General features: G+C 34.6%; 1 non-coding gene and 1 pseudogene across 1 annotated transcript; both read left to right on the forward strand.

Moving 5' to 3' along the window:
• The first annotated feature begins 14,632 nt into the window (after positions 1-14,632).
• On the forward strand, positions 14,633-14,739 carry LOC121215646 (small nucleolar RNA R71). The gene has a single exon (XR_005911622.1). It is a non-coding gene; the product is annotated as a small nucleolar RNA R71 (small nucleolar RNA).
• Positions 14,740-24,475: 9,736 nt separating this feature from the next.
• On the forward strand, positions 24,476-26,785 carry LOC121215445 (probable indole-3-pyruvate monooxygenase YUCCA4; annotated as a pseudogene).
• The last annotated feature ends 45,304 nt before the right edge of the window (positions 26,786-72,089 follow it).

Genomic DNA, 72,089 nt, shown 5'->3' on the forward strand with positions numbered 1-72,089 from the left:
CATTGTTTGCTCTTTCGAGTTATAAAACAAACCACTCTTTATTCCCTTATGATATCCCAAAAACATGCACAACTTTATGTGTGAATCCAACTTCCTCTCATTTTATCCAATACATGGGCTGGACATCCCCAAATCCTTAAATGGCTAAGACTTGGCTTCCTAGTATGTCATAATTTGTATGGAGTTTTAGATGTAGACTTAGCTGGTACATTATTAAAAATTTAACTAGCCATTTCCAAAACATATCCCCAAGAGGAGATTGATAACTTCGAATAAATTAACATCAAACAAACCATGTCTAATAAAGTTTGATTTCTTCTTTCTGCCATGTCATTCTGTTGTAGAGTTCCCGACATGGTTAGTTGGGATAATATCTCATTCTCTATGAGATACCCTAACTAACAATTAACCCCTATTTGAGTGCAATGGGTGATTAATACTTATAAATACAAATATTCATGGGTTCGATTTATAGAAACGAGGTCTCCATACCGCATTTTCCAAAACCACTTGACTTTCGGTACGCATCACTCGTACCTTAACTAACTAACGAATTAATAAAATCTATTAAATTATGATTCACTATTATACAATATTTAACTCATAAATATTAGTTAAATATATCTATGATCTCTATCATAGGAACTATGATCTTGAAACCACTATTTCCGATACCACTTAAAAACGGGCTGTTACAACTCTTCCCCCTTTAGGAAATTTCATCCTCAAAATTTTTACTTGCAAACAAATTTGGGTACTGTGACCTCATAGATTTTTTTTAGTTTCCCAAGGAGCCTCTTTTGTACCATGTCAATTTCACAAGACTTTTACTAACGATACTGATTAATTACGTAGTTCTTCAATATCCAAGGCTATAATTTTGACTGATTCTTCTGAATATAACAAGTCAGATTGTATTTCTATCTCGACGTAGCATCGAAACATGGAAAACATTATGAATGTTTTTGAGCTTCGAAGTAATGCTAGTTTGTAAACTATAGGAATAATTCTATCAAAAATTTCATACGGCTAAACAATTGTCAAACTAAGTTTCCGTTTTTCTTTTATTTTACCGAAATACCTTCGTTCACGGAAAGAATTTCAAAATTACTCTGCCACCAGTCAAAAATTCAATATCTTTTCTTTTTAGATCTGTATACAATTCTGACAATCTTAGGTAGTTCTCAAACAATATCAATAATCTTAGCCTTTCCTTCTGCTTAACTAAAAAATCAGTTCATGTCAGTTTCTTATCATTTAATTTTGATCAGTACAGAGGAATTCTATAATGGCATCTGTATATAACCTCATAGTGCCATTTTAACAATCCACTGATAATGATCATCAAATGCAAACACTGTTAATGGTATAATTTCTTTTATACAACACTGTAGTTGCCTTCTAGACTATGAATAATCTGTTCAGATTGTTTATTAGTTTGAGGGTGAAATGTTGCACGAAAATTCCGTCTAGTTCCTAAGGTCTCATGTAACTTACTCCAAGCCTAGAAGTAACCCTCGAATCATGGTTAGAAATTAAATATAACAGCACGCCGTGCAATCGAACAATCTTTAGAGACGTATAACTCATCTTGCTTCACAAGTGAATAATCTGTTTAAATTAAAATAAAATGGGTTATTTTTGTTAATCTTACAATAATTACCTAGATTAAACCTTTCTTTTTCAAACATAATGGTAGTTCCAATTTGAAATCCATTGGAACATGTTCCCATACCACTTGGGAATTTTAATAAGGTGTAGCAACTCTAACAGAACCTGATACTCGACTTTTATTTGCTGACGTATCAAACATCTCAATACAACTTAGATATTTCTCTTTCCATTCCCTGCTATTAGTATATTTGTTTCAAGTCATAATACATTTTGTTACCACTCGGATATATCAATTAAATGCAGTTATGCGCGTCCTGCACAATATCTCTTTTAACACTGGGATCATTAGGTACTCACATCTAATTTCAGAATTACAAATTTCATCAATAACAATACTAAAATCAATGGTTTGATCATTCTAAATCTGGTTTCTTTTTAGTTAACAAAATTTGGATTGTTTCTCTGAAATTCTTGAATTCTTTGATGAAATAACAACTTAACTCTCATCTTGGTGATATTAGAACTATTAAATTCTCAAATCAAGTGAATATTTACAGCTTTTGGAGATTTCTGGCTCAACAACTTAGCCATCAAATCAACTTTTAATCAAATGATATCTGATGATCAGATCATAATCTTTCAATAAAGCTAGACATCTATGCTATCTTAGATTCAAATTCTAGAATTGCCGTTAATATAGCTTCAAGTGCTCAAAAGTCTGTTGGCATTTATCCAACCGAACATAACTGACATTTTTTCGCAACAACTTTGTCAATGATAAAACTATCATCGAAAAGTCTGAACAAATCATCTAAAATATACAACCCAGAGAACTACACACTTCAGTAACATTTCTCAGAGATTTCCTAGTTCACAATTATCAGGAGTTCATTTGAAGTAACTCAGACATCTTCAATTGTTATTAAAAGGTTTAGAAAACATATTTCTCAAAATTAGAATTTACATTTACTGATATTTACATATACTCATTTCTCTCATAATTTCTGTAATATTGTTTTTCCAATGCTGATCGTATTCAATTTCATTCCTCGCATAACTTGAATATCATTGATAACATAGCAATAATTTTGTTCAGATATAGCTAGAAATTTTTGTCCACTAGATTTATAAATGATTGAACTATTGATTTATTTAAGCGATGGTATCATAATCTCACATTGTTTAAATCAAATCTAAAAAGAAACCTTTTGTACATCAGACTCATAACTCAAATTTAACAACAATCTGATCAAAAGTCAATACTAAAAAATATGATAGTTTTTTTAACTAAATAAATAAGTCAACTATATATTAACAAATGTTGGTTCTTCATGGTGTCTCCGATCTGCTACATGTGTTTTATATACTATTTTCAAAATCCAGTCTTTCTTTTTCATAACATATTATCGTTTCCCCAGATTGCACACTCAATTGAACAATTCTCATATCAAATAGTTATTTTATCAACGCCTACAATTCTTATAATTCTGTTAGTAATATTCTATACAAAGCAATAGAGATCTAAAGGGTTTCGAGTGTCACATCAATTACAAACTCATCTTCTCATACGGGGGATAATCTAGATAGTTCTTCTAGAAATATATCAATAAATTATTTAATCATTTGTACCTAATTAATCATCTATTCTGACATTCTAATATCTAGGATACGAACAAGATACAATTCACAACCTCTTCCTAATCATTTCATGGATTGTTAACACTAGCTTGCTATTGTTCACACAATCAAATTTGTCAATCTCAACATTTATTGATTTTTCTCTCTAACACTTAAGTACAATCTATATCTATCTGCAGTCAATCATAATATCATATAAAAGCAATCAATTCATATTGAATACCACATAAAAATCATCAAATGTCAATGACATCAGCTTAGTAAGAATTTCACAACAACAAACTCTCAGTGAAATATGTTACTTGCGCAAATATACTAATCTAATAGATTTGTTATTCTAATTTCATAATCAGACAACTCTACTGAAATAATCTCCTCAGTTATTAAAATAATTCAAAAGTAAGAATACATTACTTGTAACATCCCAAATTTAGCTCCATAAAATTTTGAAATATATCAAAAATAGGGAATTGACTCAATGGTTAGTCATTAAATATGAAAGTTTGAAGGTTTGTTGGAGGTCCCAAGTTCAAGTCTCAAATTTTACATTTTTTTTTTGCAAATTCCCTTGTTTTTTTATGTGTTGGTATCCAAGCTTAGTGAACCTAGGTATAAATAAATTTTTTTATCAAAATAATCAGCCTTTTAACCCATTTTCTTCTACCTTAGTTGTCTCTAACCCCTTCTCCCTCTCTTCATCTCTGTTTTTTTTTTCTTTTCCCTTTTTCATCCATTGTTGTTGTTGCCTACACCTCCCCTTTTACCATCTTCTTCTTTTTGCATCAAGATTGTGCACCATATCCTTTCCTATATTGCTGCAATTTTTCCTTAATTAAATTAGTCCTAAAACTAAAATTTTGAACTCCAAGATCGATCCCAAACATTGCCTAGAATGTGTCATTGTCGTTTCTCTCGACTAGCTTGTGTAAGGTCTCTTCTCTCTTCAATTTCTTAATTAATCTTGTCCATTAAAAACTTAAATTTCTAGATCTGGAATTTAGGGGAATTTAAATGTTTTTTGAATTCGGCCCCAATTTCGGCCACAAATATATTATGGAATTAGGTGCTGATCCAAATGTCTCGAATCAATCGTAAAGTCGAAGAATGACCGTACGTACAGTTCGCATCAATACAAGGTAAGGAATTGAACCAGTTGAATATGTAAAATAATTATTAATTCGACAATTGGTTTGAACCCATAAGTGGGTAATTGGGATATGGTTAAGTGGTAAATTGATTTAATTTATACTGAATTTTGGTTTAAGATTGTATAAAGGTTTATTAAGGAAAATTAGAAGATTCATTAGGGTATTGCGAGAAAGCAAAAAATAAGGTGTGGGTCCTAAACTTGTAAAATTTGTTTGATAATGATAATGTCATGTTATATTTGATAATTTAGCTTGTTGATTGGTTAGGCATAGTAGCCAAAATATTAGTTTTGTAAGTGGCTGAACCAGGTACGTTTTGAGCCTTAAAAGACTGATTTGTTGAAAAATTTGCTAATTTGACTGTATGAATGTGTAATTGAGATTGTTATGCATAATTATATTATGTGATATGAGAATGTTTGATTGAATGGTATGAAATGTTGAGATATTATTTTTATGCATTATTTAAATGCATGAAATATTTACTATGATATATATATGAGGTTGCTATTGGTGTACAATGAAATTTGTAAAGTATGTGAATTGAACGATATTGATAGATACCATCTTAATGGTAATATGAAAATTGGAACACTGATTCCTTTCTCTAAAAGTATGTGATTATTGAGGAAATGTTGAGCATGCCAAATAAATGTAAAAAGTATTGAAATGTGATTATGTATGAATTTTTATGACATATTGCATGTGCATTGGGATGGGATGGGATTTTGTGGTTGATGGAGGAGTTCTATGAAGTACCGACGGCATATTAAGTCTGCACATATTTGTAGTTAGTGCACTGCATTTGGAGTACCGAGGGGATTGGCGATTATATCACATAATTTATCTGGAAGTTTCACTGCATTATTGATTATTTATGGTTTTACCACATCGAACATTGCTCATATACGTTGGAGTTTGGCATACGGGTTCTGGGGAACTCGTGGTGTGTAGCAGATGGTATGGGTAGGATCTCACATGTGTATTTTTCAGGACAATGTGCATTTAAAAATTATTATTGTTAATGTTTGATTGTGCTATTGGTACCTCTATGAAATTGCCTGTATGAATGCTTAATACCCATTTAGTCTCACACTAAGCTTGTTAAGCTCACCCCATTATCTTAACTTCTCAAGTAATGATCGAACTTCAGATCGAAATTTACATGAGGACGTACAGCGGACTTCAGACTTTACTATTTGATATTATTTTAATTTAATTATATTTGTTTGGTTATTTTATTATTATTATTTGGTTTTGGATTGTAAAGTTTCTTTAAACTGTGGTTTAGGACTGTTTGAGATTTTAGGGTTTTTCATGCATGCATGACACGTATATTTGGTATAGATACACGGTTTTTATAAATATGTTGAAATGGATTATGCATGATATATGGCTAAATTAATAATTTGAGTAGTAATGGTACATTCCCGCTGCTAAGAAGTTAACAAAAAGATTTTTCAAAGGCAAAGCCGTTAGTAAGGTTTTACAAAAGCTCACCTAATTCCTTAATTTGACCTAAGCGTGGTTGGACTAAGAAAATGGACGTTTTCCAAAGCTAACAATGGAAACCGCAGTTTTATGAAAAGGAGTCCTTGAAAGTTTTTAACTATTGTTAGGGTAGGTTCGACACTAAGGTTTCCAATGTGGCCTTCCCGATTCGACCATAACGTCTAGGCCGAGTTTGGGAGGTTACATTACTCCAAATGTAATCACGATCTGTATAAAAAATTATAGATAAAGAAAATATACTCGTAATATCATCAGGAATAGTGGCCTCTTCTCTAACTTGATCAGTATAAACTTGGGAAGGTGCACAAGTTTCAATTCTTACTGATATATCTCTACTTCATGCTCAACCAAATTATCAATCAGAAATTGTTGATCAATTACCATATTAATATTCTGAGTACAGGGAAGTGTCAAAAAAGACACAGTCGAGGGTAGAGGTTGTCAGTTGCAGAATTGACTTGGAAAAACTATGAAAACCTCTTATTCATTATGTTGAAAAAAAACTTTTTTAATTTCACTTTCTAACGTTTACAAAACTAACAAACAGTGACTCACTTATCATTCGGAAGCCCAAACGTTACTATCACTTCATCAGGTATGGCATGGCTAGACTCGATTGATGATATGCCACAAATTGATGTGGCGAATTAAGCTCTTCTGATATACTTAAGGAGATTTTTCTTAAACAAAATAGCCTCTTTAGCGTAGTTTTTTTTTTAGTTAATAAGTGAAATTTTCTCATTTTTTTCCATTTTGTTACCCAATTTGGTCAATTGCGCCATTGGGATGCCAAACGTTTGATTGAGTGGTGGAGGGACGTGTTCGAGGTAAAAAATGAGTGAGAGTGGCATCAAGGGAAAAGGTATTGTGATATCCACACCTTGGAATCACGATAACTTCAACAGTAGTATCGCGATACCCTCTTGGGGTATCACGATATCTACAGTTCAAAGAAAACCCCAAGGCTCGACGCTACCCGAGGTATCATAATATCCACTTCAAGTATCGCGACATTACCTTGGTCAAGGGGACAAACTTGGACGAAAAGGGTAATCTTTGTACACCCGATCCACCAATCACCCAAAACCCGTGTAAGGGCATTTTTGGCAATGAAAAGTCATCAGAAGATACCTTAAAATTGGAAAAGTTGGTTGAGGAGGAGACACACACACATTAACTTAGTTTTAGGTTTTTCTTAGTTTTTCTGCACTTTTTCTAAGGTTTTCATTTTCTTTTCTTCTTCCTTAGTTTATAGTTTATTTTTTTGCATTTATTTCTTTTCTTAATGTTCTTAGTGTTAGTTAAGTTAGTTATTACTATGGCTAAGATTTATTTACACTTTTAGTCATTGTACTTTGGTTTCAAGACACTTTAAGCTTTAGGTTAATGTATTTCGATTTCTTTTACTTTAAATCTTTTAAAGTTTGCTCCTTTTATGTTTATTGCTTTAGATTTTCTTATTAAATGTTTTTATTTTCATGTTATTTAAGTTTTCTTACATAAAAATCTCAACTTTCATATTTTCTTAAGTTTTACTTTCATAGTTGTTTTGTTTTCCATCTCTATCTCCATTTCTTTTAATTTTAGCATGAGTAGGTAAACCTCAAAAGGGGTGGGTTAATAGAGATGTGGGGAAACTAAAATATTTGGACAAAGGAATAAATCATAATAAATTAGACTAAATCGAATAGACTTAAAAAATTAGGAAGTGACACCCTTAAGGGAATATCGAGGCAAGTCAGACCGGAAGGTAATCTTGTCGCGCACTCGTTCATTAATCCAGAATTAACTGGTGAGATCGAAAGATAAATCAGAGTAATTTATCTATGTTGGTAAAATTGAGATCGAAAGATAAAATGGAGCCACTTAGTAATTTGCACAATTTAATTCCATTATTCGAGGATCAATGAACCACATCAAAATCAGCCAACCACCATTAGTTATTTATTGAATATTCTCTTAGTTTTATATGCTTTGCAATTTAGTCCTTAGAGTGGCATATTTAATTTTCTTGAAATCTTTTCTTGATATTAATTGCCGTACACTAAAATCGTATCAGTAACCGCTTAGACTCTATAATGTATGTTAGCTATCGCTCAATTACCATCCCCTTGAGTTCAATCCTTAGAATACTCCGATGCTTCATTGTAACATTATAAATATTACAACTGACCTGTACGTTTGCAATAAAATTGGTCTTGAAATTTTTTTTATAAATTTATTGTTTTATTGCACATGCGCAATGCTGATTAGCCGATATTGCAAATCTATAAGAAAAACAATGTCAAATCGGGTCAGAAGCATCATTCCAAAAATATAGACTATTGTGGCTTGTATTTCTAAACTCAATACACGCTACATTCAATCCTAGAATTGACTAAATCATAGCTCTGGTACCACTAAATGTAACACATCATACTCAATCCAGTCGCCGAATTCGAGCTACAGGATGTTACAACAGTAAGCTGCAACATTCATATGCAATTTAGTCAATAACATACAATAAATTAATATATATACAAGTTATGTCCATGTTAAACATGCATTACAATCCAAATCAAGCTTAAAAAAACTGTTAAAATAGATTGGAACTAAATCAAAACCATTTTGAAACATTTACAAAATAATAGGTAAAAAGGTAAAATAAGGGTCACACGACCGTGTAACAGACTAAAGCCGTCTGGTGCAATATCACACAGTTGTGTCCCCAAATCATGTAACAGACTGTTGTTGTGTAATCCATGGTCACACGGCCATGTCGCTAGGCTGTGTAAGGTCACTATGGTCATATGAACTAAAAACCAACCTAAACGGGTTAAAGACACGGCCGTGTCATCCAACCATGTGTGGCACATGGTCATGTGGTAGCTCGAGTGCAACAACAATGACCTATTTGAGCAAGCTTTCACACTTATAATGTCATTTTTTGTTATTCAAACCAACACCAAAACCTACATATTTCAAAGCCAAAAAACCAATTCACCTAACCATTTAAACATACAACCAATATGCCATCATTGGCACCAACAATTCATCAATTCAAATCAACAACCAAATATGTTTTAGCCATCTAAATTCACAATTTTAAGAATTCCAATTATAACATTTTCTTACCACAAACCAACACCAAAACATACATATTTCAAAGCCAAAAAACCAATTTACCTAATCATTTAAACATACAACGAATATGCCCTCATTGGCACCAACAATTCATCAATTCAAATCAACAACCAAATATGTTTTAACCATCTAAATTCACAATTTTAAGAATGCCAATTATAACATTTGCTTACCAAAAACCCAAGTTTATAACCAATTGTTGCCACCATTTAAAACATAAGAACAATGCCATCCAAAATACCAAACTTGGCATTTACCATATATCAAGAATCAAACCAAAACCATAAGCTTATATACAAGACTATTATACTAAAGTTCACACTATTTTACATAAGTCAATCCAACCTAAGTACATGCCACAAGTAACGAAAATGAAACATCAAAAGTCTACTGAAACGAGAGACAGTAGGTGTGTGCTTCTCGCTGATCCAATCAACACGTTTCGGATGTCCAAAATCTATAGAAAAGTAGTAACACGAGTAAGTATTTAAAATACTTAGTATGTTCATACAATATCAACAATTAGCTTACCTTAATTACTTTAAAAAAACATGATTAAATATGAAACAATCTCACCTATCATGGCATCCAAAACAACATGAGCCAAATGAGGTTTAAGCCAAATCCAGATAAATAGATATAGCTTCAAATGGTGAATTACCAAATTCAACCCAATATATAACATGAAATCATTTTCTAATCTATCACCTTGCTCACATGCACCATTCAATTTTATCATATACTCTTATTATAAGCATTCTTTAAATACATAAGGTTTTGAGCACAAACCATAAACATAATCACAATAGTTCACATATCCATCATAACAAACTTATAGTAACTATCCATGTCATAAACTTTCTTTTGCCAAAATCCAATGACATATCATCACATTTTCATTTCATAATTCTACTTGATGAAACTTTGTAAAAGAACTCTGTACATAGGTGAAAATAATAGTGTTTGGTTACCCGTTTAGGTTAAACCTACACGAATAATGAATCATAGTGTCTGGTCAACCGTAAGGGTTGCACCTACACGAATAAGATAATAGTGCTTGGTCACCCATTAAGGTTAAACCTACATTAATCGGAGAATAGTGCCTGGTCACCTACTAGGTTGAACCTGCACAACAAATAGCATGGCTAGGGCTTAATAAACATGTATTCTCAAGTCTACAATACATGTTGGAGCTCGAAACCTACAAGAAATAATCTGTAACCTCGTATACGAGACTTTTACTAATTTCATTAGGATTTAACCACATATTATACCATTTCGCAACAATCCATTTCAATTTGATTCATTTCTGAATTTAGGTACTAATTCATAGCCACTTTAATATATCAATATGACATGAATGAATATACAAATGAAACTTAACAGCAAATTAAACATATTTATATTGTATGAACTTGATAAAATAGTAACGCTTTAGATACCAGGGCTATTCGACAGTTTTCCCTTTTTCGCCTAAATCAACTTGAACTATATAATAGTTAAGATGTGAAATATCAATACAAATTTCATAATGACACTCAAAATTCATGCTTATAATATTTCAATTTCATTTTACATAATTTCCTTGAATTTTAAATTTTTTTAATTTAGTTCCTAAAACCGAAACAAGTATAACTTTCACAATTGAGCTTCATTTTTCTTTCTAATTTCAATTATGTCCTTTTACAGCCCTAAAAAATCAAAATTTATATAAATTTAATGTTACTTTTGATATATTCACAATTTAGTCCCTAAATGCAAAATTAATAAAATTTACTTTATCAAATAACCCTTAAACATTTCATAGCTTCCAAGTCTACCATTTTCTATATAAAAAAAGTCTATATTTCATCAATGGAAAATTTTAAATTCTTTAACATTTTTGAAAACGGAGATACGGGTTAGCTGAACCTAGTTGCAACAATCTCAAAAACATAAAAGTTACGAAAAACCAACTTCGTTTAGCTTGCCATGAGAAGAGCCAAACGTCTAAGAATGTTTGAAGATTCTCCTTCACTTATTCATGGTGGTTTTTCAGTGGAAAAAGAAGAAAATGAAAAGATGATACATTTGTTTTATGTTTTATGTTTTATTACATTATTAATTAATATTTTAACATAAATAAAAGTTAACATGTAAATGGCTAATTAATAAGAGTTAACTGACCATTACACTCAAATAGGGGTTAATTGTCACTTAAACCCTTGAAAAATCATTAATCATACATTTTAGCTAATAAAAATTAAAATGATTAAATTTTACAATTTTTATGATTTTATCCGTTTTCTTTAATTAACCATCCAAACACTAAAAATTTTAGACCAAACTTCGATTCACCTATATAATAGCTCCGTAAATATTTAATAAAAATATTAACGATTTTTTTACAGAAACGAGGTCTCCATACCTCACTTTCTAATCCACTTGACTTTCGGTATGCACCACTTGTACCTTGACTAATTGACCAATTAATAAAATCTATTAAATCAAGATTCACTATTATACTATGTTTAACTCATAAATATTAATTAAATATATCTATGAACTCTCTAATTGAAATTGTGATCCTAAAATCATTATTTCCAACACCATTGAAAAACAAGTTGTTATAGTAGGTGGTCTAGATTTATATGTGAACCACTCCGTTGGCCCCAAATACGAATTTATAGCCATATCCTCTATAATTTGACAACCCTCAGCATAAGTTTTAGAAATGAATGCCCCCACAGATGCTTCGTATAAACTAAACCTCAAAATTTCACCCAATCTATTATAGAAAGTTTGCAATTCAAGCCAATATTAAAGACCGAGATAAGGGCACTTACGCAACATTAGCTTGAAACATACGCATGCCTCGTAGAGTACCTCCCCTTCAAGTTGTCAAAAGTTAGTAATGTCCATTCTCAGCTTCATCATCATGCTTGGTGGAAAATATTTCAGCAATAACCTATTACCAAGCTTATCTCAACTAGATTTCGACTTTACAGCCTGTGACTCTAACCACATTAATGCACCATCACACAAGAAAAAGGAGAAAAGTAAAAAATGAATAGCGTTAGTTAGAAATCATTTAATATGCAGGTTTAGGTCTTCGTTCAACAATCACTCAAATTGTAGATTACTTTGGATTATCAAGATCATAGTCGATTTAATCTCAAATTTATTAGCGTTGATAAACAACCTATTCATGCTACCTTGCATATCATCCAAATTGGGCATGGGATAATCCCTTAGAAAATGGTTGTGGTTTTTCATATACTCTTCGAGTTGTAGAATTTGCTCATTGAGTCGTGGAATTTTCTTTTCTGGTTCCTTAAAAAGTGGATTTTCCCAAAGTTAATGATCTGTGGTGGCTCTTCCCTCGTAAATGTTCTTCTTCTTTAATTGTGTAATGTCCTTTCAGGTTTAAGATCCAACAGAATCGGCTTATTACTACTTCGTGTCACACACTGCGAAACAACACCACCAAGAATATAACTAAATTAAATAGAAAAAATTAACTAAAACTAAAAATATGCAATTGAAAATAAATAAAGAAAAATGTTATATCTATAATACTACTATCACACCCTCATTTGGCGAGCTGGTTCCATTTGGGAGACTACGCTGGTGAAGCTTGTCTAAGTTGCTAGCTTAGACCAAATAAGGTTGGTAACTTCGTGGTGAAGTAGTTTGTAGAACTTCGCCAGCATTGCACAGTTCCACTTAGCAGACTAGCGAGTTATTGGTCATGGCCAAAACCTTATTAGGTAGACCTTCTCGCTAATAAGTCAGCCACCCATGTTTTTGTGTCACTAGTAATGTAAGTGTAATGGATAGTATTACACATTTAAGTCATCTAGCATCCTAGTGGAGGTAACGCGTCAATAATTAGGACACCTATAGAGCCTGGTAGGATTTGATTAATTAGTGGAAACATATAAGAATGATTACTGATTAGAGTTAATCCTAAGTGATATTTATCTATAAATAGGAAAGCCTAGTAGTGGAGAAAGACTTTTGTTTCATCTTCTCTGCTAGTCTTTATTATCACCGATGAAAACCATGAGAGTTCATTGTCATTAAAGAAGGTATTGTCCGTTAAGCTTAAAAAGATCTTTTTTCCTAGTTGTCTACTAGTAAACTCTTAAATCTTCATTTAAGTTTTACCAAATAGAAGAAAGTTTTTGTAAGAGTGGTTTAGTAAGATTTTCATTTGGATACTAGATAAGAAGGAAACTTCTATCTAGAAATTGTTTGCATGTCTACATATTCATGTTACTTCATAAAATTTTGGTTTTTTTTTATGTATAAAGAAGTTGTTTTATTGTTTTAGACAAAGAAACAAGAAAAGGTCCCAGTACCAAATAAAATGAACTGGTAAAGTTGAGAAAGCTCAATAACACCCCTAGGATATCTAATGGTTCTATCCGCTAATTGAATACTCAGCCTATTTTTTTTTGGGGTTTCCCAGGACCTAGTTGTTTAAACATTTTGTAGGGCATACTAGCCCCTAAATCAGTCAAAGCATTATCAATATTCAAACTACCAACTAAATAAGGATAGTAAAACTTCCTGGATCTTTCAATTTGTTAGGTAGTTTATTTTGCAATATGGCTGAGCAAACTGCATTTAGCTCCATTATCAACGAATCATCTAACTTCTTTTTGTTTTTCAAAAGCTCCTTTAAGAATTTGACATAGTTGGGCATCTACGAAAGAGCTTCAACAAACAGTAAGTTAATATGTAATTTTTTAAGAGTTTAAGGAATTTACAAAATTGTTCGTTCGTGTGGTCTCTTTTCGTCATATTAGAATATGAAACTCGAGGTTTATATTCCTTAACAACCAGTTTTTGCTCTTTCTGGCTTACCTCAACCTTATCGTTATTTACCACAATTTCTTGCCTTGGTTCTGGTTCAGATTCAACTACCTTGTGGTCTTTTTGAGATTAACTTAGAAAGCTAACCCATTTGGTTCTTGAGCCCTTGAATTGATGCTTGTTGATTCTTTAATGCTACCTCAGTGTTTTGAAAGTGGATTTCTAACACCGAGATAAACTTCATTCACATCTCATTGAGGTTCATTTTTTTCTCTTACTTGTAAGGTTATTGTTGGAAGCCTAAAGGGGTTTGTATTCTTTGATTTCCTTGACCACCCCAAGAGAAATTGAGATGGTTCCTCCAACCTGCATTATAGTGGTTACTATATGGGTTATTTTGAGGCCTAGAATTATTACCCATATAACTAATTTGTTCATTCTCTATGCTAGGAGAGAAGGGTAAACATTTTGGATTGTTCATTCCACTTCCATTTGTATCGTATTGCATCACTAAATGTACCTACATAGAAACATATAAACCATCAATTTTCTTATTTAATTGTTCTACCTGATTGGATAAAATGATGACTCCATCTAAGTTGAAAACACCGAGTACTTTCATCTTCTTTGTCCTCATGACTTGTCACTGATAACTATTCAGTGCCATCTCCTCAATAAATACATAAGCTGTTTCGGGTGTTTTATTGTTAAGTATTCCTTCGGCTGCTGCATCAACTAACTGCCTCGTTGAAAGGTTCAAACCATTGTAGAAGGTTTGAACTTGTAGCCATAGAGGTAACCCATGGTGAGGGCACCGTCTCAATAAGTCCTTATACCTCTCCCATGCATCATATAACATTTCTAAATCGATCTGCACGAAGGAAGAGATATCATTCCTCAACTTGGCTGTCTTAGCCGGTGGAAAGTACCTTAGAAGGAACTTGTAACATCCCAAATTTAGCTCCATAAAATTTAGAAAAATATCAAAAATAGGGAATTGACACAATGGTTAGTCATTAAATGTGAAAGCTTGAAAGTTAGTTGGAGGTCCCAAGTTCAAGTCTTAACTGTTACAAAATAAATTATTCTTTTTGCAAATTCCCTTGTTTTTTTATGTGTTGGCATCCAAGCTTAGTAAACTTAGGTATAAATACATGCTTTTATCAAAATAATTAGCATTTTAACCCATTTTATTCTACCTTAGCCGTCCCTAACCCCCTCTCTCTCTCTTCACCTTTATTTTTTTTCTTTTCCCTTTTTCCTCCATTGTTGTCATTGCCTACACCTCCCATTTTACCATCTTCTTCTTCTTCTTTTTGCATCAAGATTGTGCACGATCTCTTTTATTATATTGCTAAAATTTTTCCTCAATTAAATCATCCTCAAATCTGAAATTTTGAACTCCAAGATCAATCCCAAACATCGCCTAGAAAGTGCCATTGTTGTTTCTCTTGACTAGCTTGTGTAAGGTCTCTTCTCTCTTCAATTTCTTAATTAATCTTGTCCATTAAAAACCTAAATTTCAAGATCTGAAATTTAGGGGATTTTAAATAATTTTAAATTTATTTTTCCATATTTTAATGAGGTCTCAAACCATTTTAAAATTCAACCTCAAATTCAGCCACCATGGGTGGTGGTGTGTGTGTATATGTGTAGAATAGGAGGCTGTTTTGTTTATTGAATCTTACCCAATTAATTCCAACCTTAATTTGAGTTCTTGAACCCTCCTAACCAGTTATTATACGATTGTCAATTAGGGAAAAACGTTCTTGGTCATTTGGGCATTCGAAACTCACAAATTGGGAGGCATAAGTGCAGTTCAGCGTAAAATTAATTATTGTTTCGACATAGTTGTAGGGTAAATGTTATGGATTGATTAAATGAAGGAACTTAATAATTATTAGCTACTGATTTTCCAGTATATTATGTAATTAGGTGCTGACCCAAATGCCTCGAATCAACCGTAAAGCTGAAGAACGATCGTACGTACTGTTCGCATCTACAAGGTAAGAAATTGAACTAGTTGAATTCGTAAAATAGTTATTAATTTGAAAATTGGTTTGAACCCATAATTGGGTAATCGGGAGTTGGTTAAGTGGTAAATTTATTTAATTTATACTGAATTTTGATTTAGGATCGTATAAAGGTTTACTAAGGAAAATTGGAAGATTCACTAGCGTGCTGCGAGAAAGCGAAAAATAAGGTGTGGGTCCTAAACTTGTAAAATTTGTTTAATAATGATAAATTTCATGTTATATTTGATAAATTGGCTTGCTGATTTGTTTGACATAGTAGCCAAAATATTAGTTTTGCGAGTGGCCGAACCAGGTACGTTTCAAGCCTTAAAAGACTAATGTGTTGACAAAATTGCTGGTTTGACTGTATGAATATGTAATTGAGATTGTTATGCATAATTATATTATGTGTCATGAGAATGTTTGATAGAATGGTATGAAATGTTGAGATATTAGGTTTGTGCATGATTTAAATGCATTAAATGTTTACTATGATATATATACGTGAGGTTGCTATTGCTACACAATGAAATTTGTTAAGTATGTGAATTAAACGATATTGATAGATTCCATCTTATTGGTAATTTGAAAATTGGAACACTGCTTCCTTTCTCTAAAAGTATGTGATTATTGAGAACATGTTGAACATGTCGAATAAATGTGAAAAGTATTGAAATGTGATTACGTGTGAATTTGTATGACATATTGCATGTGCATTAGGATGAGATTTTGGGTTATTTTATTATTATTTTAATTTAATTATATTTTTAATTACATGGCGGACTTCGGACTTTACTTTGTCATATTATTTTAATTTAATTATATTTTTTGGTTATTTTATTATTATTCAGTTTTGGATTGTAAAGTTTCTTTAAACTGTGGTTTGGGACTGTTTGAGATTTGGGGGTTTTTCATGCATGCATGGCACACATATTTGGTATAGATACATGGTTTTTATAAATAGGTTAAAATGGTCTATGCATGATATATGGCTAAATTAATAATTTTACTAGTAATGGTACATATCCGCTGCTAAGAAGATAACAAAATGATTTTTTAAGGGCAACGCAGTCAGTAAGGTTTTACAAAAGCTTACCTAATTCGCTAATTTGACCTAAACATGCTTAGACTAAGTAAATGGATGTTTTCCAAAGCTAGCAATAGAAACCACAGTTTTATAAAAAGGAGTACTTGAAGGTTTTTAACTATCGTTAGGGTAGGTTCGACACTAAGGTGTCCAATGTGACCTTCCCAATTCGATCATAATGTCTAGGCCGGGTTTGGGAGGTTACAAACTTCTCGGTCATTTGAACCTATGTGTTAATGGAACCTCGTGGTAAAGAGTCCAACCATTGTTTAGCTTTGTTCTTCAATGAGAAAGGAAATAACCGTAAGCGAATGGCATCGTCAGTGATGCCATTAAACTTGAAAGTATCGCAGATATCTAGAAAATTGGCTAAATGACTATTTGAACCTTCATCTTGCAAACCATCGAACTGAACAAATTTTTGGATCATCTGAATGGTATTCGGCTTTAGTTCGAAATTATTTGCAGCAATAGTGGGTCGCATAATACTCGATTCATCCCTAGTCAAAGTGGGCTTGGCATAATCGTACGTAGTACGAGGAACAGGATCTGGATTTGCAGGATTTGCAACAACTACAGGAGATAGTTTATTATTCTGATTATCACCCATCTCTTTAGTAATAATAATGTCTTCTTGTTCGTCTACTATATTCTATCGACTTTGCCCTACTTCTCTATGATTTCTATGAGCAGTACTTTCAATTTCATTGTCAAATAATAATGGTCCCGATAGGTTTTTTTCTTGTCATAAACTAAAAGAACCTACGTGAAGCAAATAAAAGAAAATAAATTAGAATATAAAAATTAAACTAAAAATAAAAATAAAATGCAATAAAAATAAATGGCTAAATTAATAAAAAATCAAGTGTTCCTAATATTTTAGTCCCCCGCAACAGCACCAAAAACTTGATGGTCACTAAACTAACTATAAATACGACAAAGGCAAGCGCACCTATCGAGCAATAGTATAAGTATGGTGAGTAGAGAATATCATATCCATGAGGACTAAAAGTACTAGTAATTACTTTCTTCTTATTATTTAGCCGGCAAATTAGAGTGATTGTGTTTTAATCTACAATTTACTAAACTAATTTAACTAAGAACGCAACAGAGAATTAAATAGGAAAATAATCGAAGATAACCAATGAGATAGGCAATACCCGAGAAAGAATCCACGTAGATTCACCTATTATTATAAATCTAAATTAAACGATTTATTCACTTGATACTTGATCCGTAGAAATCCCTAAATTATGATAATATCTTTTTCAAGAGTAAGAACAACTGACTCTAGGTTGATTAATTGAAATCTCTTTCTAATAAAACCCATAACGTCGTATTAACTTGATTTATAGATTCCCCTATTAGATTTGACTCTAATCTAGTAGATTTATTTCATCCTATTTCTAGGATTGCATGCATCTCCACTCAATTATACTAGATCTACTCTTAAACAGGGCTTTTTGCTCCACTGAATTAAGCACATTAAGCATGAATTAATATCCCAAATATATTAAAACAAGAAATAAACATACATAATTTAGAACAAGAATCAAGGATTTATCGAGTAAAAAAGAAATTAAATAATAGGATCTATCATAGGTTTCATCTCCCCTAGGTATCTAGGGGATTAGTTTATAATCTTAAACAAAAATATCTTAAAGTTAGAAAAACAACAAGACATAAAGAAACTCAATAAAACTTCAAAAAGAAATTAAAAGAAGATCTTCAATCTTGATGGAGATCCGCTTCTGAGTTGGCTTCAATGGTGTTTTTCGAGTGTTTTCTTCGATCTTCTTCGATTGCCCCCATTATGTTTTCTTCTAATGGGTATTTATAGACTTTAGAATGCTCAGAAACCCTAAAAATTGAGTTTTCTATGTATTTGGAAAGTAGGGTGTGAAATCGACATGGGCTGGTACATAGGCGTGTGTCTTGCCCGTGTGGAAATGCCCAGGCCGTGTGGATCCTGAAGACAGCTCTTTTTATCTAATTTTGGCTCAATTTTCGCTCCTATCGCTCCCAAAACTCCTAAGTATAGAAACATGAATTTAAAGGATTAGGAGCATCAAATTCACTAGTTTGCATAATTAATCAAGCAAAAACGCATTAAGAATGGGATTAAAATATGTTAGTTTTATAGGTTATCAATAATTTATTGATTTGCCAACTAGATGTTTATAGTACCTTCTTACAAGGCAACTTGAAGAATAAGATTTCATAACCTAGCCTCTTAGTTTTGTGAATCTTTATTAGCTTTGATGTCCCAAGATTTTGATATAACAACATTTAAGATAAATTTTATATGTATTATATTTCCAAATTCATTTGGTGAAGATGTGATTGAAAATTTTATCAAACATTTTCAAAACATTATCAAAGACTTGCAATATACTTAAAAATATATTTTTTAAATGAGTTTTAATTTATCCCAATATTTTTTAAGTTAATACCAAATTTTTCTAAGATGTTAAATTTTTTTTTAAAGGACTTTGGTATGTAAGTCTCGAGATAGACAACTATATGTCTCGAGACATGAAAACTTCGAAGCAAAAATCTACTTCAAAAGTTGCATGTCTAGAATTTATGTGAACTGCTCAAATTGATTAGCTTGTTTAAATTTTATCTTTTATGCATAAAAAGAAAAAAATACTAAAGCATTAGTACAATAAAATTTAAATTAAATAAAAGTAAATAATGAGAACAACCAATGACCAATTACTACTCTAGCATTTAAATATGAAAGAAAAACGGTATGAACACTTGACTTCTAATCAAGCCATATCAAAAAACATTTTATATTGAGAAATAACACTAGTAAAAATTCAAATTTCATGGATACAAAGCTACATCATTTAGCGCTCACCCGCCATAATGGAGCATGCGAATTTGTGCATTGGATCTAACACCAACAATCTTATTCTTAATAGAAATATATAAAATCTCATAAATTGTTAAATCCTTTAGAATATATGTAGGAAAAATAAGTTGATTTGAACTTGAGAAATTGAGTCATCGCGAACTCGAACAATCGAGTCACTAATGACCAAGAAAACATGAGTCCTTATAGACTTGAAAAAGCCTCCCTCAAGGGAGGAGCTATGGACAAAGCCCCAAGAAAATTATTATTTTGAGTAACATTCCAATGTTGAAAAAAGAGGGCAATTGCCAAATGAGAAGACTTAGTAGATAAGAAAAAAAATGATGCTGTGATTTTAGTAGGGAAAAAGATGGGAAAGGAGGTTGGCGAAAGCCCCCAATCGACAAATGACAATTAGCGACCAAAGAAGAAGCCCCAAACTGCCTTAAGGGGAGGAGAATGTCATATAAAAACAATGGAGAATAGAGAAAGAAAAGAACGAAAGAGAGGGAAAAGGCTACCATCAAAAGGCTAGGGTTGCAGTTGCTACCCCACATGCTTAGGGTTTGGAATGTTTCACTACTTGACCTTGACGAAAAGGGATTAATTTTTTTTGTTCAATCTCATTCTTTTTTTTATTGAAGACCAAATTATTGTTTAATAATAATATAATAATAAATAGTGAAAATATCTTTTTAATTTGAAAAATAATTATTTTTCATTCAAATCATTATTATGTCCTATAAAAGTTACAATTTCACTAAATGATAAAAATATTTAAAATGTTAGTATTTAGTATGTTTATAGTGCATGTTTTTAACTCCATAAAAAAAATTAAAAGGGAAATAATTTGATACACAACTTGTGGAGTTTTTAGGCTAACCATTTTACTATATAATTTAAAACACCTAGGAGATGTTCAAAGTTCTTCATGGTATTGTGATATACCATAGTTAATGCTACCCTTAGATGGCATGTAATACATAGTCATGGTAAGATTTCAATAGAATGTAATTCCTAATATTTGTGATTTCCATGAAAGTAACATTACAACGTTTGGTAAATTGGAATATGAACTAGAATCTTGAGAAAGTTATATCAATGTGTTTGGTTCACTAAGCACTTTACAACGAATGTGATGGTAAATTTCAAAATTGCCCCCACTAAATAGAGGTGCTCATGGGTCAAGCTTATGCAAGGTATTTAGAACACTTTTCTAGCCCGGGCCTGACCAGAAAACTAGGCTTACTTTTTTGCCCAAGCCCAACCTGATTTAAGAAAAGTAAACCCAGGGCCGACCATTTTTTACTTTTTAAGTTTACTTTTTATTTAAAATTAATTTTTTTAAAATATAATACAAAATGCACTAAAAATGCTAAAATAAAAGTTTTCTAACACATTACAAATACATTAAAAAGTAGGGTAAACTACCAAAATAGTCATTGTTGTTTGCCTCAGGTTACATTTTAGTCACTTATGTTTGAAATGTTACATTTTAGTCACTTATGTTATCGTGTTGTAACATTTTAGTCACTGAGTCATTAATTATCGTTAACGGTGTGACCGTAAGCTGATGTGGCACATTAAATCATCATTTCAAACAAAATTTTTTGGTTAAATTATACAATTGGTCCCTATATGTTTTCGTTTTGAACAATTAATTTTTTTTTCTTTTACATTCTTTTAACTTTACTTTTTTTTTCTTATTTTCCACTCTTTTTGTCACGAAGTCTAAACAGAAAGATTAAATTATTAGTAAGAAAAAGATTATAGAGATAAATATGAGGGTGAATAGTTTTTTTCTTAAAAAAAATAAAGGAAAGATGATGATGAGTGTAGTGCCAGAGAAAAATCTTGAGAAGCAAATAGGGAAACAAATGAGATGCATGGATGGTTTCCTTCAGATCTTTGATCATCACCAGCTTCTTTTTGGCAAATGCCTTTACTCCGCTAAGTGCCTCCCTCCCGAGGAAACGCTGGTTGGTTTTATTTTATGATCTCCGTCTTTCATTTTTTTTACGTTGGTTTGTATTGTTTTATCGACTTTTTTTTAATTTGTTTTAGGCGAGTGAAAAGAAAACGGAGCAAGTGAAGACAATTAAGACACCAACAATATCGAGAGAAACAGCCACAAGGTCGAGTAGTAGTGCCACCGAAATGTTCGAAGCAATCTATGATTACATTGGAGCTTCGATCTTAGACATCATAACTTTCCACGCCTATTGGTAATCAGAGCAAGTCGCCTCTCCCCCTTCTGTTTTTGAGTACAAAGAAGGCAACGCGAGGTCGTCATGGAAATTCTTCAAGGAAGCTCCAAGGCTCTCTTTGGACAATAGAGCCATCGTTGATGCTAAAGGAAGCCTTAAGCCTCGAGAGATTCGTATGAATGCCTCCATATTATCTGCGAACCAATGCGAAGATGAGGTGGACAATAATGATAAACAATGACGGTCACCAAGCATAATTGCAAGGCTCATGGGACTGGAACTGTTACCGGATTCGAATCCTGAACTGAACGGAAAAAATATAGGGAGCAATTGTATAATTTAACTTAAAATTTTCATTTGAAATGATAATTTAATGTGTCACGTCAACTTACCGTTACGCCGTAAACGACAATTAACGACTCAGTGAATAAAATGTTACAACATGATAACATAAATGACTAAAACGTAACATTTCAAAACTAAGTGACTAAAATGTAACCCGAGGCAAGCAAAAGTGACTATTTTGATAGTTTACCCTAAAAAGTATTTATATTAAAAAACACAAATAAATATAATACATATTTTATTGTATTAAATATGATTTTTAAAATTTTATATTTCCAGATGGGTTATTTAGTTCGGTAAGTTTTTTTTAGGTCTTGGGCAATGAGTTTAATTGTTATTGAATTAGTGATTTAATATAAATAAAAATAAAAATAAAAATGTATAATTATTATTGAACATATATAATTAATATAATATTGGTTTATAAGATAATATTCAGGCTAGGCTAAGGCAGAAAAATCTTGCCCAAGGTTCGACCCATATAGAAAAACAGGCCTTAAATTTTACCCACAAGCCCATTTTTCGGACCTCGTATTTTGTTCAAACCCTCCCATTTTTCAAGTAGACCTTCGGGTTTAGGCAGGTGACCCAACCCATGAGTAAGTTTACCATCAAATAAAATACAAATTTAATTATTTTTTAATATTTTTCAATGATATTTATTATTTACAAAAGTTACCTTATTATTAACAAACAAGTAATTTAATATATTTATTTTAAATAAAAATAATTTATTTATTTATCTTATTAATATAGTACTAAATTGAAAATAAAATTTAAATATTTCATATGTATTGAATTAGAATATAATTTAAAAGTTTTAATTAAATAGCATTTAAAATAAATTAAAATTTTTTATTATTTTGTGACAAACAAGTATTGCATAATAAAAATAATTAATTAATTAATTTTGTCTCAAAGATAAATTTTAACTTTTCAGCTAAATGAGAAAAATTACTTTCGCAACAATATTAAAAGGAATGCTTAAAATATAATTTGATTTTTCTAATGTGGTACCAATATTATTTTTTGTTCAATATGATATCTATATTTGACAAAAGTTATACATTTTAGTACATAAAAGTAATTGTGTTAAGTTTTTTAGTGTTTAGTTTGAGTTTTAATATTGATTTAATGAAAATTCATAATTAAACTAATAATATTAGCAATTAATTTTCATCAAATAAACCCTAAAACTCAAATTAAATCAAATTCATTAGATTGTATTTGACAATTAAAAAACAAAATTAAACAAATTTACACTTCACACTAATTTTTTTCTATTAGTATAATCATGACAAATTCAAACCTAATAATATTAGCAATTAACTTTCATGAAATCAACTCAAAAACTTGAATTAAATACTAGAAAATTAACACCGTTATCTTTGAGTACCAAAATATCTAACTTTTATGAAATACAGATACCATATTAAAAAAAATACCATATTAACAAATATTAAATTTAAATACCAAATTATGAATTAAACAAAAAAGAAATCATATTTTCTTGGTTGAAAAAACTAAGTCTGGAATAAAATTACATTAATAGTTTTTAACGCATAATATGCAATCACCCTCCCACCAATTAATTCAAAAAAGTAATTGCCTTTTATTATACCTAGAAAAATAATTGTATGAAACAATATATTATCGCTGTCAAATTGGTTAATGCTATATCAATAATTTTATCTTAAATTTCGAAATTTTAATTTAAAAAAATACTAATGTATCATTAAATTATTAAAAAAATATAGATGACGGTAATATCTTGTTTGATACCATCTTTCCCCTTCCTCTGGTCAGAAGCGAGGCGGATAACTTAAGCTGCTCGCCTCATGCATATTTGAAACCACTGCGGAAGGGAGAAAGTTATTGTTACTTAATTTGAAACAAACATGAATTTTTTAAATCTAATAAAAGAAAACGTCATACTTAAAATGTATTTTATATCTGCTCTTTGCAAACCGAAAGCCAAAGAGAGAGAAGCTGAGAAGAAACGACCTTGAGTTGATAAACAGAACAAAATCCTTTTCCTAAACCTCTACGCCTCCGTTACCACCTCCTTTCTTCCTGCCAAATCCCTTTTTTAACTTCCATATTTACTCTTTCCATATATAAAAAGAAAATCTTTTTTTTTTTGTGCATTAAAGGCCCACCCTCCCCCACTCTGGTTTTTATTCTTCCCATTGACTCCTACTCTTCTCTCTCTTGGGTGCTTTTCATCTCTCTTTATAACTCCCAACTCATCCTCAAAAGATTTTTCTCAGCAAGCAAAAAGAAAGTGAGAAAACAGAGCTTTAGAGAGTAGAGAGAGCAGGGGTTTCTTTGTTTCTTTTCAAGCCCTCCTCCACTATCCTTTTCCTTGTTTTCTTTTCGGGTCCTCTCTTCTTTTTCCCCATATCCTTGTTTTTCTCGGGATTGTCCAAACATGGGTTCTTCTAAACTCCATCAGAATGATGCAAACTGTGTTTGGGTTGATGGGCCTATCATTGTAGGTGCAGGGCCATCGGGTCTAGCAACATCAGCTTGCCTTACTCAGCAGGGCGTCCCTTCTCTTATTCTTGAGAAAAGCGACTGCTTAGCTTCTCTATGGCAACTTCGAACCTATGATCGTCTCAAACTCCATCTCCCCAAACAGTTTTGTGAATTGCCACTCCTTGGTTTCCCTCACAATTTCCCCAAGTACCCAACCAAGCACCAGTTCATCTCTTACTTGGAATCCTACGCTGGACACTTCTCAATCCAACCTAGGTTCAACCAAGCGGTACAAAGCGCAGATTACGATCACATTTTGGGGTTCTGGAGGGTTAAAACTCAAGACTCTGAATACATTTCAAGGTGGCTTATTACAGCTACTGGTGAAAATGCTGAGCCTGTAATACCAGACATTCCTGGGATTAACAAGTTCAACGGTTCTGTAGTTCATACCAGTTCGTATAAGTCGGGTTCTGAGTTTAAAACCAAAGGGTTTTGGTCATTGGATGCGGCAACTCTGGCATGGAGGTCAGCTTAGACCTTTGCCGGTACAATGCAATCCCTCATATGGTTGTTAGAAACACGGTAACTTCATCTAATTCTATATCGGACTTCCTTAACTTTAATGTAAATAATAGTTAAAAACGTATATATATTGTTTATATGTTTGATTTTTTTCGGTTTTGCAGGTGCATGTATTGCCAAGGGAGATGTTTGGTTTCTCGACATTTGGAATAGCCATGGCGCTTATCAAATGGTTCCCATTATGGCTAGTTGATAAGTTCCTGTTGCTGGTAGCTAACTTCATCTTAGGCAACACTGACCAAGTAGGTCTCCGGCGACCAAAACTGGTCCAATTGAGCTCAAGAATGTCACTGGAAAGACACCGGTGCTCGATGTTGGTGCACTATCACAGATAAAATCTGGGGAAATTAAGGTAAATAGACCCATGTTCGATCAATCACATCTTGTTCCAACATATATATGTTTAGTTGATTTTGTTAGGTATTTCAGGTGATGGAAGGTGTGAAAGAGATAACAGGAAATGGAGCTAAGTTTATGGATGGACAAGAAAAGGAGATTGATTCTATAATCTTGGCAACTGGGTACAAAAGCAATGTGCCTATTTGGCTCAAGGTAATAACAATGAGTTGTTGCATTTTGTTTAGTTTTTAGTTCTATCTTATTGTGTATCACACATCACTTTCTGCCTTGGACACATTTATTTAGCCCACAAGCCAACAAATCTCTTCTTTTCTCCCTGCAGGGAAGAAAAAAGGAAGCCTCTTTTCTCCATGAAAGAAAACATATTTTATGTATTCAAACTTCAAATGTGTTAAATATTTGTTTATTAGGGTTTGCCGGAAATTAAATTCTCTGTGATGTGTAACTGTCATCAAATATAGTGTTGTTTTTTAGGATTCATTAGCCTAAACCAAGAAGAAAATGGGTTTTTGTTACCATATTTTGACAGATTTTTCACCATTTCTTTTGGCACCAAACATTGATTAAAAGAGTTGATTTTATTAGTGGCAGTAAACTTTTTCCCGTTTTGGAAATATAGGGATGTGATTTTTTCAACAAAGACGGCATGCCAAAAACGCCGTTTCCTAACGGATGGAAAGAGAAGGGATTATACACAGTTGGGTTTACAAGAAGAGGGCTCCTAGGAACGGCTTCTGACGCCGTTAAAATTGCTAGGGACATTGCTCGACAATGGAGGCCAAACGACAGTTGTAGTAATTCTCATGTTATCCTGCTCAAAGAAACATGATTCTAAAACAAAATAATAATAAATACAAAAATACTTCTAAGTTCGATTTTACCGGAGGTTAGGCTTTTCGTTTTCTTTCTAGAATATTGTAAGTGCACCAATTTTGTTACAAAGGAGTTTTGCATCCATTTACCTCTTATGATGAGGTAAGTTTAACTTTGTACAAAATAATTTCATGAATAGAATCTACTTTCAAAATTTATTCAACAAATTTGTTTTGAAATTGTGTTAGATTTGTGATTTTGGTACCCATAATGGTATGGGGTAGATAGAACAAAAGAAAGATTTGCATTCCATTTTGGAAAATTGGTCATAAAACATTTTCTAATCAAACTTCATAAAGAAATCTTTCAGATTGGAGGCGAAAATTATATGAAATGAACTGACGAGTGTTTGGTTAACATGAATAGTGAATCCATTCACACATATTCTTTATTTTATAACATGCTATTAGTAAAATACCCAATTTTTTTTTCTAAAACCAAGTATAAATGTTTTAATCCTTCTTCCTTAACCACTCGACCACCTAGTTATTATTATTTTGTGTCAAGAAATATATAAAACCGATCCCCACGGTAGAAGAAAAGAAATTAAAAATTCACAAGTAAAGGGATTCAATCTTGCACCTTCTAATATCTATGAAATTTCATTCATTTGAGGATCAAAGATCAAATTTTTTCCTCAAGGTTTTAGACACAATGAGAAGATCTGCAAGAAGTTTTTTTAAAAAATATTTTCTCTTGATTAACTTTAATTCTAATTCATGATTGACTATGATTGATTTGATTAACTTGTTATACTTCTATCTTTTTTAGGATAGTGAAAGATTTTATCTCACCATTGATTTTGATTCTTTATCTAGGATTTATTGAGTAAAATTTTGATTGGTAAAAAGCCTTGATGTTTTTTAACATATGACTGTAATTATTATTTTATTTTTTCTAAATATGATCAAAATTTTGAGTTAGATTATTAAATATTGATGGGTTCATAAGGTTCATTAATGAACCTTCGTAGTATATTATTTTCAAATGATTGTCTAATGTTGTATAATATTTGAGAAAAAAAAGTCGTATAGTAATCATGGTAGTGTGCCATTGTAACTCACTGACTTAGGTCACACGACCAAGCCATATGTCCATGTGCCAAGCAGGGTGCCCTTCAAAATAACCCTACACGCCTGTGTTCCAGGCCGTGTAACAGCCTGACTTGTAACCCTTTGAAAGCTACAGGGGACACACGATCGTGTCACCCGGCCGTGTGTCACACACAGCTGAGACACACGCCCATGTCTTTACCCGTGTGGACGAAAATAGGCCATTTTACAAGCCATTTTTCTCACCCAAAGTGTCATGAACCTACAACCAAAATTTTACATAAGTACAAGCCATAACAAGGCACCGAATTCAAGCATAATCAAGCTATAAACTTAAGGTAAACAAACATACAACCAATATGCCCATGGGGCACCTTAAACTTAACATTTAATCTTGTATAAATACAATCTCAATTTGACTAAAATGTTCAACTAAACTTGAACTAATCTTAGATCAATAACCAACCATTGAGTCCAGCTACTAAACATACTAATTGGTACCAAAATTTCCATTCAACAATTAGCACTAAAACATACATATATTTCATATAAAACAATGTACCAATTCATCACATTTCCAACACATCACAAGACATTTATAGCTTCCATTTTAGACTACCATCTCATCCTTAATCATCTAAGCATCATGATCAAAGGTAACAACCACTTTAAGACTAAATATTTACATAACAAACTAAGTTCAGATTAACACACAAAACCCTAAATACAAGTCAAGCATATGAAAACTTCAACAACCAAAAAGCCTATACATGCCATTAAATTGAACTTAAAAACATCCATAGGTACCGATATAACCGATGGATAGTGTGATGGATCCGCGACTAGCTTCCAACCCAATCGAGCTTCTGATAATTTGTAAAGTAAGAGAAAAACAATAACGTAAGTAATAAATGCTCAGTAAGCTCGGATAAACTTTAAACATAACTTTTCATTTCAAATATGAACTTTATATGTCATGTGTAGAGCCCAAATATGCCCGGGCCCAATAAAATTAACCCTAGCCCAATACTTTTCAACCCACTAGCCTAAAATACACACAAAAAAAACCCTAGCAGCAGCCCCCGCCTCCAGCAGGCTCTCCAAGCGCCGTACGTCTCGGGGCCGACCTCTCCACACGTGCCGTTTGCTCCATGAACGCTTGCAAACCCGGACTCAAGGAGTCCGAAAGAAAAAAAACAAGAAATAACATTATTTCATTATTTTCTTTTTCTTTTTCGGGCTATAAAAAGCCATTTGTAATCTGTAAGGGGGGATTCAGTCGAAAATATATGCAAAGAAATAGAGAGAAAATAGAGAAATCAAACTTGTTTTTGCATAGGTGATTTCTTCTTTGTTTCACTTCGCAGTGTCCGTTTATTTATTTATTTATGTTTTTATTTTCTTTTACTTTTTTCATTTTATTTCGTATAAAATAAAAAAGAAAAAGAAAAGGAAAACAGACCTTTCGTTGGAGTCACCCAGTTGTTGCCGGCTTCGTCATGATCGGGGCTCTAGCATAAGGCTGAACGACGGTATTTGGGGGTTGAAGAAACCCTAACGAAACTGTTTCCTTTGCTGAAGGGGGAAACAAAATTAACTTCTGATTTTTGTTGTTAAAACCTAAAGAAGAAGCAAGAAACAACACCGTTTAGCTTTGGGGGGTCCGCGCGTCTCCACCTAAATGGAGAAATTGCGCATTTAGCCCTCCCCCTTTTGTGACGCGTTTTAATCAAGTTCTTTTTCCTCCTTAAAATTTGGCCCAAATATTTTACCCGCGTGATGATTTAATACAGTGCTGCGCAGTATGTAGGAGGGAGGGATTAATTCCCCTTTTGGTCCTCCATTGTTTCCTGCGCAACCATGTTGGTTCTATTTTTTTAATTTCTTTTAAATTCCCCCCATTTTTCGTTTTTAATTCAATTTAACCCATTTTTAGTTTTTATCACAATTACGCCATACTATTATTTTGTTTTATTTTATTTACTACTATAATACTATATATTATTATTATGCGCATATGCATGTTAATATGTATATAATTTAATATTTTAAATATATATATCTATTGTATGCAATTGTATTATTACTTTGTTTTCATAGTTTTTTATACATATAAATATATATACATACATTTTTTTAAAAAAGATTTTTTTTTACATACACTTTTCATTTTTTAATTATTATAAATATTTTTTTGTTAGTTCATGTATCCCATTATTTTATTTACATATTGTACATATATATATGTATTTGAATATATACGTATACGAATTTTCACAATTGGCCTATGTATATATACTTATACATTTCATTTTTCTTGCCTTTGTAAATATGTACACATTTGCATATTTTCATACTTTTATTTTATTTTTACAATTTTCATTACATGTATACATGCATATTTTTAGAAATTATTATAAGTTTGTTGTATATATTTCTTCACTTACCTTTTTATATGTACACTTATATTTATGTGTTAAGTATGCGCCCACTCATATTTTCGAATTTGCTTGTATTTTGTACTTGTATATATATTGTAAATACATATTCATATATGTTTTACATAAAAATTTTGTTTCACATTGTACATTAACCTTAACATACCCTTTTTGAAAATATATTTTGGCTTTAACCATACATCAAAGTTATTTTCTTGATTCAAAGGTTTTTTTTGAATAAAGGCAATATTCGAAGTTTGGGATTTTCGAGGGAAATTGAGCCCTAACGTATTGGGTTCTGATTTTCTTTGTTAATCTTAAATAACCGAGGATATTCTTTATTCAAAGTGCATGAGTACAAAAATCATTTTTGGGAACTTAACTTGTTGTGTCCTAACGTATTGGGTGTGGCATGTTACTTTCTCAAAATGAAGATTTTCACATAAAATAAAGTGATATTCAAAGTTTGGGGATTATGAGGAATTGTACCCTAACGTATTGGGACTCGATTTCTTTACATGACTTGAACAATTGATTGTCCTTTTTCAAATTCCATCGTTTGAGTTGATTTTAAATTTTTTTAACCTTCGACACTAAGACATCAAATAATCAATTTGGTACCGATTTTGGGCGTTACGAGGGTGCTAACCCTTCCTCGTACGTAACTGACTCCCGAACTCGTTTTCTCAAAATTCATAGACGAAAATAATTTTCAAGGTGAGCCGATCACACCTTAATGAAGGATCGGTGGCAACTCCAATTTTATTTTTAAAGTCGACAACCAAATTTTTGTTTTTCAAAAAACGGTTTCGACAGCTTGGCGACTCCACTGGGGACACTAAAGAGTCGAGCTATAAATTGATTATTTGTTTGTCTTGTGATCGAAAAATCAAATTTTGTTTTAAAATAATGATTTCCCCTCACATTCATTATGATATGTTTGCATGATTGGTCCGAGTCGACTCATTTATATTTGCATTTTGCATTTCATAAGTTGGTCAGTTTTACCCTTTTAAATGGGAGCGAGAAACTAGTCCTTCGTGAGGTTTTCACCTCCGTGCAGGGTAGTGGACCGCTTCCGGGATACATCCGTACCTATGTCTTCGTGAGATTTTCATCTCCGTGCAGCCATAGGGAAATGTATCCCCCTGAACTGAACTCGATCCACATTAGCCTATAATGGGTGAAGATCGAGGAATTTACTGGTTCGGGTACCCTTACTCTAGAAACTAAGCCTTATATAGTGAGATTTAGGAACTTGCCCTAGGTAGAGCTATACCAAACCCTAGTGGATTCCTGAATAAATGTTCTTGCTATTTCATGTTTGTATTGGATTATATCTTTTTGGTGTGATACTGACTTGGGTTTATTTTGTTTTGGTTGCATGACATCATGATTGCATTGCATTTACATCTTAGAAAAGAGATGTTGATTTGAGTTCGATTACTAGATTAGAAAGCTTGTTATGGAATATGGGTTTCTAGATAAGGTGGAAGATAATACGGTGGTCCAAAGAAAACATGGCACGAAAAGCCTAACAAGAGGAGTATACGACTTTGCCGCATGACCTGAGGATCCAAATTGTCAAAGTTTATTCAAAAGTCATCAAAGGTCCCAATCTCATAAAGAAGCTAATGAACGTGAATGAGCAAGGATTTACGACCTAGATAAAACAAAAAGGAGATCAAATTCGTGAGATGTATCTTAATATCTGAAGGGTCGATGTCTTCACTTGGAGTATGATGGTAAAGCCGTATATATATGTCCGCTTTATGTAAAGAGATTTGTTTTCTAGTAAAGTTTTCTATTAAAAAAATTGAACATGAATCAACGTCTCTTTTCGCATTCATTTCATGCATTTGCATTTCATTACATCATATGCATTAAACACGGTTAAAGGATCCTAATTAACTAAAATCATTGCTCAGTTAACCTGGAAACCAACCAACCTACCAACCAAACACCGTTACGGTACTCAAGCAAAGATTAAGGACATGGATCAGAGATTGGAAAAACTCGAACAGTGTCAGAGGGAGATGCAAGACTGACTTCAGCTACAGGTGCAGGAGCGGTTAGATAAGATGCAACAGGATATGTTTGAGAAGATGCGAGAATCCCAAGATGATATGATGGCGAAGCTAACCAAACTGTTGACTGGAGGAGCTGATAAGGGAAAGGGTCCCATGGCTGATGTCGATGAACCACTCTATCCTCCAGGCTTTACTCATCCACATGTTCGAACTCAAGCTGAATATCCGCACAAACCCACTGTCACAATCAGGCCTCAGCAGTCCCAGGCCAGTGCTTCGAACTTTCAAGGTAGATTGGGCTCTAACCCCGAAAACTACCCTGTTAACTCTACCATTCCTGACTTCGATAAAGTGGCTGAAAAGGAAAGAATAAAGGAGGAGTTACCAAAGCAGCTAGAGGAAAGGTGCAAATGGCTCGAGGAGAAATTCAGGGCGATGGAAGTCACTGAAAGCTGTCGTGGGATTGACGTTAAAGAGCAGAGCTTAGTTCCTGATTTGGTACTCCCTCATAAGTTTAAGATGCCGGAATTCGAGAAGTACAATGGGACGACTTGCCCAGAGGCTCATATCACCATGTTCTGCAGGCGAATGGTTTGATACGTTAACAATGTCCAACTATTAATACACTGTTTCCAAGATAGCCTAGCAGGGGCAGCATCTAAGTGGTACAATCAGCTGAGCCGTACCACGATTGGTTCATGGAGGGACTTGGCACAAGCATTCATGAAACAGTATAGTCATGTGACAGACATGGCTCCTAATAGAATTACCCTTCAAAACATGGAGAAGAAGCCGAGCAAAAGCTTTAGGCATTACGCACAAAGATGGAGGGAAGTCGCAGTCCAGGTTCAACCACCGCTCTTAGAGAAAGAAATGACGGTGCTTTTTATAATTACATTGAAGGCACCATTCATTACACATATGTTAGGGAGTGCCACAAAAAGCTTTTCTAACATAGTCATGAATGGTGAAATGATTGAAAGCGCCATAAGGAGCAGGAAAATTGATGTAGAGGAGAGTAACAAGAGGTCAGTCTCAAGGAAAAGAGAAAATGAGGTGAACAACACAAGCTACTCTAAACCAGTTATTGTGAGTCAGCCAAGAAAGGTGGCTACTAACCAACAAGGTTTATTAAGACAAGAATCTAGAGTGAAACCAGGTACTGAGAAGCTCCAGTTCACACCAATTCCGATGTCATATAAGGATCTGTATCAAAGCTTGTTTGATGCGCATGTTGTTGCTCCTCATTACTTAAAACCTCCACAACCTCTGTATCCTAAGTGGTATGATGCGAACGCGCAATGTGACTAGCATACGGGAATTACGGGGCACTCAATAGAGAATTGCATTACCTTCAAAAAGCTAGTTGAAAAATTCATCAACATGGGTATTGTCAAGTTGGGTGATTGATCAAGTGCAGAAAATCCGTTACCCAATCATGATTGATGATGGAGGACTACAATGTATGAAGAAGTGGTGAGAAGTTTGCACATCGATGCCATATATGCAGACACAATTAAAAGGGTCCTTGTTAGATATTCGCCTTAGAGAGGTTTTAAATAATGAGACTGCAGAGGAAACCCCTAAAGTATTTAGAGTCTGTTAGAGTAATGTTCAGAACACACTTGTTACTTTCAGCCTAGAAGCAATAGGAATTTCTTTGTGAAATAGGCTCACGTCTGAACATTATTATTTTAATGAAATATATCTTTGAGCAAATGTTCTTTCATATTATTCATACATTCTTTTGTATATTCTTTGGTACCCACCATGGGTCCCAAATATCAATGACATGAGTGACGCTGCTACAGACTCAGAATCTCCTTTTAGGTGAGACATGTGTTTAGAGGGATCTCACAACTTTGAAGGTGACATGGATTGTAGCTTATCTCCAGACTTATTGAGGATGGTAGAGGATAGACAAATCCTACCTCACAAAGAATTATTAAAAGTTGTGGGCTTGGTAAAGATTGGAATTGATATGACTTCAAAGCCAAAGCATGACATTGTTGAGTTACTTTAAGAATTCAAAGATGTCTACGCATGGTCATACGAAGATATGCCCAGGTTAAGCAGTGTCATTACAATCTAAACAACAGCACGATATCAAAAATTTGCAGTATGTTAAGATTAATATCATGAATGATACAGTGAAAATTCTACCGGAGTAGTGTCTCTCTCTTTATTTCATCACGGTTTTCTCTATTGAAGTTGAAATTCTTTCTCTCCCGGTATTGGCTGAGCAAGTTGGATGAAGCAGAATAGATCCAATCGCAATGTGATCAATTGAACTTGATAGAAAGAAAAAGGCTAAAAGCTATTCATCACAGTCAGATGTACCAGAAATGAATGATGCGAGCCTATAACAAAAGGTTCATCTTAGAGAATTCCACGAGGGTGACCAAATGTTGAAGATCTTCCCTCTATAAAAAATGTTTTGGAGGGAATGGATGCCAAATTGGGAAGAACCTTATGTTATAAAGAAGGTTTTTTTCCCTCCAAAGGAGCTTTGATTGTGAGCGAGATGGATGATAAGTCCTGTAAACTCAGATTCAGTCAGGAAATACTCCGCTTAAAGAAGGAGATGACCTACGTAAAAACCTGCAAAGGGCACATTGAGTCATTAAAAAATGATGAAATGAAAAAAATAAAAAGTGAAAAGAAAAAATGAAAAATGGAAAAAGTAAAATGGAGAGGCTAAGGTGAAAACCCGCAAAGGGCGCTTTAGACCAAAGGGGATTTGAGTTGAAAACTCGAAATGGGCGGCTCAAATATTGATCAAAATGGGGCATGAGGTAATCAGAGCAGCTCAAATACCGATCAGAGTGGGGCATACAGTGGTCTTGCTATACCTGAATCAACAGGAAAGGGTAGGTGACATCTTGGGGCATCGACAAAGTACTATAGATCTCCTAAACACATGTTAAACTCAGAATGGTCTTCAGAAAGTCTGTACAGAGAAGCACAAGCTGCGATATTCGGGGCACCTAATCCTTATACCATTTTTGTTACTCTTGGAACACTTCATTCATTACCAATATGCACATTCCTAAATCAATTTCTTTGTTATCCATCTTTATTATCTTTGATAATCTATTAATTTCAGAGCCATGCTCTAAATCAATTCTATTCCTACCCATGGTTATGATCTCTTGCAAGCATGTTGAATTAGAATAATGATTAATAAACTAATAAAACTTTCACAAGGGAAGTTTCGCATATTACTCTAGAAGTTTCTGAATAATATAGGAACCTCAAACAGGACTATTGTTTAGAACGCACCAGGTTGGAAATCTAATAAAGAAGAGTCTAAATTAAGACTATCCCTTTGACTTTTCTTGTCTAAAGTGTTAATTGAACAAAATGGCAAGATGTCGGGTTGGTGATAAAGCTTAAATAAACCAGCAAGCAATGATCATCAGGCAATAGGAAGAGGTTGCCTCGGAGAAGAGAGCCTTCATTTGAGCATGAGCCTTTGGTACGACACATTGGGAATGGTGTAAGAGACCAAAGAGTTTCACATCCTGTATCTTTGAATTGTGATAGCAAAGGATTGAGAAAAGGCCAAATCTTTTACTCTTGGTTTACAACGGGAGAAAGATGGTACAAATTTTTGCATCCTAGTGGATTAAACTTTGAAGGTTACAGTGGGGCAATTTGACTAAGTGTTTTTTTTGAGACGCCAGCTGAGCAAGAAGGTGTTATAACACATTAATGATGAAACCTTAATAAACTTGGAGTAATAATAACTCAAGCGTTAAAATATCATTTTCATGACATTCTGCATTCATTCAAATGTCATTCATACAAGTCTAGTTAGGAGCATTTGATTCATTATGATCATGACATCTTAATCATTAGGCATTATTAGGTTCATAAATGAATCATACAGGTCATGTTCCCCAGAGAACAGATCGGTGAAAGTATAAAGCCTTATCTCCCTGAGCAACAGTGGAGTAGCAGTAGATCTTGTCTTCCCATACTGGTGGCGAAGTAGAACGGAAAAAGCAGATCTTGTCTTCATGTACTGGCGTGAAGTAGATCAAAGATAATAGATCTTATCTTCCCATACTGGTGGCGAAGTAGATCAGAAAAAGTAGATCTTGTCTTCATGTACTGGCGTGAAGTAGATTAAAGATAACAGATCTTGTCTTCCCATACTGGTGGCGAAGTAGATCGAAGAAAATAGATCTTGTCTTCATGTACTGGCGTGAAGTAGATCAAAGATAACAGATCTTGTCTTCCTATACTGGTGGTGAAGTAGATCGAAGAAAGCAGATCTTGTCTTCATGTACTGGCGTGAAGTAGATCAAAGATAGCAGATCTTGTCTTCCCATACTGGTGGTGAAGTAGATCGAAGAAAGTAGATCTTGTCTTCATGTATTGGCGTGAAGTAAATCAAAGACAACAGATCTTGTCTTCCCATACTGGTAGTGAAGTAGATCGAAGAAAGCAGATCTTGTCTTCATATATTGGCGTGAAGTAGATCGAAGAAAGAAGATCTTGTCTTCATGTATTGGCGTGAAGTAGATCGAAGAAAGCAGATCTTGTCTTCCCATACTGGTGGCGAAGTAGATCGAAGAAAGCAGATCTTATCTTCATGTATTGGCGTGAAGTAGATCAAAGACAACAGATCTTGTCTCCCCATACTGGTGGTGGAGTAGATTGAAGTTAGCAGATCTTGTATTCCCATACTGGTGGCGAAGTAGATCAAAGAAAGTAGATCGAAGAAAGTAGATCTTGTCTTCATGTATTGGCGTGAGCAGATCAAATACAACATATCTTATCTCTCTGAAGTTACAGAGAGCAGATTATATCTAGTCTTATCTCCCTAAAGTTGCAGTGGAGCAGACAGAAGTAACCAATTCTATCTCCTTGAAGTTGCAATGGAGTGGACTAAAACTGCAGATCTCATCTCTCTGAAGTTGCAGTAGAGCAGATCGTGTCAGATTTATCTTTAAGTTGTAGCAGAACAAATTGAAGCTACAAGTCTTATCTTCCTGAAGTTGCAGTGGAGCAGATTAAAGATAGCAAAATTAGTTCTTTTGAGAAGTTACAACATACGAATCCTATCTCCCTGACATACATTGCAGTAGAGTAGATTGAAGCACCAGTTCCTATTCCTCTGAAGATGCAGTGGGAAGGAATGAGGCTATTTTAAGTAAAGAAGTACTGAAGAAGTCGAGGCTCAATAAGGCCGGGCACAATTGGGCTTTTAGTCTTTGCTCTATTCCAGTTACACGACAACGAGCAAAGAGGGGCAGCTGTAAAGCCCAAATATGCCCGGGCCCAATAAAATTAACCCTAGCCCAATACTTTTCAACCCACTAGCCTAAAATACACACAAAAAAGAAACCCTAGCAGCAGCCCCCGCCTCCAGCAGACTCTGCAGGTGCCGCACGTCTCGGGGCCGACCTCTCTACACACGCCGTTTGCTCTACGAACGCCTGCAAACCCGAACTCAAGGAGTCCGAAAGAAAAAAAAACAAGAAATAACATTATTTCATTATTTTCTTTTTCTTTTTCGGGCTATAAAAAGCCATTTGTAATCTGTGAGGGGGGATTCAGTCGAAAATATATGCAAAGAAATAGAGAGAAAATAGAGAAATCAAACTTGTTTTTGCATAGGTGATTTCTTCTTTGTTTCACTTCGCAGTGTCCGTTTTTTTTATTTTTTTATGTTTTTATTTTCTTTTATTTTTTTCATTTTATTTCGTATAAAATAACAAAGAAAAAGAAAAGGAAAATAGACTTTTCGTTGGAGTCACCCAGTTGTTGCCAGCTTCGTCGTGATCGGGGCTTTAGCGTAAGGCTGAACGGCGGCATTTGGAGGTTGAAGAAACCCTAAGGAAACTGTTTCCTTTGCTGAAGGGGGAAACAAAATTAACTTCTGATTTTTGTTGTTAAAACCTAAAGAAGAAACAAGAAACGGCGCCGTTTAGCTTTGGGGGGGTCTGCGCGTCTCCATCTAAATGTAGAAATTGTGCATTTAGCCCTCCCCCTTTTGTGACGCGTTTTAATCAACTTCTTTTTCCTCCTTAAAATTTGGCCCAAATATTTTACCCGCGTGACGATTTAATCTAGTGCTGCACAGCATGTAGGAGGGAGGGATTAATTCCCCTTTTGGTCCTCCATTGTTTCCGGCGCAATCAAGTTGGTCCTATTTTTTTAATTTCTTTTAAATTCCCCCCATTTTTTCGTTTTTAATTCAATTTAACCCATTTTTAGTTTTTATCACAATTACGCCATACTATTATTTTGTTTTATTTTATTTACTACTATAATACTATATATTATTATTATTATGCGCATATGCATGTTAATATGTATATAATTTAATATTTTAAATATATATATCTATTGTATGCAATTGTATTATTACTTTGTTTTCATAATTTTTTATACATATAAATATATATACATACATTTTTTTTTAAAAAGATTTTTTTTACATACACTTTTCATTTTTTAATTATTATAAATATTTTTTTTGTTAGTTCATGTATCCCATTATTTTATTTACATATTGTACATATATATGTATTTGAATATATACGTATACGAATTTTCACGATTGGCCTATGTATATATACTTATACATTTCATTTTTCTTGCCTTTGTAATATGTACACATTTGCATATTTTCATACTTTTATTTTATTTTTACAATTTTCATTACATGTATACATGCATATTTTTAGAATTATTATAAGTTTGTTGTATATATTTCTTCACTTACCTTTTTATATGTACACTTATATTTATGTGTTAAGTATGCGCCCACTCATATTTTCGAATTTGCTTGTATATTGTACTTGTATATATATTGTAAATACATATTCATAGATGTTTTACATTAAAATTTTGTTTCACATTGTACATTAACCTTAACATACCCTTTTTGAAAATATATTTTTGCTTTAACCATACATCAAAGTTATTTTCTTGATTCAAAGGTTTTTTTTGAATAAAGGCAATATTCAATGTTTGGGATTTTCGAGGGAAATTGAGCCCTAACGTATTGGGTTCTGATTTTCTTTGTTAATCTTAAATAACCGAGGATATTCTTTATTCAAAGTGCATGAGTACAAAAATCATTTTTGGGAACTTAACTTGTTATGTCCTAACGTATTGGGTGTGACATGTTACTTTCTCAAAATGAAGATTTTCACATAAAATAAAGTGATATTCAAAGTTCGGGGATTATAAGGAATTGTACCCTAACGTATTGGGACTCGATTTTTTTACATGACTTGAACAATTGATTATCCTTTTTCAAATTCCATCGTTTGAGTTGATTTTAAATTTTTTTAACCTTCGACACTAAGACATCAAATAATCAATTTGGTACCGATTTTGGGCGTTACGAGGGTGCTAAACCTTCCTCGTACGTAACTGACTCCCGAACTCGTTTTCTCAAAATTCGTAGACCAAAATAATTTTTAAGGTTAGCCGATCACACCTTAATAAAGGATCGGTGGCGAATTTTATTTTTAAAGTCGACAACCAAATTTTTATTTTTCAAAAAATGGTTTCGACATCATGAATAAACCTAGATTAATGCTTCAAGATATACCAATCTATATAAATAATGTCCCACAAATGAATAGGTTCATTAACAACCTGAACACTTTCCATTTATAACACAATAATGTCTCATGCGTTGAATTACATAATCATCTCTCTTTTTTTTAAACGGTAATCCATTTCATTTACTTACTTACCATTTCATTTACCTATTCTCAATTGTTTCATTTGTATAACATACAAGACATGAGCATAAACATCAATTATAACCACAAAATAGTACATTTAAGTATGACTCTTTTAAAATCAACTATACAATAAACCATTTCATAAGAAATTGAATACTTAGATTCTTACCACCCTTTCATACATCTAAGCATCTTTCCATTTGGTCACATGCCATTTCAATGCATTTCTTTAAAACTAACATAATACAATCCAACCAATAGCTCGGCGCAAGCCTAAGCACATCAACAACACATGTTAGTTCATTTAAACATGATTCATATGAATTTGACATGGATTACTATTATACTTAAACATGATTCAATCAGATTTATAATTCTTCATAACATATCATGTCTTCCATTTAACACTATTTCAATAAGTTTCATACACACATGTCTTGGTTCATATTGAACATTTACCATAATCACAAGCTAGTGATTAAAGACATAATTTAATGATATCATCACATGGTAAGATATGATACATAAATATAGCATCACTTAAATCATACCTTTCATAATCATGAATATTGATACTTTGATCAATAGTACATCATACATTTCCATATTTGTCGTAGGGAAGTCATTCGAAATCATTACCGAAGCTTGCACGAAGTGTGCCAAATGATATTTGTAATCTTCCCTTTTCATATTCGATGGTCTAAACCATCCCTTTTCATATTCGATGGTTGAAACCATCCCTTTTCATTAATCAATGGTCGTCACCATCCCTTTTCATAATCGATAGCTGAAGCTATCCCTTTTCACATTTGATAGCCGAAGCTATCCCTTTTCATATTTGATGGTCGTTACCATCCCTTTTCATGTTTGATGGTCGTCACCATCCCTTTTCATAATCGATAGCCAAAGCTATCCCTTTTTATATTCGATAGCCGAAGCTATCCCTTTTCATTATTTGAGGGTTGTCGATACGTCGTTGGATTTTCTATTGAGACATGATATGATTATATAACATAATAGCATTTAAAATAAAAATCTAAAATTCTATTTAAATATACGAACTTACCTGGCTAAATTGCAGAAATACCAAAGTTTAGGGGCATTTTGGTAATTTTCCATTTCTTCTATTTTACACTAGATCTTGATCTAAATTAATAATTTCATTCAATTTATCAATTTAGGCAGTAAAATAATGTATCTCATGCAATTTGGTAATTTTTGATATTTTTTACAAAATTGCCTCTAAAGTTTTACTTTTATTCAATTTAGTCCCTAAGCCAAAAACATGGAAGTTAACCATTTTTCCCCAAAATTGAACTTAGCCAAATGTTCATGGTATCCAAAACAATCCATTTGTGCAAAAATTTCACATTAAATAGTTGTACTTTTATTAATTTAACAATTTAGGCCCTAATCAGTAACTTCATCAAAAATCACTGAATAAAAATACTTTTAAATATCAATAAAAATTCTAAATTCATCATTTAACATCTAGAATCACAAGGTTTAGCAATGGAAACATTTAAAATTTTTAACAGTTTTAAAATCGAAGGTATGGGCTAGCTAGACCTAGTTGCAACGATATAAAAAACATAAAAATAATTAGAAATGGGGCTAAAACGAACTTACATGCATACATGGAAGTTTGGCCGAAGCTTGAAGGTATATCCATGGCTTCATTTGGTTGAAAACTAAAAGAAAAAGGAAGATGACAACCATTATTTTACTTATGTTTTGTTTAATTTAATTAATTTATCAAATTACCATTTTAACCTTGGTTAATAATTAAATAAAACACCAAAATCATGTCCATAATTGTCCATCACATAAATATATGGCATAATTACCATTAAAGGAAGGTTTAATTTCACAATTGATCCTTCAATTAAATTAAATTCTAACTAAATAAAATTATTTACAATTTAATCCTAAACTAATTAGGACTAAAAGAACAATTAATCCACAAGCTAGTGGATTCGATCATAACACCAATGCTTGGAAACTTTGACCATGGTTTAATTACCATTTAATTCTCTTTTCCTTTATTGAATTAACCATTTAATCACTCAAATCAAATAGTGATCAAATTTTACTTCTTTTACGATTTAGTCCTTTTTAATTAATTAACTATTGAAACGTTAAATTTTTTTAACGAAACTTTAATACCACCTTAATGACTCATCATAAATATTTTTGATTTATAGAAACGAGATCCCGATATCTCATTTTCTAAAACCACTTGACCTTAGCGTCTTATTACTTGAATTAAATAAATCATTTATACAACATAAATTATCAATCAAAAATCTTTTAAACACCATATTTGACTTGTAAATATTAAATAATAATATTTACGAACTTACTCGTCGAATTTGGTGGCCCCCAAACCATTATTTCTGATACCACTGAAAAATAGATTGTTATAGTACCGGTCGTATCGCCTAGTACATACCGTTCTGGTCCTAAATTGGTACAAATAGTCCATGTTCCATCTCAATCAAAATTTCGGTGTGTTTTGACCATTTCAGTGTGTTTCAGCCCCCTTTTTTTGTCTATACCAGCTTGAACTTGTAGAGTGTGTCTTACATTTTCAGACACTTTGCAAGCATTCATCAGAGTCAATATGAAGACGTCGAAGACAGACACAAACTCTTGCAAAATAGAGGTCATGCCCCAATAAGAAAGCATGAGATGTCACAACGATGTGACGATGACATCTCAAAGAGGAAGCATGTTAAGTCATGATAACACGACAGAGACATCCTGGCAAAGAAGCATGTGACGCCGTAATGACGTGACATATTCCTTAAGTAACGCAGTCGCGTTTTGACAATCAAACAAAAATCTTTCTCCAAGTCGAACTCTATTTACTCCAGAGATATTCTAGTCATATTAGACCTCTAATCTTAATCTATTTAATGGGCCATTAGAACCCTAATAGGAGAGAGGGAAAAAGAATAAGAGAACTTTGTATTCGAGAGAGGGTCGTGTTTTTGGGATTAGGATTTACATATCAATATTAATTTCATCTCCATCTTGTACTTTCATTTGTTTTGCTCATTAATGAAAAGTTGTAGCCTTCTTTGCCCATGGTTTTTATCCTCTTGGTCATATAGATCAGAAAAGCTTTTCCATGTAAATTTGGGTGTTTGGTCTTCTCTACTATTTCCATTCATTGTTTATTCGGGTTGATTCCCAAAAAATTAGTATCAGAGCTTATTTAGGGTTCCATAATTACCTTGTTTAGGGATGGAGACGATGAAATTTGATATCGAGAAGTTCGATGGGATCACAAATTTCAATTTGTGGCAGGTTTGGATGACTGCAATCCTAGTTCAAAACGGCTTGAAGAAGGTCGTTACTGGTCCAAAGCCTAAAAATTAAGGTCAAAAGCCTCACAAATAATATGTTGTAAGAGGTGCTTATGGAGAAAATGACATCTGCCTTATAGAGGAAGTTAGAATCCCTTTATATGATAAAGTCTCTGGCTAATCGATTGGTGTTGAAACAACGTTTGTACACGTTCCATATGGCTAAAGGTACACCCATTAAGGCTCACATTAGTGAATTAATTACTCTCTTGAATGACCTAAAAAATGTCGAGGTTAATATAAATGATGAAGATCATGCTATGCTCTTATTATGTTCTCTGCCTCCTTTGTATAAGACATTTAGGGAGACCTTGATTTACGATAGAGATAAGTTCTTGTTTAAGGCTATGAAGGGTAACTTATTGAGCAAGGAAAATCTTAATAACGAGTTAGGTTCAAGTAATAAGTCCAATGGGCAAGCCTTGATTTTGGTTGCTAGAGGCAGGAAACAGTCTAAGGATTCAGGTCTGGCAGGTCTAGGTTAAAATCAAAGTCAAGGAATCAAGATAAGACATGTGACTACTATAAGAAGTTAGGTTACATTAAAGTAGAATGTTGTAAGCTACAAAATGAAAACAGGAGGGCTGTCGAAAATGATGAAGGTGTAAAATAACTGGACTGGTTCTCCACATATAGTTCAATTGAAGGTGGAGTTGTACTTTTGAGGAATAATTTACCGTGTAAAATAACTGTTACTGGCACTGTTTAGATCAGGATGCACAAAGAGATTATTAGGACATTGTCAAATGTCAGACATGTGCCTGATTTGAAGAAGATCTCATCTCCTTGGGAATTTTAGACTCGAATGGTTATAGAATCATCATCGAGGCAAATAACATTATAGTATCTTCTGGAGCTCTCATTTTAATGAAAGGTCAGAACACAGACAGTCTATATATTCTGTAGGGTTCAATAGTGACTGGTACAACAATAATTTCCTTGTCTATTTTAGAGTTAGACTCGACTCGATTGTGGCATGTACAACTCGGTTATATGAGCGAGAAAATTATGACTGTCTTGAGTAAGAGAGGACTTCTGCATGGTACAGGATTTGGAAAATTAGATTTCTTTGAACATTACATTTATGGGAAACAGACACGAGTCATTTTGATTCTGTAGTACATAGGATGGAAGACACTCTTGATTAAATTCATTCAGATTTATGGGTCTAACTCAAGTCACCTCCAAAGAGGTGGCAAATATCTCTTAACCTTTATTAATGACCATTTTAGAAAGGTTGGGGTTTATTTCCTAAAGCACAAGAATGAAGTCTTTGGGATATTTAAACAATGGAAGACTTTACTAAATAAGCAAACTGGGAAATAGGTAAAGCAATTGAGAATTGATAATGGACTCGAGTTTTGTGCAGTTGAGTTTATTAACTATTACAAACATGAAGGAATTGATCGACATTGCATTGTTATCGGTACCCTGCAATGGAATGGCATCGCAGAAAGGATGACCAAAACTTTACTTGAGAGAGTTTAGTGCATACTTCTCAACATAGGCTTAGGAAATCAGTTTTGGGTAGAAGTTGTCAACCTGGCATGTTATTTGGTGAACCGGTCACCATATTGAGCATTGGATGACAAGATTCCTAAAGAGCTATGGTTAGGTAACCTTCCAAATTACTCTAATCTCAGAGTATTCAGTTGCCTTGATTATGCACCTATTAGTGAAAGAAAGCTTGATCCTAGGGATGTGAAATGTATATTTCTTGGTTTCACTACTGGTGTAAAGGGTTTTAAATTATGGTGCCTTGAAACTAAGAAAACCATGGTTAGTAGAGATGTTACATTTGATGAAACCACGATGCTTCACTCGAGAAAAGAGTTGTTCTTTTTGACACAATAAAGTAGAGTGTTTCAAGCAAGGTGGAGCGTGATTGTCATGACAAGGAGGCCCATGACATCGCAGTGATGTGATGATTTCTTTACGAGCAAGAGACAAAATAATGGCAATGTCACGATGAGGAAACTCAGGATGTCATGATGAAATTCTCACTTATGTGAGGCTAAAGTTTCTTCATAACAATAGGAGGTTAATAAAGTCACTTCAGATCAGTTAGAGACTTTATTTGATTCATTGGCATCTCCTACAGATGAACTACAAAATTATCAACTAGCTCACGATAGGAAGAGACCAGAGACCAAACTGCCTCAGAGGTTCTGTCACACCCAATTTTCAATAGAATCCTAAATATAAGTAGAGTTAAGAGTTAATTGAATAATATGGTAAGTTGGCGGGTCCTATTGGAAAATATGGAAATATTGGTGGTTGTTTGGCAACTAGATAAGTTCTAATTTTGGTTCGGTTAAGTTGGAATCGACTTATTCCTTATTGGGAGATAGAATGATTAGTGATGGATGGTTGTTTTAGACTATGGAGGCCGTGCAAATGGGGTATATAAATATGTGTGTTTGAGAAAACAATTCTTCTCAATTTTTTTACAATTATTTTGTGGCAATGATCGTGAGATTTGAAGTTTAGAAGTAGAAAATCCTAAGAATTGGTATGCCTTTCTATCTTTTTGTATTTGTGGATTAATGAAAGGGGAGTAAGGATTTTTGAAAATTTTGGGAAGCCTTTGAATGATGTTAAATTATGGGTTTTAAGGTTTGAATATTTTCGGTTTAACCGACATAGGGTTGTCATGCTTGCTTCTAGGATGGAAGAGGCTTTGGCTTTGGGACAAGCTAAGCTAGCGGGAACGAAAGTTCAAGGAGAGATTTTATGCTCTACCTTTAGGTGGTTAATAATGTTGAGATGCTTGAATGATTTGTGTCAATGTCTACTATGAATATGTCTGAACTCAATGTTATGTATGAAAATGTGTTTAGATATACTGTGTATGCATAATATAGTGAGATTATGTGTAAGCTGTTAGTAGGATCATTGGTTGTCGAATGATTGTGAATTAGTGTTCTAGTCAATAGCGTATTGTATGTTAGTAATATGCAATGACTTGTGTGAAATGCATGGTTATTATATATAAAGTATGGAGGAAATCAATTTGATGGGGTAGATGGAGATAGGGAAAATCGGCGTAATGGAGGAATGAGTGGACTAAAGGGATTTAAAGGAGTTTGGCAACATTGTGGAATGGTTATCTACTAGTTCTATAGAACAACATTGTGATGATGGTCTATTGGCTTTATAGAGTGACATCGTGATAATGATTATTGATAGATCCTTTGAGATGACACTATGTAAATGGTATATAGGTCCTTCAAGGCGATACCTCGGAAGAGGTTTACTGATTCTTCAAAATGAAAAGTCCATAGGTAGACATAACCTGAACCAATGGTGAATAGGTACATCCTATAGTGGAATGGAGTCTGCCAGGACGACGAGCAAGAATTTTATCAATACATAATTAGGGAGGTTACAATATGACTCGCATGGCGAGTAGGTTGACAAGATGAACATGGTGCAACTTAGAACATGAGCATATGTGAAATGAAAGGGTATTTCCTTCAGAGGAGTTACGAATAAGTATCCGACATTAAGGGTCGGCTAGAGTTGGCATGTAAACCATCAATTTCAATGAGGTAGCTAAATGGTTCTTGCAACACCCTAATTCTAGCGAATGTAAAGTTGTGTGTATAGCAGTAAATAGTTTGTCTAGCATGTTATCCGCCCAAATGATCATTTTGGCATATACGTGTAGGCATGTGGTAGCTACCACATAAGTTAGTAAGAATTTTATTTCATGATATTCTGCTATATTAAGAAAACGTTCGTGTTAAGAGATAAAAGAGAAATATGGAATGAGTATTCGCTAAAGGTACGGTACGCCTGATTTTTCTAGAATATTGTGCTAGTTATGCTTTAAGTAACTTGGTTAGAAATCAACGAGATTTCCAAGTTTAATAATTAATATTTCAAGGTATTTATTAATATTTATCTTGGAAACTGTAGGCCATTAAGAAGGCAAGTACTAAAACATATGACATTTGTTAAATTCCACTAAGTAAGTTAAGTTATATTTATATGTGAGAGATGAGTTCTGACAAAGGGGGTTCTTCTTTCTTCTTTCTCTTCCTTAAGAGGTATTTATTGAAACTCTCCTTAAGTCTGAATGTGCCTTACATTGATGATCTAGAAGCTATGGTCTTTTTATGATCAGTGGTTATTTCACATCAGGTAAGTATTTCAATTTTGCATGTTAAATTCTGAGTGAGTGAATCTGTATGTGGTAATTGAACAGTAAGCTATAAGAATAAAGTTTTTGCATGAGATTGTCAGCAATTGATATGATAAGAAATTTGCATGAATATGCATGAATAAGAGTAGTAATAATGAAATTATGTTTCTAAGCAATGGTTGTTGTTGGTTCGTGATGGATATTTAGATTTGGAGCTTTAAACTGCAGTAGGTGAGAATCATGTGAGTTTATACACTGACTCTTGCATGTATATTGTTCATTCCGAAGTATGTTTGTAGGAAATTGATCGAACTATGAATCCGAAACCATGGAATGTATAGCATGAATATGATATGTACGCGACTATATGAATGATTACTAAAGAATATCTATGAATGTATGAATGGTTGCGGAGGTTATTATGTGCATTTGATATGGAGTCTAATAAGTTCAAGTATGTGATGAGTGGTGTTTGAGTATTGTGCTGTTGAAGTATGGTTGTATATGTCTGGAATGTATGCTATGAGATGTGTGTTCTATTGGGTGTATGTTAGTAAATTAAATGTTGAACTTAAATTGTGTTAGTGTTTGAAGAGTCTGTCAATGGAGTCTATGTTTGTTCATCACGATGGTGTCTAATGGAGTTTTCCACGATAGAAAACACGAAATCTGAAGGAAAAGTCCATGGTCGTGGCACCATCTGTGAATGAACTAATGAATGGTCATTTCCTGATGGGGTTCTCTGCGTGTTTCAAGATAATGATGGGCAAACCTCACGTAATGTGAGTTTAGAAAAATTCATATTGTCAACACGACAACTAAGAATGTCTTTGTGATGTATTCTAAAAGGGATGCCTTTATGGAAAATTCTGAATGGAACGTGTCGGTGGCATACTCTATATGATTGTCTGTGTGGAATGTTTTGTTAGGCCTATGTGACGTAAATTGTCAAGGATGTGTGGTAAGATATGAATCTAAATGTCTATCTCTATTGTAATATATGAGTAAATTCTTTTAGTTCTGTAATAAGTGACTAAGATATGGTATCAATATGTTCTGGACTAAGAGAAAATAAGTTTCAAGGGTTTCAGTGAAAAGAGATGTATATCCGTACGTTTAGAAGGGTATCCGTCATTATGATCTCCAAGTATGAAAAGTGAGTGGTATTGTATCTTCTTCTAAAATTATTCTGAATCTAAGTTAATGCTAACTTGAATTATGGGATTATGATATAGCATGATGTGGAGTGCAATTGAATGGTCTACATAATGATTTATTAGTATGAATACGTGGTATTAAATCAGGGGTTGTTTGAGTTTGAATTGATGGTATTAAATTCTACGTAAGTATTCAGCAATCATATATGAGAATCCGCCCGTGATAAATGTTAGTGAACAACTGTTAAGAAAGTATATTATGTTAAGAAAGTAGCATGGGACAAGAGATTTCTGAAATGAGTGCAAGGATTCCTTAGTTAATTAGATATAAAGAATCAAGTATAATGTGGGAATGATAACTAGTGTATATGGGAGTGATAAGACTATATGTTATTAGCTGAAGTAAATGATGCAAATTAATAGTTGACTTGTAGTAGTTTGTACAAGATTGAAAAGCATCCATCAAGATATGGTTAATGAGCTCACTAAGTACTCTTGTAGTTACAAGATTTGTTATTTCTTTTTAGGTATTTGAGAAGAGTGTTCGCATTGAGGGAAAATGCTAGGAGTGCGCCAAATTGGTGGCGAAGTGACGTATTATGCATACAGTGGAATTGTGGCGTATTCTGGGAATACACCCTTTCAAGTCTGTTTTTGATAAATTTCTATTGTGTAAGGATTTGTATTAAGATTGATGTAACAAACTATTGTAAGATATTTCCCTTATTTTCATATAATAAAATTTTCAATTGAAACGTCATGGAACATGTTTTAAAGAAGTAAAAAGTTGTAAATTATTTTTGTTAAATGGTAAAGTTTTGTGTAGTGACACTCGAGATCCAAATCAAGTGAATTGGGTTGGGTGGAGGGCATTACAATTCTTTAGGTTTAAATTCTAAGCGTCTTAGGTAAAGAAGTCTTTAGAAAAATGGGGGAAGTCTACTAAGGAATCTTTAAGAAGGAATTCTGCTAAAGATTTATCTTAGGAAGGAGAGTATGTTAGGAATTTACAAAATAAGCGGATTGTTGGGGTCACAAATGGGGTCACCAGTAAACGGGTCTTCTTTTAAAGGGGGATTTATTTATAGCTTATGTTATAGGAAGTGGATTGCTAAGAGGGAATCCAATCACTCCATACCAAGTTTAGTATGGAGTAAAGAGTTGAAGTTAAGGATATGCATTTATGGCGTGATCCCTACTAAATTGCTAATAGTACACACAATCTATATATATAGTTCCAGATATGGTCATATTTAATGAGTCAAACTAGGAAAGGTGAGATGGAACCCTGAGTTTTAGATGAATAGGGTCAAGCCCTGGAAGAAATTATTAATTGGAAGAGCACAATTGTGGCTAAAATAGCGGATATGTTCGCCAACTATAGGCCCAAAGTGATCAAGTTAAGGAACATACGGTGTTGGCCATGTCAACCAAACCACTAAATCTTCTAAAAAGACTAGGGAGTTTTGATTATGTAATTTTATCTCTATTACCAGAAAATTTAGAGTCTATTATGTCTAACATTGTACAGAATCTCACTAAGTTCTTCTGAACTTACGCATGTACTACATTGCATGCAGAGACAAGGGTGACTTAAAAGATTTATGATAGGACCAAGCCAGACTCCGCCAAGCTTGCGCGAATCACGCCTGGAAACACGGAAATTTACAAATTTTTGCATACCTCTTTTTAACTTAAAATCCTACAGTTTCGATAAAATTCTTATCGAAAAAATAATTAATTTTTACAAAATAATTAAAGTGCACTTAAAATATGAACATGTTGAATTTTAGTTAATTTTATAATTAATTTTGATGAATTTTGGTTATTTTTGACAGATTTGCACAAAAGGCAAAAATGGCTCGGCAGACACTACTAGAAGCACAAAATCGAGAAGCAATTTGAAGTATCGAGGTGAACTAAATTTTAGCTTAAGGAATGGACAGCCCAAAAACTATCCCAAGAGCTGACCCAAATCAACTTATTACCTGATTATTTAAGCTTGCAAAGAGGCCCTTGAAGCCTTTTTCAAGTTGCATTCAAACCCCTCCAAAATTGGTGGCTTTATAGATTTGCCCCAAGCCTAAATTAGCAAAGTTGAAACTATCAACCTTGCCACATGTGTGGCTGGCCACGGGAGGGCTCTTTGGTTGATAATTTTAGCTATTTTTAGCAGCCCTCCTCAGCTATAAAAACCCCCTTAGTCTGGTCATTTTAGAAACACACCTCAAGCATTCACATCTTTCCTCTATTCTCTCCACTTTCCCTCTTCTTTTTCATTCCAAAATTCCCTTGCTCTCTTGCTGATTTCTCCTCTTGGGATAGGGGCATTCATTAGCTATTTGGAGCAACAATTAAGTGTTCATAGCAGCCTTGGTCGATGAGGACAACAGAGAAGGAAGAACGGAGCAACTAGTCAAGCCATGGAAGGTATTGTTCTAGGGCAACAGAAAAAGAGTTACTTGCTATTGTGTTTGCTTTTGACAAGTTTCGATCTTATCTTGTAGGTACCAAAGTGACTGTTTATATGAACCACTCAAAAATTAAGTATTTACTTTCCAAGAAAGATGCTAAGCCGAGACTGATCCGATGGGTACTTCTACTTGAAGAGTTCGATCTAGAAATTCAAGATTGAAAGGATGTGGAAAACCAAGTAGCAGACCACTTGTCCAGATTGGAGCTGCAAGAAGGGAACTCTCCTGTAATACCAATTCGAGAGACGTTTCCAGATGAACACATACTGAAGGTAAATCATGTCCATAATACCTCTTGGTTTGCTGATATTGCTAACTTTTTAGCTTGTGGTTTGATGCAGATTAATAAGACGTATCATTAAAAGAAAAAGTTTCTTCACGATGTGAAGTACTATTTCTAGGAAGAACCATATTTGTTTAAAAAGTGTGCAGATCAAATGATTAGGAGATGCGTGGCAGAAGATGAAGTACATATGATTTTATACCATTGTCAGTCAGCTCCGAGTGGGGGACACTTCGGAGGTACACGTACTGCAGCCAAGGTATTGCAAGCCGAATTCTTTTGGCCAACACTATTCAAAGATGCATATGCTTACGTAAAGAGTTGTGATCGATGCCAAAGGGTTGGAAATGTCACCAATAGAAATGAGATGCCTCGAACAAACTTCATTAAAGTAGAATTATTCGATGTTTAGGGTATTGACTTTCTCGGTCCTTTCCTTCTTTCATTTGGTCACATGTACATATTAGTACCAGTAACTATGTGTCTAAGTGGGTTGAGGTAGAGGCATATCCGAAAAATGATGCTAAGGTTCTAATAAAGTTTTTGCAGAAACATGTGTTCACAAGGTTTGGAACCCCAAGAGCCATCATCAGTGATGAAAGATCCCATTTTGTGAACAAGTGGTTGAAATGATTATTAGATAAACATGGAGTGAAATACAAGATCGCTACGGCTTACCATCCGCAGACGAATGGGCAAGCTGAACTGGCAAACAAGGAGATCAAAGGCATACTTGAGAAGGTAGTTTGCCCGAACCGACGAGATTGGTCCAAAAGACTGGATGATGTTTTATAGGCTTACAGGACAACATACAAGACACCTTTAGGGATGTCACCCTATAGGTTAGTCTTTGGGAAAGCCTGCCATCTACCCTTGGAGTTAGAACACAAAGCTTACTAGGCTCTCCAATGACTCAACTTGGATCTTAAAAGTGCCAAAGAGAAACGGATGCTTCAACTTAACGAGTTAGAAGAATTCTGAATGTCTTCATACGAGAATGCCAAATTATTAAAGGAGAGACTTAAGAAATGGCATGACAAGCACATTCGAGTTCGAGAATTTGAAGTAGGTTAGAAAGTCTTGTTATTCAATTCTAGATTAAGGTTCTTTCCAGGTAAGTTAAATTCACGTTGGTCTGGTCCGTTTATGATTCATTGAGACTATCCATACGGAGTTGTTGAAATTCAAGGTAAGGGAGGTAATTTTCGAGTTAATGCTCAACGCTTGAAACATTACTGGGGAGATAAAATTGAACATAACCAAATCTTGTTCATTTTATCAGATATTTAATTTTTCTTATTACTCTGTTTGAATAAATGGTTTAGGGTATATTTTCAGGATTAGGAAGTTTAAATAAATTCTGTCTAAGAGATTGGAACTTAAGCGGGACTGCTTGTGACCTCTCCAATCTTTCCTGGGAATTGATTTTAACATAATTTCCCAAGAAATTATTCCCTAAATGACAAAATAAATTTTTAGTTTTTCAAATAAAAGGGTCAATTTTGATCCAAGTTTTATGTTGCAACCTAATTTTGAATTTTCATTAAGTCTAGGTACTTAATTGAATTATTTTAAAATTTTTGGTTACTCTTTTTGTAAATATTAAAAATTAGATGCTTCTTTTTGTAAATATTTTCAAAAAGCATATAGAATAAATGTTTTTAGTTCAATAAAAAAAGAAAAAAAAAGATGATAATTATTAATATATAATTATATCCATTATAATATATATTTATTATTATCAGCTTTATTTAGAGATAGAATTAGTTTTAATTTAATCATATTTTATTCGATAAGTTTTTATCTTAATAAATTAATAGCAAATAATGATTTAATATCCATTATATTAATTATTAATTGTTATTTACTTTGAGTAGAATTAGAACTTAGAATTTTTAAGAATTCTACACTAGCTCCTACTCCTTTCACTATAAATTCCACCCATTTATTCTTATTTTTATTTCATTCATACACCATTCCCTCCAAAAACACCAAAACCCTTAACTGCCAAAACCTTCTAACAATTCCCTAGCCACAGCATCGCCCAGCTGATCAGTCAGCAGCACCTTGTGCGCAACCACACTAGACCTGCTTAACGATTCGTACGCTACTTACATCCATCCCCTACTGCGTGTGCTGCCTTGCATACCCGAGCGGCACATCACCCTTTCACCCCTCCTTAACAAAAAACCCCTCAATTTTTTTTAATTTGCCATCTTTTGATTCAAAATTATTTTTCTTAAGAGCTCTTAATTTTTACAAAAAACGTGGTAAGACCAATTTTTCTCCTAAATTTTAATTTAATTATCTAAATTTCAATTTATTGAATTATTAATATTTTATATTAATTAAATTTTTGAGAAAATAATTGTTACCATCTTATGACCAGGTTAATCATGCCTTGCAAGAGAACTTGTGCATCTACCCAAATTGATGAATCACAAAACAAGTTCCACTGTGAATAAGCCAAAGCAAGATACGAGAGTATCTTTAAGAATCAACAAATGCATCCAGAGAAAGGTTTCATATTGAAAGAAAGCAACTATATTGGTTTTATGGCACATATTCGTTAGGTTGCTAAAACTCTCAATTGGGAGTTGTTTTGTGAGAAGAGACCTAGTGTGAATCAGGAGTTAGTGCACGAATTCTATGCGAATTTAACCTCAAGCGAGTTGACGGAAGTTCCAGTTCATGGAATCAAAGTACCAATAACTTCAAACGCTATAAATGAGTTCTTTTAATTGCTTGATTTTGAAAATGATGAATATTCCTCCTTGATGAGCAATATAGAGCCGAAAAATTTGCAAGAAATTCTCGAGGAACTTATAGTTCCAGGTTCTAAGTGGATTGTGTCAAAGCAAGGAATCCACACTTGTCGAAGAGAATATTTGACACCACTCGCAAAGGAATGGTTCTACTTCATCCGATTCAGCCTTATGCCTAGCTCACATGGGACTACAATCTCATTAGAGTGAATGGTCTTATTATACTCAATTCTAATAGGGAAGACCATTGATATAGGAAAAATCATTCTGAGGGAAATGCGGAATTGTGCCGTTAGACGTTCACGTTCTGGCCCAGCTTACTTTCCCTTTACGATAACAATTCTGTGCTTAAAAGCTAAGATTCTTGCAAACGTAAAGAAGACAGGCTATAGCCAGGGCACAATCACAGATTGGGACCTTTATCGAATAGCTGGAGACTCTGTTCTATAGCAATGAGTTTAAGAAAGTGAGGATCCTGAAAAAGAAGAAGAAGAAGATCCCATAGAGATTGAGACAGTACAATCAGCTGAAGTCCCCGATAAGGTGGAACCAATGGAACCAGAAGTTGAACCTGACTTCAATGTTCAGAGCTCAACCGCCTCACCCAGATCTTCGAGATGCGCTGTCAAAGTTAATGGACATAATGCAAAATATGCAGTGGCAGCAACAAGCTTACTAGAAATAGTCAAAAATAAGGGATGACTCGATGAGAAGTGCTCTTACGAAAATTTACAATGACCCATTTATTTTTGTACCCGAGTTTCCAGATTACATATTTGAACCATGGAGCCCATTATCAAAAAAAGATCGAAGTGATTCATGCAAAGACAATAATGATGGTGCAAAAGATTAGTCGAATTCGGAAGGATCTGCAAATAAATAAAGGGGGGTCTCGAATTTATTTTATTTATGTTGTTAGGTTATTTTAGGATAAAGTTAATTAGGAATTTTTGCATAATAAAACAAGAGATGAAAATCATTAATAAAATTAAACAAGTCGCGAAGTATAAAGTGTGACAATAGATATATACATGTCTAGGATTGGATTTAGAAAGAGCTTGGTACTTAAGCAGTCAAATTGACTCACCTCCTCTTTTCTATAATCTTACCTGGTGTATAGTATCTATTCACTTTAAACAATGAGGACATTCTTCATTTTAAGTAGGGGGACCATAAAATTGAAATTATTTCCACTCAGAATAAATAGTTTTTTTAATTATGATTAGGATATATTTTGTTCAAAAATTTAAAATTTTGTTAAGTATGTTAAACTTCAGTATGAATAAAGTTCTATTATTTCAATAAATTGTTATGTTAGTTGAATAATGATATAAATGTATTTTTAATAAAGCATGCAAATTGTACCGTAAAATTTTTAGTTCCTTAAGAAAGGTAGGCATGCATGAAAGTTTAATCTCTAGAATTGACTTAGTAGTTTCTTGAGGCGAAATCCTAGGAAGCATGGAATGTTGAAAATGATTTAGGCAACTATTGTTTGGACTGTTTGAGCCTTTCAAGCCAACCTTGATGAAATTTTATCCTTTGAAACCCAACTTTGAGACTATATGGCCTAATTTTATATGAACCCTTGCAATATTTAGCCATCACTTCTCTCTTAATTATCTTTAAATTGTCCCAAACACTAGACTCAGTACTATTCAGAATATTCTTTAAAAATAAGTTTGGGGGATTTGAAAGAAATATCAAATGCTCTAAAAATTATAGTATATACAGTAAAATGCTCAAAAAAAAAAGAGCACATGTACTTGAAAGAAAATAGATGTACAAAGGAGCATGTGAAAGCAAAGTAAGTTGGTGTATTGAGGGAAATTATTCCAAAAGTACGATTGAAGCTAAGTCTAAGGTTTAAAAGCCTAAATTTATCTATCGTTTACCTACCTCTAGCCTAGCTACGTTACAACCTTTTTAAAGACCTATTGATTCAAGTTTTCTATGCTACCTACATTAGTGGAGAGAAATTGCTATGTTCAACATATGAAGGCATAAGTTAAACTTAATGATTGCAACTTAATCTTGAATAAGGAAATAAAATCAAATTGGTAAGGGTTAACATGTGCTGTTAAAGAAGCATTTAGTCTAATTGTGCTATCATAATAGTTGTTGAGATTAATTTGAACGATATGTATACTTAAGTAGCATAACTATCAAATTTCTTATTTTTGAGCATAAGTATATTAAATTCATAATTCTGGAAAGAATGTTATTCAGAAGGAATTTTTCAAGGTGTTTTCTGAGTAATTCTTTTTAATTTATGCATTACTTAGGATGAGTAATGAATTAATTTTGAGGGTGTGGAAACACGAAAATTTATACATTTTTACAAACCCTTTTAAACTTAAAATCATACAGTTTCGATAAAATTCTTGTCGAAAAATAATTAATTTTTACAAAATAATTAAAGTGCACTTTAAATATTAACATGTTGAATTTCAATTAATTTTATAATTAATTTTGATGAATTTTGGTTATTTTCGACAGATTTGCACAAAGGGCGAAAAATGGCTCGGCAGACACTGCTAGAAGCACAAAACCTAGAAGCAATTTGAAGTATCGAGGCAAACTAAATTTCAGGCTAAGACGGTCCAAAATTATATGTATTAATTCATAAAATAATTAATTTAATTTATATCCAATTTAATTTGGGTTAGTAAATTATTATTAATTAATTATGAAAAAGTGATCCAGTTAACTGAACCGAGTGAACCGAATCGACCAAGAAATGGTCAGCCCAAAAATCATCCCGAGAGCTGACCCGAATCAGCTTATTAGCTAATTATTTAAGCTTGCAAAGAGACCCTTGAAGACTTGTTCAAGTTGTAACACCCCGAACCCGAGACCGACACCGGAGTCGAACACGAGGTGTTAACAGACTTTAAACCCCTTATAAGAAAATTTCCCAGACACTGCCAATCTGCGTACTAGTCGCTTTAAAAATCATATCTTGAGTTTCACAACTCGAAAATCAGTTTCGTGATTTTTCCCTGAAACTAGACTCATATTCCCATCTACATATTTTTTTCTAGAATTTTTGGTCGGGCCAATTAGTACAGTTTATTAGTCAAAGTCTCCCATGTTACAGGGATCGACTACACTGACCTTTGTGCATTACGACCTGGATATCTCCCTGCACAGAGCTTCAATACTGATGCCGTTTGTTTCTATAGAAACTAGACTCAGAGAGGAATCTATACATATATGGTATGACTCCTAATTATCTCTGGTTAATTTATAATGAATTTCCAAAGTCGGAACAGGGAATCCAGAAACCGTTCTGGCCCTGTCTCACGAGAACCTGAATATCTCTTAACCTACTATCCGTATGATTGTTTCGTTACTTTCCTATGAAAGTAGATTCATCAAGGTTTGTTTACATAATTTATTCACTATTTAATTCCCTTCCTACTATTTTTAGTGATTTTCCAAATCTACATCACTGCTGCTGTCAGCATTTGCCTTTAAGGTAGACTTTACCTATCTCATGGTTTCCATGATTCAACTAGCCCTTTTTGCATAAATAGCACAATTTATGATAGTGATTAACCATTCCTATGGCTAATCCTTGTCAAGCATATCCACACCGAATGATTATAACATTATACTCAAACACATATAAGCCATTTTCGCATGGCTATCCAAAATTATACAAGTCCAAAGGGTCCACGACCCACAACAAACGGGTAGTCCTATACATGCCATTTCGAAGTTCAACCAAAATTGTACCAAAAGGGGGCTTTGATAGTGTGGGCGACTTCGACTTCAAGATCCCGAGTCCGATAGCTGGAGAACCAAATCTATAAAACAGAGGAGCAATGAACGGAGTAAGCAATTTATGCTTAGTAAGTTTTGAGCAAGGAATTCCAGCAAAACAAAAGTATAGCATTCATATAGCTAAACGGATAATTTCATATGCACAAATTTTCGATATCATACTTTGCTTCACATACCAACCGTTATGTACATACACAAAAGATCAACTCAGCCAAAGGCCGGTAGCTCGTTTATCAACTGAGCGAATACTTATTTGTAAGGGCTCAACTAAATTCAAGCACATACGAAACATACCTCAATGTTGGGATGTTTCTAGAGTATTAGCTGAAATTTTTACAGCAAGATCATTCATTCCCAAATCACGTACCTTCGGAATTTAACCGGATGTAGCTCCTCGTTCAAATGCCTTCGGGACATAGCCCGGTTATAGTAACTCGCACAAATGCCTTCGGGACTTAACCCGGATTTTGTAACTCGCACAAATGCCTTCGGGCTTAGCCCGGAATCAGTATCTCGCACAAATGCCTTCGGATCTTAATCCGGATATGGTCACTTAGCACAAAGCCTTCGGGACTTAGCCCGGACATCATTCAAATAACCATGCACATTTAACAATAAATCATGGCCCATTCGTATATCATTTTCGTTAGCAAAACTCAAACACAAGACATTTATCATTCTTGCAAATTCGGCTCAATAGCCACACAAAGAGCATGATTTTAATTTGCTTAAAACATGATCTAATCACATCATAATTTAAGCTCTCTTACTCAAGAACTTACCTCGGATGTTGTCGAACGATTCCGATGGCTATTCGACCACTTTTTCCTTCCCTTTATCGGATTTAGTCCCCCTTTGCTCTTGAGCTTAATTAAACAAATAAATTGATTTAATCATTTGAGCATCGAAAAGAGGAACACAAGGCACTTAGCCCATATTTATACATTGGACTTTAAAGTCACATACATGTGAAATCATGCATCAACTCAACATATTAACCCACACTCCCCTTTAGCCGATTGTCCTAACCAAGATATAGGCATCAATATGTTTGCCTCTAACCGAATTCATGCAACGCCAATCCATCTCATGTGGCCGAATATGCATGTCTACTTTGAGGCCAAATTATATTCTTAGTACCACATATAAATGACATACATTTTACTAACTAATGCATTACATATTATAACTCAATATGCATCCATCATTTAGTCCATAACTAAACCACCACCATATATAAACATATACTTTGGGGTGATATATACTTGTATCATACCAATACATCATGTGCATATATATATATATATACAAGAGCCGAATCACAAGGCTAATTATAGCCATCTCATATATTTTCATCCCATACCCGAATGTACAAGTACATTATAATAGCTTCCAACTTAATTCATCATAAATTTCCCCCTTTTTTTTTTCTTCATGGCCGAATGCTCCTTCTACTCCTTTTACCTTCACAAAGCATGAATTTCATCATCCAACTTACAAGCTTACAATCTCATGAAGTTTAACCTCATGGTACCTATCAAACTCTCACTCATTAGCTTCTATCATAAACCTCCAACAACACCAAATAAACATATACTTTGGGGGTCTATGGTAAAACCAAGAAAGGAACTCATAGATATCAAGATGTGAGCAACTACCATTATTCATCTAAGTTTAGCATGAAACACAATCATCACCCTTATTAATCTTTTATAACCGAAAACCATACTCACCCCCAAAATCGAAATTTCAACATGGTTTACAAAAATCACTTGATAACTCACTCAATATCAACTAAAATTTCAAAAGCTAGTACAAACTTCCTTACCTTAATAGTGACCTAAGATGACCGATTGCTTCACTCCCTTCTTCTTCCTTTCAATTCGGCCAAGAAGAACCAAAGAACACAACTTGTTTTTCTTTCTTCCTTAGAACATTCGGCCAAGGGGAAATGAAGAAAGATGGACACTTTTTTTCTTTGTTTTCTTTCTTACTTTCACGGCAATGGGGAGGGAAAGAAACAATTACACACATCCTTTCCTTTTTCCATTTCTTTATTCCCCATACTTCTTATTATATTTTTTTCCTACATACCTCACTAGGCCAACATGTTCCCAACATGTTTCCACCCATAGCATGGCCGGCCACTACTTATTAGGGGGGAATTTGACATGCAAGTCCCCCGTTTTTTCCACATGCAGTAATAGGTCCTTACGCATTGACCTATCACATTTTAAAATTTTCTCACATAAGTCCTATTGACTTAATTCACATGCAATCGACTAAATCGAAGCTTGAAATTTTCACACATTCATAATTACATATTCTAGACAATAAATATCACATTCAAACATTTCGGTGACTCGGTTTAACGGTCCCGAAACCACTTCCCAACTAGGGTCAATTTTGGGCTGTCACAACTCTCCCCCACTTAAGAAATTTTCGTCCCCGAAAATCTTACCGGTAAATAGGTTTAGGTATCGTTCTTTCATTAAGCTCTCGGTTTCCCAAGTAGCTATCTCGATCCCGTGTTTGAGCCATAACACCTTCACTAACGGAACCCTTTTGTACCGCAACTCCTTTACTTCACGAGCTAGGATACGCATCGGTTCTTCTTCATAACTCATATCGGCTTGAATTTCAACCTCTGATGGGCTAATTATGTACGATGGATCAGATCGATAGCGTCGAAGCATCGAAACATGAAAGACGTCGTGAATCTTTTCAAGCTCAGGGGGCAAAATCAATCTATACGCAACCGGACCAATTCGTTCGGAGATTTCGTACGGCCCAATGAATCTCGGGCTCAACTTGCCCTTACGGCCAAATCTGAGTACCTTCTTCCAAGGCGAAACTTTAAGAAACACTTTATCTCCCACTTAATATTCAATGTCCTTTCGTTTCAAATCCGCATACGATTTTTGACGATCTGTGGCTGCTTTCAGACTTTCACGGATTACCTTTACTTTCTGTTCGGCATCCTTAATCAAATCAACTTTGAAAATTTTACTTTCACCGAGCTCGGTCCAAAACAATGGTGTACGGCATTTACGACCGTACAAAGCCTCGTAAGGTGCCATCTTAATACTTGATTGAAAACTATTGTTGTAAGCGAATTCAATCAAAGGTAAATACCGTTCCCATGAACTACTGAACTCGAGGATGCAACGTCTCAACATATCCTCAAGTATCTGAATTATCCGCTCAGATTGACCATCGGTTTGGGGATGAAAAGCAGTGCTAAAATGCAGTTTGGTACCCACAGCTTCTTGCAATTTCCTCCAAAATCGCAAGGTGAATCTCGGATCTCTATCCGACACGATAGAAATAGGTACCCCGTGTAATCTCACAATCTGAGAAACATACAATTCGGCTAGTTTATCCAATGAAAAATCCGTACGCACGGGGATAAGGTGAGCTGACTTAGTCAGTCTATCAACAACAACCCAAATCGCATCCTTCTTACTTGTTGACCATGGCAGTCCGGACACAGAGTCCATTGTGACTCGATCCCATTTCCACTCGGGTATCATGATCGGCTGAAGTAATCCTGAAGGCACTTGATGTTCCGCTTTCACTTGTTGACATATTAAACATCTCGAAACAAAGTCGGAGATGTCTCGTTTCATACCATGCCACCAAAACCAACATTTCAAATCGTTGTACATTTTCGTACTCCCCGGGTGAATTGACATTCGGCTACAATGGGCTTCGTTCAGAATCATCAAAATGAGTTCCGAATTCCTTGGAACACACAAACGACTTCTGAACCTCAAACAATCATCGCCATCAATTTGAAACTCCGATTCCTTGTTCGGAGCACACTCAGCCCGTTTTGCAACCAATTCATCATCAACTTTCTGGGCTTCACGAATTTGATGAATCAATAATGGTTTGGATTTTAATTCAGCTACTAACACATTGTCGGGTAGAACAGACAAGTGCACATTCATCGCTCGTAAAGCAAACAATGATTTCTGGCTTAAGGCGTCCGCAACCATATTAGCCTTTCCCGGGTGGTAATCAATGACAAGCTCGTAATCTTTCAACAACTCAAGCCAACGTCTTTGTCGCAGATTTAAGTCTCTTTGAGTCATCAAATTTTTGAGACTTTTGTGATCCGAAAATACATGGCACTTCTCACCAAATAAGTAATGTCGCCATGTTTTTAAAGCAAATACGATGGCAGTTAGTTCAAGATCATGCGTCGGATAATTTTTTTCTCATGTGGCTTTAATTGTCTCGACGCACAGGCCACCACTTGACCTTCTTGCATCAATACGCAACCCAACCCAAGTAGGGATGCGTCACTATAAATGACAAACTCTTTGCCTGATTCGGGTTGCACTAAAATTGGAGCTTCAGTCAAATAAGTTTTTAGTTGATCAAAACTTTTCTGACATTTCTCCGTCCATTCAAACTTAACATCCTTTTGAAGTAGCTTCGTCATTGGTGTGGCTATCATCGAGAAACCTTTGACAAATCGTCGGTAATAACCGGCGAGCCCCAAAAAGCTCCGAACCTCAGTAATATTTCTCGGAGGTTTCCAGTTAAGTATGGCTGAAATTTTGCTCGGGTCAACTCGAATACCCGATGCGGATACCACATGACCCAAGAAGCTAACCTCTTTTAACCAGAACTCACACTTACTGAACTTAGCATATAACTGCTTATCCCGCAAAATTTACAACACTAGCCTCAGATGCTCAGCATGTTCGGTCTCATCTCTTGAATAGACCAAGATGTCATCAATGAACACAACTACGAACCGATCCAAATATGGTCTGAAGATCCGATTCATCAAATCCATAAATACCGCAGGGGTATTTGTGAGCCCAAACTGCATCACTAAGAACTCATAGTGACCATATCTCGTCCTGAAGGCAGTTTTGGGTATGTCCGATTCTCGAATTCGCAACTGATAATAGCCCGATCTCAAATCTATTTTTGAGAACACTGTGGCTCCCTTCAGTTGGTCGAACAAATCATCGATGCGTGGCAACGGATATTTGTTCTTTATCGTCACTTTATTCAGTTGACGATAGTCAATGCACAACCTCATGGTTCCGTCCTTCTTTTTCACGAACAATACTGGTGCACCCCAAGGTGAGAAACTTGGTCGAGCAAAACCTCTATCCGTCAATTCTTGCAACTGAGCTTTCAACTCTTTTAACTCGGTGGGTGCCATATGATACGGAGCTATCGAAATCGGCGTAGTCCCAGGTACAAGCTCAATACCAAACTCTACCTCCCGAACAGATGGTAAACCCGGTAATTCTTCAGGAAAAACATCCGGGTATTCACAAACCACCGGCACAGATTCGGGTTTCTTTTCTAATTCTTTGTCATCAAGTACATACGCAAGGTATGCTTCGCACCCTTTTCTTACATATTTCTGGGCCAACATTGCTGATATTACAGCTGGCATCCCCTCCAAGTCCGTAGACTCAACTCGGATTACTTCGTTATTTGCGCACCTCAAATCAATAGTCTTGCTTTTGCAATTCACAACCGCATCATGCGCGGTCAACCAATCCAAACCAAGAATAACATCAAATTCATCCAATGGCAAAAGCATCAAGTCCGCCGGAAAACAGGAACCTCGAATTACTAGGGGACATTCCTTACACACTTTGTCGACAAGCACGTAACGACCCAAGGGGTTTGACACCCGAATTACGAACTCAGTAGACTCAATAGGTAAAGTCTTACTGGATGCTAAGGTTTCACATATGTAAGAATGAGTAGAACCGGGGTCAATCAAAGCAATTACATTAGTATCAAAAAGTGTAAAAGTACCGGTAATAACATCAGGCGAAGAAGCATCCTCGCGGGCACGTATAGCATAAGCTCTAGCAGGCGCACGAGCCTCGGATCTGGTCTTAGCATCTCTAGATCCTCTCTGGACACCACCAGCATTGCCCGTATTTCCAGATGGTCTACCTCGAGCAGTGGTAGCACCCGGTTTCCCACTCTGATTTACATTCTGTTCAGACAACCTCGGGCAATCTTTAATGAAGTGGTCAACTGATCCGCACTTGTAACAGGAGCGGTCAGGGAATCTACAACTCCCCGAATGCCATTTACCGCAATATCGACATTTCGTTCTGTCTCGACGTTCATTCCCAACACTGGCGACCGAAGTGCCTCGTGTACCCACAGGGGGTCGATCACGATCTCGTCTAAAAAGGCCCGAAGTGCCTCTAAACTGGCCCACATGATCTCGAAATTTCTTCGATGCCTGTTGAAGAGACTTTCCCGAGGATCTTTTACGAAACTCTCCAGTTCCCTCATCAACTTTTTGTTTTTCTTTTCTAAGCTCTTCGGCTTTACAAGCTCGCTCGACAAGTACTACGAACTCTCGTATTGCAAGAACGCCAACGAACATTTTTTATATCTTCATTCAGCCCATCCTCGAAGCATTTACACCTAATAGCCTCGGACGAAACACATTCCCGAGCGTATCTACTAAGTCTAACAAATTTTCGCTCGTAATCAGTAACTGACATAGAACCTTGCTTAAGCTCAAGAAATTCCTTCCGTTTTTGATCAACAAATCTCTGACTGATATACTTTTTCCGAAACTCAGTTTGGAAAAACTCCCAAGTTACTTGCTCTCGGGGCACAACAGAAGTCAGAGTACTCCACCAATAGTAGGCAGAATCGCGTAGCAAGGAGATAGTACACTTTAGGCATTCATCGGGTGTACAAGATAGCTCATCGAGTACCCGAATAGTGTTGTCCAACCAAAATTCAGCTTGCTCGGCATCGTCGCTATCCGTAGCCTTAAATTCAGTAGCCCCATGTTTTTGGATTCTGTCAACTGGGGGCTTATTTGACCTTATTTGGTCAGTTACCGGAGGTATTGTAGGTGCGGGGGTTGTATTAGTCGGGAAGGGAGGTTGTGGAACAGCCGTATTAGTTCGAATGTATTGGTTGAACCAATCATTCATCACGCTATAGAAAGCTTGTCTAGCTTCCTCATTCGGGTTACTAGCATTAGGTTGAGAGTCCGCCGGCGCTGTCCCTTGTGCGGGAGCAGGCGCCACACTCTCAAGATCATCAGCTACCTCTCGGTCGGGATCGGGATCCATTACTATAAATTAACACATTTGCAAATGTCAGAAATCACCACACTATCCAATAATCACATAAAATGGCATGTATAGCTAGACCCAACGCATTACGGTAGTCCTAGAATTGACTAAACCGTAGCTCTGATACCAATCAAATGTAACACCCCGAACCCGAGACCGACACCGGAGTCGAACACGAGGTGTTAACAAACTTTAAACCCCTTATAAGAAAATTTCCCAGACACTGCCAATCTGCGTACTAGTCGCTTTAAAAATCATATCTTGAGTTTCACAACTCGAAAATCAGTTTCGTGATTTTTCCCTGAAACTAGACTCATATTCCCATCTACATATTTTTTTCTAGAATTTTTGGTCGGGCCAATTAGTACAGTTTATTAGTCAAAATCTCCCATGTTACAGGGATCGACTACACTGACCTTTGCGCATTACGACCTGGATATCTCCCTGCACAGAGCTTCAATACTGATGCCGTTTGTTTCTATAGAAACTAGACTCAGAGAGGAATCTATACATATATGGTATGACTCCTAATTATCTCTGGTTAATTTATAATGAATTTCCAAAGTCGGAACAGGGAATCCAGAAACCGTTCTGGCCCTGTCTCACGAGAACCTGAATATCTCTTAACCTACTATCCGTATGATTGTTTCGTTACTTTCCTATGAAAGTAGATTCATCAAGGTTTGTTTACATAATTTATTCACTATTTAATTCCCTTCATACTATTTTTAGTGATTTTCCAAATCTACATCACTACTGCTGTCAGCATCTGCCTTTAAGGTAGACTTTACCTATCTCATGGTTTCCATGATTCAACTAGCCCTTTTTGCATAAATAGCACAATTTATGATAGTGATTAACCATTCCTATGGCTAATCCTTGTCAAGCATATCCACACCGAATGATTATAACATTATACTCAAACACATATAAGCCATTTTCGCATGGCTATCCAAAATTATACAAGTCCAAAGGGTCCACGACCCACAACAAACGGGTAGTCCTATACATGCCATTTCGAAGTTCAACCAAAATTGTACCAAAAGGGGGCTTTGATAGTGTGGGCGACTTCGACTTCAAGATCCCGAGTCTGATAGCTGGAGAACCAAATCTATAAAACAGAGGAGCAATGAACGGAGTAAGCAATTTATGCTTAGTAAGTTTTGAGCAAGGAATTCCAGCAAAACAAAAGTATAGCATTCATATAGCTAAACGGATAATTTCATATGCACAAATTTTCGATATCATACTTTGCTTCACATACCAACCGTTATGTACATACACAAAAGATCAACTCAGCCAAAGGCCGGTAGCTCGTTTATCAACTGAGCGAATACTTATTTGTAAGGGCTCAACTAAATTCAAGCACATACGAAACATACCTCAATGTTGGGATGTTTCTAGAGTATTAGCTGAAATTTTTACAGCAAGATCATTCATTCCCAAATCACGTACCTTCGGAATTTAACCGGATGTAGCTCCTCGTTCAAATGCCTTCGGGACATAGCCCGGTTATAGTAACTCGCACAAATGCCTTCGGGACTTAACCCGGATTTTGTAACTCGCACAAATGCCTTCGGGCTTAGCCCGGAATCAGTATCTCGCACAAATGCCTTCGGATCTTAATCCGGATATGGTCACTTAGCACAAAGCCTTCGGGACTTAGCCCGGACATCATTCAAATAACCATGCACATTTAACAATAAATCATGGCCCATTCGTATTTCATTTTCGTTAGCAAAACTCAAACACAAGACATTTATCATTCTTGCAAATTCGGCTCAATAGCCACACAAAGAGCATGATTTTAATTTGCTTAAAACATGATCTAATCACATCATAATTTAAGCTCTCTTACTCAAGAACTTACCTCGGATGTTGTCGAACGATTCCGATGGCTATTCGACCACTTTTTCCTTCCCTTTATCGGATTTAGTCCCCCTTTGCTCTTGAGCTTAATTAAACAAATAAATTGATTTAATCATTTGAGCATCGAAAAGAGGAACACAAGGCACTTAGCCCATATTTATACATTGGACTTTAAAGTCACATACATGTGAAATCATGCATCAACTCAACATATTAACCCACACTCCCCTTTAGCCGATTGTCCTAACCAAGATATAGGCATCAATATGTTTGCCTCTAACCGAATTCATGCAACGCCAATCCATCTCATGTGGCCGAATATGCATGTCTACTTTGAGGCCAAATTATATTCTTAGTACCACATATAAATGACATACATTTTACTAACTAATGCATTACATATTATAACTCAATATGCATCCATCATTTAGTCCATAACTAAACCACCACCATATATAAACATATACTTTGGGGTGATATAGACTTGTATCATACCAATACATCATGTGCATATATATATATATATACAAGAGCCGAATCACAAGGCTAATTATAGCCATCTCATATATTTTCATCCCATACCCGAATGTACAAGTACATTATAATAGCTTCCAACTTAATTCATCATAAATTTCCCCCTTTTTTTTTCTTCATGGCCGAATGCTCCTTCTACTCCTTTTACCTTCACAAAGCATGAATTTCATCATCCAACTTACAAGCTTACAATCTCATGAAGTTTAACCTCATGGTACCTATCAAACTCTCACTCATTAGCTTCTATCATAAACCTCCAACAACACCAAATAAACATATACTTTGGGGGTCTATGGTAGAACCAAGAAAGGAACTCATAGATATCAAGATGTGAGCAACTACCATTATTCATCTAAGTTTAGCATGAAACACAATCATCACCCTTATTAATCTTTTATAGCCGAAAACCATACTCACCCCCAAAATCGAAATTTCAACATGGTTTACAAAAATCACTTGATAACTCACTCAATATCAACTAAAATTTCAAAAGCTAGTACAAACTTCCTTACCTTAATAGTGACCTAAGATGACCGATTGCTTCACTCCCTTCTTCTTCCTTTCAATTCGGCCAAGAAGAACCAAAGAACACAACTTGTTTTTCTTTCTTCCTTAGAACATTCGGCCAAGGGGAAATGAAGAAAGATGGACACTTTTTTTTCTTTGTTTTCTTTCTTACTTTCACGGCAATGGGGAGGGGAAGAAACAATTACACACATCCTTTCCTTTTTCCATTTCTTTATTCCCCATACTTCTTATTATATTTTTTTCCTACGTACCTCACTAGGCCAACATGTTCCCAACATGTTTCCACCCATAGCATGGCCGGCCACTACTTATTCGGGGGGGAATTTGACATGCAAGTCCCCCCTTTTTTCCACATGCAGTAATAGGTCCTTACGCATTGACCTATCACATTTTAAAAATTTCTCACATAAGTCCTATTGACTTAATTCACATGCAATCGACTAAATCGAAGCTTGAAATTTTCACACATTCATAATTACATATTCTAGACAATAAATATCACATTCAAACATTTCGGTGACTCGGTTTAACGGTCCCGAAACCACTTCCCCGCTAGGGTCAATTTTGGGCTGTCACACAAGTTGCATTCAAACCCCTCCACAATTGGTGGCTTTATAGATTTGCCCCAAGCCTAAATTAGCAAAGTTGAAACTATCAACCTTGCCACATGTGTGGCCAGCCAAGGGAGGGCTCTTTGGCTGATAATTTTAGCTATTTTTAGCAGCACTCCTCAGCTATAAAAACCTCCTTAGGCTGGTAATTTTAGAAACACACCTCAAGCATTCACATCATTCCTCTCTTCTCTCCACTTTCTCTCTTCTTTTCCATTCCAAAATTCCCTTGCTCTCTTGCTGATTTCTCCTATTGGGAAAGGGGCATGCATCAGCTTTTTGGAGCAGCAATTAAGTTTTCATAGTAGCCTTGGTCGACGAGGACAACAGAGAAGGAAGAACGGAACAGCTATTCAAGCCACAGAAAAACACTAGATTTGATTCTTGTTCCCTATCTTTTTAATTTTTGTTGTTGTTATGCTGAACATATCTATGAATATTTATGTTGTTGGAGTGGTTAATTTAATAAATTTAGCTTGAATTTAATTCGTGTTAGGTTGATTGCATTTCATTTGTTAAAATTATTAAAATTGTGTTTATGTTGTTATGGCCTCGGTAAGATGCTTGATTAAGTAAAATCATGGCTAAGTTATTCTTGCATTACAATTTTTAGATAACTAATGAATTAATTATTTAAACGGATTGAAATTGTAATTAATGGACATAGTGCTTAATCAGTGCATGTTTAATCATCTAAAGTAGCTGAGGGTTAGATTAGCAACGGTATCTAACGATACATTTCCCTTGCATAACTTGCAAGATTATTTTGATTAAACTGTTTCAAGTTAAGGATACTTTGTTACCTCACATAGTCTTTTATGTGCTTATTAAATCGAGTTAATTGTTTGAATTGACATAGGGATATGTACAAGAGATTATTTCGATTTAATAAGTATATATGTGCAATAACATATTTGCCTATTAAGATTTGTTTAATCGGTTGAATTGACATAGAGATATAGTCAAGAGATAAATGGAATTTGGTAGGTGAGTATGTTCATAAGTTAGCAAATTACCAAGTTATCGTGAACTTATTCGTAACAATATAAACATGAGTTTAGTAATTCTAAGTTAAGAAATGTAATTAATCTAACACAATTATGTCATCTTGATTAAAATCATATTTTGAAATCGTGCATTTGAGATTTATTTATTTAATTCACTTAATTTAAAATCTTAATTTAATCACCCTCTTCAAACAAAATATTTTTCTTCACTAAAGTGTTTTAAATAGCATTCATAAATAATTCTTTTCACAGCTCCTGTGGGTACGATAACTCGACATTTACTTGTCACTTTATTACTTGTTGCAATTGTATATACTTGCACATTTCCGTCGTTCTAACGCCATAAGTATATCATGTATATAGAGGGGCATCTTTAAAGGCTACTCCTCAGTGGAAAAATTGATATAGCGTAACTACAATTAGAGTACTACATGTAAAGCTAATATAATAAATTAATTATACATAATAAGGTAGAATAATTGTAGGGACTGAATAATTGTATAGTATAAAATGTACTTGAAATTTAAATGTTGAATTTGTTGTTATTTATAGAAGTCAAGTAAGGGTTATTTGGTACTAATGTATAATTTAGTTTTGATTAATTCTGTAAGTAACATGATAGTGATCGTTAAGTTATCCAGGTTATTAGTGACACTTGATACCCAGATTCAGTGATTGGGTCAGACATAGGGTGTTACAATTTAGTGGTCTCAAAGCTTTGATTTAGCTAATCCTTTAAACATGGAAAGTTATGAAATAACCCCTATATGCATTTTATATCAGACCTAGCTTAGTTTTTTAAGTTATTATAAGATTAAGATATGGAATGAGAATAAGTGCAGGTTGGCGAATCATTTCAAGTTGGTAGTAAATGCTATAGGGAATAAAAGAAAGAAAGAGGAGTGCGGTGGAAATAAGAGACAAGAGAATAGAGACAAAAAAATTCTTTTAAAGAAGATAAGTACAAGTAAAAAGATAATTAGACATTTTCCCCAGTCTGCGGATCAAAAGTCCCCTCTACATCTTCCTCACCATCATTGCTGACTTTATCTATAGGGGCGGGAGTAGTTGGTTCAATTCTAGGGCTTTATTGTTTTCCTTCTGCACCCTCTTTGGCCTTCCAACTAGTGTATCCTCTCTCTAAAATTGAGTTTCAAGGAATTGTATTTAGTCTCCCAACTGGAGACAAATTCAGTGAGCTCTTGGTTCTAGCGAGCTATGACATCATGTATTTGACAAAGTTGGGCTAGTTATTGGTCTCGAGAAGCTAGGATTCTAGCTAAGCACATTTAGATTCACTTCCACTACAAAATTTGCAGAGGGCCCAACCAAGCAAACCACACTCCCCCACCATTATCTAAAAGGAGTCCACCAACTCTGACAACGATGGCTAGCGAGCATCAGAAGAGGAAAGGAAGGCACAGTCTTTCAGTTCTTGGGGCGACCCCTTTTCCATATCTGGCTGATATCAAGTGGAGAGAAGGGATATTGACCCTTGTTCAAGAGGTCTCTCCATGGGAAGAACTTTGATGCTCTGCCAGAAGAAGAGTGAATTGTCTTGGAGTCAGTAGGAATGGAAAGCAGAGTAGAGTGGGTAGTACTGGGAATAACCTCTTTAGGGGGACACTGGCCAATGGGAGATAAGTCCACAAAAGTGGTGGACTCTGGTTGTGCCTTGGGATGAGAAGGGAGAGTTGGCAGAGTAACTTCCCTTTCGTAGATGTCTGGCTTCTTACCTTGCCTACGGTGGACCAGTCTGCTGCCACTACTCTCCTTAATGCTTTGAGAGCCTCCTTCAGCCCTTAACCTTTTTTGGTTGCTACCACCCGGTTACACCCTTGCATCTGCTGTTGCAATGGCTACTTATGCACTCTCCATTAAGGCATCCACATCCATACTACTCAAGGTTAGTGAAAGGGTGGATGATTGAGCAGAACTTGCAATAGCAAAATTAAGGTCAACCATACGAGGAACCAAACCTCTACTAGAGTACTCATCAATGACAACTTCTAGTGAGGTAGACTAGCATCACTTGCATAGTTTGCATACGGTGTAGAATAAGTGTGGGGGCCCATCTTCCTCCCTACTAACACTTCAATCAGGTCATCAATGGCATTGTAGGGCCACACCTTTTTGGCTGTGCTACTTGTGGATTAGCTCTAGCGGCAATATCAGTGGGCGTATAGCGATTAGGGCTTTGATTCTCTATAAAAAAATAGAAGATGTTTCTAATGGTGATAAGTGTAACACCCTTCACCCGGTCCAGTCGCTGGACCCGAGCTACTGGGTGCTACCACAATTAACACAAATATCCATTATCCACCCTTATTTCAATTTCATCTATACTCGATTTCTCAATTCCACAACACAATTTTATCAACCAATCATCGAATCACATATGTGACAACATAATTCAGCATCAACTGAATTAAATTGCACAATTATGATGACATATCATATTTTCAAATCTATTTAATTTAGTCTTTATGACAACCAACTAATTCAAATCGAGTTCGTTCAATCATTTCAAGCTTACCATATATTATTACCATAGAACGTAGTTCAAAATTTCAACAA

The sequence above is a fragment of the Gossypium hirsutum genome, chromosome D03 (assembly GCF_007990345.1).
Source record: "Gossypium hirsutum isolate 1008001.06 chromosome D03, Gossypium_hirsutum_v2.1, whole genome shotgun sequence".
Classification (NCBI taxonomy): domain Eukaryota; kingdom Viridiplantae; phylum Streptophyta; class Magnoliopsida; order Malvales; family Malvaceae; genus Gossypium; species Gossypium hirsutum.